At 34.4% G+C, this 59,139-nt stretch overlaps 2 protein-coding genes across 5 annotated transcripts; one reads left to right on the top strand and one right to left on the bottom strand.

Annotated features, from left to right (window-relative positions):
* Window positions 1-8,193: 8,193 nt before the first annotated feature.
* Window positions 8,194-36,604, top strand: LOC143236743 (WD repeat-containing protein 37-like). Of its 4 annotated transcripts, none has more exons than XM_076475220.1 (12): window positions 8,194-8,524; window positions 9,392-9,544; window positions 17,680-17,750; window positions 19,963-20,112; window positions 20,473-20,661; window positions 21,461-21,642; window positions 22,690-22,747; window positions 28,341-28,523; window positions 28,821-28,959; window positions 30,274-30,408; window positions 30,632-30,743; window positions 35,270-36,604. In XM_076475220.1, exons 2-12 carry the CDS (start codon window positions 9,408-9,410, stop codon window positions 35,426-35,428), a joined length of 1,515 nt encoding a protein of 504 aa, XP_076331335.1. In that variant the 5' UTR covers window positions 8,194-8,524; window positions 9,392-9,407; the 3' UTR covers window positions 35,429-36,604. The 4 variants fall into 4 exon arrangements, with proteins under 4 accessions (XP_076331335.1, XP_076331333.1, XP_076331336.1 ...); XM_076475218.1 differs by having other exon boundaries at window positions 8,198-8,524; window positions 28,338-28,523; XM_076475221.1 differs by having other exon boundaries at window positions 8,479-8,855.
* A 10,985-nt stretch (window positions 36,605-47,589) lies between these two features.
* On the bottom strand, window positions 47,590-55,113 carry LOC143236809 (double-stranded RNA-specific editase 1-like). The gene is given in 3 exon segments (XM_076475385.1): window positions 47,590-49,516; window positions 49,519-50,258; window positions 54,363-55,113. Coding segments are annotated over 3 exon segments (2,037 nt in total). The 5' UTR covers window positions 54,409-55,113; the 3' UTR covers window positions 47,590-48,265.
* Between the last annotated feature and the right edge of the window lie 4,026 nt (window positions 55,114-59,139).

Below are 59,139 nucleotides of genomic sequence, written 5' to 3'. Positions count from 1 at the left end.
AATAAGAAACCTGTCACATAAACAAGGAAGTTGTAGATAATGACTATTGAGCTATGTTGTAAATAGAGATGGCTTCACTTACCTGGTCAGCCTAGTGATTTAATGTTGGAGGTTACCCGCCTACTAACCAAGGAAGATTTAGAGTATTTCCTGTGACTGTTCCAAGATATACTAAGGAACGGTTTGTATCCAGGTTAAGTGACTCGTGTTGTTTGTTTTGGAAATAAGCACGAAGCTACACAATGGGCATCTGTGCCCTGCCTACCAAGGGTATTGAAACTCGGTTTCTAGCGATGTGAGCCCGCAGACATATCGTTGTGCTATTGGCGGGCATGTCTTTTGGGAGTTTGATGTAATCAAATACTTGGAACACATAATCAATTCTGTGACTGAGATGCCATCAAAGAAATGATTATGTTGAAAACAGGCTGGTTCACAGAGCCCACTTTCAATACTGATGTCACGATCTTTGGCAAAAGATAATGGACATTTACGAATCTGATTTGCAACGTCTGCACAGCAAAACACGTCTAGACATATATGCAGCAGGACGCAACTATATTATCGTGACTAAATTTATTAATGTTTGCCAACAAAGTTTGTGGTATTCAAATACATAGTAATATTTACATTCTGTCTCAATAGGATATTTTCTGTTACTTTTAAATTTTTTACAAGGAACACGTAAAAGAAAGTGCCTTTAGCCATCTTGTCTTCACATGACTCTCACCAACTTAGTTTACGAAAAGGGTTAATTACAGTGGTAGTCCAAGTTACTTTACTCTGCATGGAGGTACTACAAAATAAATTGTTTAAAGCTATATGAAATCCACAAAGTAAACAGTAACCGATTTTTGACGAACCAATAAGCAAGAGGTCCTAAAAATACAAATAAATATACTGTTGTGTAATATTTCATAGTTTAAATTTGGTAGCAACACGTTTATGATATTTGAAGATCGATAAGTTTTTGGCGAATTTCTCGACGAGTGTTGGTGCTAACTATCCCTTATTTTGAAGTGATAGGCTGAAAGGAAGATAGCTCGTGAACAACACCTATTGGCAACTCGTATACTACTATACTCATAATGCTTTCAAGACCCAAAAGGGTGGATAGCGATATATTTTACGTTATTTGGCAATAATGGAGCACGAACCACGGAACCTCAGGTCCATCAAGTTAATCAACATGATACACATGATTTCATGTACTTATAAGTTATGCATCAGTGAATCAATCTAACAGTTATGAACAGGTTCCACCGAATCCAGAAGATTTAACGCTACTGATACATAACAAAGTCAAACTCAATTTCAATACTGATACATTTGTTTTTTTATAACACTTATTTTGTCATTGCATGTACCTTCCAAGTTGGATGAATTAATTGATATCAAGTAATGCAGACCTTCATCACCTCGTGTATTCCTGTGAACATTGTGAGATGACCATGCATCACATCAAGACAAAGTGGTATTTTGAGCCCAAAATAAGCAAGTAGGCTTATGTCTGCTTGTTTTTTGAGATCATAATAACGTACATAAGATACTGTTTTAGCCAGTTTGGTAAATATATGTTTAGCAGTTTGTATTATCTATTCTTCTAAATCATCCGACTTCTATATATCTAATACTTTACACAACTCAAAGAACAACTAACTGTTGAAATTAGTCCCTGATTTCTATGGATATCTTTCAGCGCTCCTCTATCAAAACATCAGTTGTGGACCGTGTTGATGTATCATAAAATGTATAAGGCATGGCTAACTTCTTGAAGTAATTGATGGTGGTGAATATGTATCAATGACTTACTTATTTCAGTTTTCATAAGTGATATCTAAAGTTATCCACTATAGAGGATCCTGAACAATATCTGTTGAAGTTATCCTTCATTGGCTGGTTTTTCTTTCAGTCAGCATACAGTGTACAGTATTAACATCGTTGTTGAATATGTCGACTGAATACAGAGCTAGAAGATTGACCATTGTATATAGCATAAATGTGGGCAATATTCTGGTGTCCTTCAAAGTCTGGAGAATCTATTGTTTTAGCAATCTTGGATTACAGGTTACAGCACAAACAGAGAACCACTAGGGACTACAAATTACAGCACAGACAGAGAAATCATATTTGGCAATTTATAACAATAGTATGCTAAACTTTCCTACTCTTGAAACTGACCGTACAAGTGCCATAGGTTACTTGTACACATGCTATTTTCCTCTACCTGTACCAGCCAGGCTTTACGTTGCTGCACAGTAAGGAGCACTCATGCCAGACCTGAGTCCTTCAATTGCTCTTTCCAAGGTTCCCCAAAATGTTACTCATAGTATTCATCTACCAGTGGAATCTCCTACTGTATGGTTTGGTGTTATTATAAGAGACTGGTTTCAATTCTTACACAGTTTTGAGGAACAAGACATTCCATGAAGATACAAGGTTTCTCTGTGTTGTACAATAGCCAATCTACATTTCCGTTTTACAGGCCTGGGCAATGTAATATGGTCAAGCCATGTTATTGAAACATTGTTACCCAATGGCCTATCATCCCTTCTGATTTGTTTTCAGTTAATAAACCATTTCAGCAACGTATGATCCATCTGGGTGGTGAATCTCCTACTATACAAGTAATGGTAGTAATGTTTTAAGAAGACTATAACTTTAACCAGTTCTTTCTTCGTCGTACAGAACCTACATTCGGGAGCCATGAGTATATGACTAAAGTAGACAGTTACACATTCTACTCGCTGCAACAATACTTCCTCCAGTTCTGTTGTTACTGACGTCAGTGTCTACTACTGACACATTGTCTTGCTGTGAATATACCAGTACTGCTACAACAACAAAAATCAACTTCAGCCACAACTAAACAACACAATAGGATATTGTTAAAAATATTGAATCAAGATAAATATCTCTAAAAATCAGTAAGTGATATTTGTAAAACAAACTAGATATGAGAGCAACCCATCAAAATTATATATGAATGGAGCACTTCTTCAGACCATAACTTCAGCAAAATTCTAAATTAACGTGGGTTAAACATCTAAATAATATATTAACAGAAGTTTGGAAACGAAAAAAAATTGGACAAGTCTAACAGGCAAAAATCATGGAACCATACCAGACAATATTATCAAAATATACAAAACATACATACGCCAGTTCATATGACATGTATATCCGGTGTGAATCGATGTAGCACTTAATTAAATTACAAACAATTCAAAATTCATGACTAGCAGCACCCTACAAAGTATCACGCAGCATGTCTTATAAATTCATGCACAATTATACAGATATGCAAATTGTCGTCGACAGAGTATTGCACAGTTTCCGGAATTACTTCATAAAAATATTGCATAAAAACGACCAACTGACCGAAGTTGATCGCTACTACGTACACGTTGTAAATGGACCTAAGTATCTTAGAAATAAAGAGCTATCAAGCCACGTAATACGAGAGCTGTTCAAAAAATACGCGGACTGACATCATAAAACAAAATGTACTTTATTTAGAAGTTACAGGTCTGGGACCCCTTCAAAGTACTCTCCTCCCCAACGCACACACTTATCCCAACGGTGTTTCCACTTGTTGAAACAGTCCTGGTACGCTTCTTTTGTAATGTTCTCCAGCTCCTTCGTCGCATTTGCCTTAATCTCGGGAATCGTCTCAAATCTTCTTCCTTTCAAGGGTCTTTTGAGTTTAGGAAACAAGAAAAAATCGCAATGAGCAAGGTCAGGTGAGTAGGGGGGTGGGGAAGAACAGTGATCGAGTGTTTGACCAAAAACTCACGAGTTCTGAGGCACAAATTTCGCACCAACGCGGTGCATCTTCAATTTTTCGGTCAAAATCTCGTAACAAGATCCAACTGATATCCCACACTCTTCAGCAAGCTCCCTGACAGTCAGACGTCGATTTGCCCGCACCAAGGTGTTGATTTTGTCGACGTGTGGGTCGTCAGTTGACGTGGATGGGCGTCCTGGACGTCCCATGAAACATTGAAACATGCCGTACGCTTTATAGCAACATCACCGTAAGCCGTGTTAAGCATAGCAAAAGTTTCAGTCGCAGATTCTCCAAGTTTAACACAAAATTTCACAGCAAGTCGTTGCTCCTTCAGGTCATTCATTCTGAAATCCGCCAAACGAAAAAATCGCACTTCACTTAAAACCGCGTAGCTAATACACAAATGAAGATATCTGCAATCGGGAAATGGCGTCGTAATCAGCTGATCTGTGCGAACCTAGCGACACCAAGTGGATTCCCCTAGAACCAACTGGAGCCGCGCAATTCAAACAGACCGCGTATTTTTTGAACAGACCTCGTACTTGATTAAACACCCCACATTAGTTTTAGGCTAAGTTGACAACAGTGAAAGGTTGTTTATGATGTTAATAAATTATGACTAAAACTAATGAACAGTGTATGATACGTAATGAATTGTTCGCGAAATACAAGACTGTGTAATATCGAACTTTAGCATCGATATATTTGACACATGAATGTATCTGCGGATACCTATATGGACATTGTCTTGAGAGGACTATTATGACGCTCATGTGAAAAAGTTAGAACACCCTGTGAAAGCCTGTGCATTTTTGTAACATTTTTGGAAAAATAGATATTTAATCTCAATTTTAACAATACTGAGAGATTATAGGAATATAACCAAATAAATAAAACTGAAGAAAAGACTTTTCAAGATCTTCTGTAAATATAATTCTACAAAAATGCATATTCTAACTGAGGAAAAAGTTAGGACACCCCCACATTTATTCCCACTTAAAATGGCTCAACTTACACACAGGTGTATCACAGCAAATGCACATGATTAGAAGATCATTACTCAGCATTTTGAATAAAGCTTGCCCTATTTAAACCTCAGACATTTAGTTTGGTGTGCTCCTGACTGTTGAAGTGAGAGTGAGCACCATGACGAAAGCAAAAGAGCTGTCTGAGGCCTTCAGAAAGAAAATTGTAGCAGCTTATGAGTCTGGTAAGCGATTTAAAAAGATCCTAAAATATTTTGAAATCAGCCATTCCACTGTTCGGAAAATAGTCAACAAGTGGAGGGCTTTCAAAAAAACTGCCAGCATGCCCAGGTCTGGTCGTCCAAGCAAGTTCATCCCGAGAGCAGACAGCAAGATCCTAAAAGAGGTCTCCAAACACCCTAACATGTCATCACGGGACCTAGACCTACAGCAGGCTCTGGCTACTGTTGATGTGAAAGTGCATGCCTCTACAATTAGAAAGAGACTGCACAAGTTTAACTTGCATGGGAGGTGTGCAAGGAGGAAACCTTTGCTCTCTAAGAGAAACATCAAGGCCGGACTGATGTTTGCCAGAGAGAATGTAGACAAAGACCAGGACTTCTGGAATAATGTTATTTGGACATATGAGTCCAAAATTGAATTATATGGACACCAGAACAGAGGACATGTTTGGCGTAAAAAAAATACAGCATTCCAGGAAAAGAACCTCATACCAACTGTGAAGTATGGAGGTGGAAGTGTCATGGTTTGGGGTGCTTTCCTGCAGCAGGACCTGGACAGCTCACAATCATATAATTCACCATGAATTCTTCTGTGTATCAGAGGGTGCTTGAGGATCATGTGAGACCATCTTTACGAAAATTAAAGCTGAAGTGAAACTGGACCCTCAAACACGATAATGACCCAAAACATACCAGTAAATCCACCAAGGACTGGCTGAAAACTAAGAAATGGAGAGTTCTGGAATGGCTGAGTTAAAGCCCAGACCATAATCCCATTGAGATGCTGTGGGGTAACTTGAAACGGGCTGTGATGCAAGAAACCCCTCAATCATCTCACAGCTGAAAGAATTCTGCATTGAGGAGTGGGGCAAACTTTCTTCAGACCGATGTCAGAGACTGGTAGATGGCTACAAGAAGCGTCTCACTGCAGTTATTTCAGCCAAAGAGGGTAACACTAGCTATTAGGGGGTGGGGTGTCCTAACTTTTCTTCAGTTAGAATATGCATTTTTGTGGAATTACATTTACAGAAGATCTTGAAAAGTCTTTTCTTCAGTTTTAATTGTTTAGTTATATTCCTATAATCTCTCAGTATTGTTGAAATTGCGATTAAATATCTATATATCCAAAAATGTTACACAAATACACAGGCTTTCATAGGGTGTCCTAACTTTTTCAAATGACTGTAGTATTCTACAAGTACATCTAACAGTAGCCGTGTAACATCATACAGGAGAACACGACTCTCCCAGGTCTTTAAGACCTAAATCCTGATTAAGATGGAGAAGAAGGAAGACTAGAGTATCCACTGAACCAAACTTCACAAATCAGAATATTGTGTTGTACTCTTCACTCATTTCTAGTGACAGCAGCCAGTGTTTGCTGATGTTTGGGAGAACTGGTCATAAACTATCGGTAATATGACACAAAACTATATACTTCATATTTCATCACACGTTGAGGTCAGTATCTTATTGCTACTATCTTAGCGGGGTCTATACACTCTATCTCTACCTTCAATGTATTAACTAATCCCCACCTTTGTATGCAAGAGCACGCAGTTTTCTGGTTTAAGTTCCAAACTTATTTTATTTATCTGCTGGAATACAATTCTAAAGTTCTTATTTACAGGTTCAAACGTGTCTCCAAATAACAAATCACCAGAATACAATTCTAAAGTTCTTCTCTACAGATTCAAAAGTGTCTCCAAACAGCAAATCACCAGAATACAACTCTGAAGTTCTTATCTGCAGGTTCAAACGTGTGTCCAAACAACAAATCACCAGAATACAACTCTGAAGTTCTTATCTGCAGGTTCAAACGTGTCTCCAAACAACAAATCCCCAGAATACAACTTTGAAGTTCTTATCTACAGGTTCAAACGTGTCTCCAAATAACAAATCACCAGAATACAACTCTAAAGTTCGTATCTGCAGGTTCAAACGTGTGTCCAAACAACAAATCACCAGGCATTTTTCAGTCACAGGGGCATTATAATGTAAAGATCAATCCAGTAAGCTTTGGTAAAGGACAGCCCAAGAGTTGACGGTGGATCATGTTTATTGGTTGTCTTTCCTCTAGAAACAGCTAACGCAGACAGCGCTCTTGTAGCTTTGTAAGAAATTTAACAAACAAAATCGTCTTTGTTGCACTGTAGTACGTTCATTCCAGAAGATAAGAGTGTAAATTTGGCTTTTTGAATAAGTAAAGAGTGAGATGTTCGTATTAATAAATACTATGGACGAGAAAATGTAAGATAAAAATTTTAAACGTAATGTATTCTGTAATATAGAGGTGGAAATACATGACTTTTGAAAAGTTTTATTATTTTGAAGGTGTGAAAATTCAATAAATTGAGTTTACCAGGTTTAGACTTGTCTAAAATTGATAGTTTGTAAGTTTTATTAAATCAAAATGGATAGCGTAAAACTTATGTTTTCTTAATCTTTTTTGGGACAGCAGTAAGTTTTTGGATTTACAACGATAAAATCAGGGCTTCAACTTCCCTCGGATGAGACAAATAGCCCGATGTGGTTTTGCAATAAGGAAACACACCCACAGATTTTTTGTTTGTGAAAACCTGTATTTTATTTGCTCTAATTCCACTTAACATTGTAAATTCATAATGCTCAACAGGTCTAGGTTAAATTAACAATAATACTTCTCACTTCTTCCTCACCATTATTACTTCCATCAAAACACTTCTTCATAATACTTCACTGTGTTTATTTGTGTTTTTTTGAATTTCGCGTAAAAGTATACGAGGGCTATCTGCGCTAGTCGTCCATAATTTAGCAGCGTAAGACTAGAGGGAAGGTAGTTAGTCATCACCACCCACCGTAACATTATAACGCCCCCACGGCTGAAAGGGCGAGTATCTTTGGTGCGATGGGGATTCGAAATAGCGCCCTTCAGATTACGAGTCGAACCCATTAATCCACTTGACCATGCTGGGTCGCTTCACTATATAGAAATATACAAATGTATTCTTTGTACTTAAGCACAAAGCTACACAATAGACTATCTATGTTATGCCCACCACGAATATCGAAACCTGGTTTTTAGCGTTATAAGTCTGCAGACATACTTCTGTTTCATTAGTGGAGCAAATACCTAATTTATCTGAAATGAAACATGGAAATTATTTAAGCACTTAAAAATGAAACAACCGTTTTTACCAGGTTTTATGAAAGAAAGTGTCTTTTTTTCCTTTTTTTTTAGAATTTATAAATTGAGTTATTAGAATTATGGAAGTGAATAGGTGCCATATTTAGCTTCATTTTGAGGATTAACTAAAAAATAAAAAGTAACCTTTATTTTTGTATTCAGCATATCCAAATAAGTTTGGAAGAAATTTGTTAATGATTTTAACCCAAAAATTCCCACACCCAGCTGTACTGGACTAATTTCGCTTAAAGAGTTCGTTCAACGTGTAGTTTTACCGTAGAAGTGATGCGAGCGTCTGCTTTGTTATCTTACAGCGATCGTGTCATAGCGTGACATTTTGGAGTATTCAAGTCTGTTAAAGGTTGTTCTTTTCCTTAAAAATTAATAATTATTTGTTGTACATATGGTGAAAGTTATTTTCTATTATTATTGATATAGTAGAGGTTATTACTGTCAGTTTCTTTGCTGACGTAAAATTATTGAAAGTGAAGCTCAGCTTGATATTAGTAGTTGTATTACCGGTCGTACTGTTATTCTAAATTTTACGCGTAAGAATAGTAATATAAAATACAAGGTGTAACTGACTTACAAGTATTATTAAATAAACTACAATTACATGTATGACAGGCGAATGATAATTTTTTACTGTGAATAGTTTGAACAAGTTTATTAAATTCGCTGAGGACTATCTGGTGAGTATAAGAAGACACTTTTGATAGGGTTACAAGTTAATTTAGTTATATCATGTAGCCTTATGTGTACAACTAATCTGAATTGTTAGGTTTTATTAGGAAGTTTGTCTTTTTTATTGTTAATAGCTAAAATTGAGTTATATAGCACTATTTTACAAATATATAGTAACAGGCAACATGCACTAGAGTATGAGGCAAACAATTCCACAGGTTTATAAATATGAGAAGTAACTTCAGAATAGAAGTTCAGATAAAATTTGCTTTTTCAATATTTTAATTCCATAATGCACACGGACAAGTTATTCACTTTCTAGTTACTAAAAGCCATCACTAATTTTTCTATAAACAAGAGAAAAAATATATTAAACTTTTATGTAGTACATAACTTAAGTGAACAGTTTAAGTTAGTATCCTATATCAGAACTGTTTCAACATTTTGATATATCTCCTGTAGTGCTTTGCAGGCTTACAATAATATCATGGCCTTGAAAGCTATGGACATTTTAATTAGTGTCTTACCAACATGGATGTTTCAGAACATGAAAATACAACATGCCTCAAGACAGTGTAGTTGGAAAACCTCCAAAAAGTAAACACAAGAAGGACTTGCTTAGAATACGAAACAATCCTGATTTAGATTCTCATGTTCGTGGTGATGACAGTGATACAGTATTACCTATTACATTCAGGTAGGTCACATGTCCTGTTGTTACACAGTTGTTTCTAAACTACAAAAACCTAGCTTTTTATAATGCCTTAAAATTATCCATATTTAGGGTGTAAATGTCTGTGAGTGTGAGGACCTAGACTGTAGAACTGCTCAGTGAGAGTCCTGAGGTAGTGTCTGTGAGTGTGAGGACCTAGACTGTAGAACTGCTCAGTGAGAGTCCTGAGGTAGTGTCTCTTTTATGGTTAAAAAAAAATTTACACTTCTTAAAGGCAAAAAACTTTATCTGTATCTGTAAACACTTGACCAACCTGCTAATGTGTATCTAGTTCTGTCCTTCTGGTATTATGGAGACTATTACTGGTAGTATGGCTGGGAGTATGGTGGTATTGATACTGGTGTTAGTAGTAGGAATGTGGTGGTATTTAGTTACATATTGAGAACTATTACTTTTAAGATAACATATAAAAAGGAACACTTCTTAAGATAAGAACAGATCATGTGTTAACTTATTTTGTCTAAATTACATGTCTACTGAAAGTGCTTAAAGTTAATAAAGTTATGTATAAATTATAATTTGTATGACCTATTGTCAGAGCTGTATGATTTCTAAATAGTGCTTGCTCTAACCTATCAGGAAAGATAATGAAAACATGTTAACATTTTAAAATGGAGGTTTTATAGTGTGATGTATCTACACAGAAGGAAGATAATGCTTCAATTCAAACATTTCTTTATCTGTTGAATTATAATGGTGATGTGCATCTTTCATTAAGAGGTGATAACTTGTGAAGTGTTTTAAATAACAGTGATTTGTAGTTTAGGAGTTTGTTATTGAATACTAAACAGAGACCATTACATTTTGAATAGATACTTATATATAAACATTAATTTGCATGATATCTATCACTGTACTTAGCTGTTCCTTTCACTGTGTGGGACAACAGCAAAATGTAATGTTTGTATGTCTAAGTTAGCCAGTGTTAAACAATGACAAAGCATACTGTTAACTATATATCCAAGAAAGGATAAATTAATATAACATAGACTTCTACAGTTGTAGATTGCATTTTCATAGAAAGTTTTTGTTTGATTTTGTTGGAAGAAGCACAAGTATTTGATGTAGTTGTGTGTGAGAAAAGTTACATTTGACTTGTTTGGTATTTTGGTACATGTGAAGTAAGAATAGGATGAACTCTAAGGTTGTGGACAACTTTGGTACAGTCATTTGTCGCTGTAAGTAAGTGAAGAGATATATACTTCAAACCATGAGTTGGATTATGAATTCACTTGTTGAATTTACCTGTACCTAGGTTATATTGATGAGTGTCATGTTTCTTTTTATGAATCAAGCTCTCCAAGTAACTGAAATATTACTGTCATTATGATTTGTCTACCAGTTGGTATTACTTCTCAAAGCTAATCAACAGATACAAGTTGGTGTTTTTGATTATTCCAACTGTCCAATTCTTGTAAACTTTAATATAATTAATTAATGAGACAGATGATTAATCAGTTATCAAATAGTTCAGCTCTACTGCTTGTTGGATTTGTGTATGTGAGAAAATCCTATTTCCTTTGTAATCTGTACTGTCCTGTATTAGACAGCCAGGTCACTGTTTCATCACATAGATAAATCTTCTCTAACAAACTGAAAATAAATCACTTATTTCAGCTCTGATGCCATCCAGAAACCCTAAATGTTTGTAAAATTGCTGTTTTTACCACTTAAGGTAATAATTTATTTATAAGTCATCCTTCTATTGTAAAAATATCACCAATAGTAGAAATATACAGATAATAATAACCAATAGATACAAGAAAATCTGACAGGCTACAATTCACTTTATGAAAAGTTGTTTACTGATATAAAATATACTGTGTTATACGTGAAACAGTATGTTCCCCTTGTGTCCAGGTATCACTTTTGGTTGTAATCTGATGGGTAAAGTAGGGTTAAAGGGGGGCACACAACTGGTATAATCAAACTTTCATTAAATTGAATTACTGTGAAATCAACCATTAAATGTGTGCACATTGTCCACTGAAGATTAAACATTAATCTGATGGTCAATTTCACATCATATATTTAGTTGATTCTAACTGGAATTTTAAAATATTTCTCTCTAGTTGTACAACTTTATTATGGTTGATATTTTTAACTTTACTTTTTACTGGTAAAAATGTGGTTTGGTTTCATAACTACCAGTACCAACGATTATGACAATCTTGGCCTGAGATTTGAGAAAAAGAAGAAAAAAAATGTATTACCTCAATTGACTGAGCCTTGGTATAAAAATGTAATAAAACTACCATAAAAACAATGTATATTGACCCTTGTCATAAAGACATAACACACTTAATATGAAAACCAAATCATAAGTCTTACTATTTAATATGAGAGCCATTATTTTAGTCCTAAGTTTAAAAGAAAGAAGTACAGTAATGAAATTATTATTATTGTGATTTATGAAACTACTTGTTGAACATTGATTCATTTAAAAACAAAACATGTAGTGTATAAAACTATAAAAATTACAAAATTATTTGATCCACCAATAATTTTTTTAACTAAAGTTGTAACGGTCTAGGTATGGTGAACTCTTTAATTTCAGTTCTGTTAAACTTCTACGTGAAAGAAATTGTCTATAAAACTGTTGTTCAAATCATGTTTTGAAAATGTTCTTACCAAAACCTTGGTATGTTTGTACATCTGCAAGGACTACTAATCTAACCAACACTTTACTCATGAAGTATGCATGCACAGAAGAGGGTAAAAATATGTGTGTGTGTGTCTATATATATATATATATATATATATATATATATTAAATATGCTGAGAGTAAAATGTGTAGAGATTTCTATTTATACATAAAATAGAAGGAGTACTTATAGGAGTACTTTAAAACTGGTGTGAGGTCTAAACATTTAGAGCTGGTAAGTGGAAATATATGTTAACATAGTAGATAGATTATTGGGTTTTTATCTCACATTTAAGTTTTACTGAATAAAGTAAAATTCAGTTTGTCATCTAATTCCCCTACTGTTATTACATCTTGAATGTGTCATTTACAGTAGATCCAATCTGAATTATATTTCAAAATTCTAAAACTTTTCTCAAGTGGAAGCTAGTATTGGTATTATTGTTTCACATTCAGAAGTGCTACCAAATATTTGTGACCACTTAAATACAGTGACCACAAGCCAGGTGTTGCTTCAATCACTTTTCTGAGTGTACAGATCCATTTCCTTGTACTTGTATTAAGGTGAGTTGGACCTTATTGGTAAAGTAGTTAAACATCTCTTTTATATCCCTTGGATGAGTTATTTTTGGGTAGTCAATGTTCAGATGTCAAACCCTTGGTCATCAAGGGCACACTGCAGAGAATCTGTTTATCTTTCCACCATTGTTTGACCGAGTGTTGTTTTTATAGGTATTGTGTCACTAACCCTTCTAGAGTTATGAACTGGGTGGTCTAGGTTCATTATGCCATTGTCATTACCTCCTTTTGTATTAAAACTAATAGGTCAAATAGTTGTATGTAATTATTGGCATTGTTACCATCACTGGAATGTCAGTTTTTGCCTGTTATTTTATGTGTTAAATATCTTGGTCGGCCTTCAGTTCTCTTGGCAGAACAATGGACAAAATTTTCTTTGTTTAGTTATTCATTTAAGATGGGCACTAGGAACCTTATTATGGAGTTGGTCAATAGTGATAGCACATTATCACAGGACGTATCATTATCTGTATGTTTTTCTAGTCTGAAGTGTTTTTCTCCGGGTTTCAGATGTTAGGTTTTGTTACAGCTTCCGTATTTAGTTTTGGGAAGATATAAGAACATTGGAACCCACTTTGGTTGTGTGACCAGTGTGCATGGGGTCAGTTCACAAGGAATGAATTTTGCTTATAATTCAAAACTCATTGTGTCTCTCCATGTAAAATTTAGTAACTTTCTAGTATATTGTACAAGTCTGTAGAAACACCAAACAATTGGGTATCTGTACTTTATATACATATATGAAGAAAATAAATTGTTCAGTCTGTTGTAAAGTATTTATATTATATTTGTATAACCTCTAGAATCAACAAATTCTATATCTATAGATTTTCTCAGTATTCATGTGAATTGTATGTGTTATTTACTCACTTCTACTATAAACTGCCCCTAAATCACCGAAGTAAAGTTAACAGTTTAGCCCCGACATCAAACTATATTGACAGCACTCTGTAAAAGGTTGTGACATGTGCACTTTGACTTCCATCTGTGCACAAAAGCTTTATCAGAATCATGTCATGGAAGGTTAAAAATTGTTTACTTTTATTGATAAATGTAGTTTTTCTTTTCCATTTTGTTTTGTATAATTAAATTTTTAAGTGATATTGTTATGCATAGTTTATCTGATGATGGAATGGAGTTTTTAATAAATAAACATTAAAAACTCAATTTATATAAAAACTAGTATGTCTTCAACATCCATTGTTAAAATAATAAATAAACATATTCAGTAATGAACAAAATTATTCAGTCAGTGGTAATTTACTACTTTTCCAAACGTACAATGTACCATAATTTCCCCAAATAAAGGAATAAAGTAACATCATCCATAATGTTAATGTAAGTCAGTTTGTCTTATATTTATACTGTAAGTTAAACACAGGATGTTAAACATTAGTGTACAGTGATATCTGTCATCAGATGATAAGTATTTATACTGTAAGTTAAACACAGGATGTTAAACATTAGTGTACAGTGATATCTGTCATCAGATGATAAGTATTTATACTGTAAGTTAAACACAGGATGTTAAACATTAGTGTACAGTGATATCTGTCATCAGATGATAAGTATTTATACTGTAAGTTAAACACAGGATGTTAAACATTAGTGTACAGTGATATCTGTCATCAGATGATAAGTATTTATACTGTAAGTTAAACACAGGATGTTAAACATTAGTGTACAGTGATATCTGTCATCAGATGATAAGTATTTATACTGTAAGTTAAACACAGGATGTTAAACATTAGTGTACAGTGATATCTGTCATCAGACGATAAGTATTTATACTGTAAGTTAAACACAGGATGTTAAACATTAGTGTACAGTGGTATCTGTCATCAGACGATAAGTATTTATACTGTAAGTTAAACACAGGATGTTAAACATTAGTGTACAGTGGTATCTGTCATCAGACGATAAGTATTTATACTGTAAGTTAAACACAGGATGTTAAACATTAGTGTACAGTGATATCTGTCATCAGACGATAAGTATTTATACTGTAAGTTAAACACAGGATGTTAAACATTAGTGTACAGTGATATCTGTCATCAGATGATCAGTATTTGTGGAAAATGAATTATAAGGTAATTTAACTCTGTTTATACTATGGTTAAATATACAATGTTATTCACATACAGCATCTACTGCCATAGTTGTTTTACATACAATGTTGTTTTACAGTGATGTAAACAGTAGTTTTTCTAATACTGTTGTGTGTATTTCTAATGTATTGTCTGTGTAATGTTGTACCTCAGATTTTATAGTACCAAAGTATGGTAAACTTGTATATGGTTAGTTTTACTAATGTACTGTTGCTTCTAACTGTTTCAGGTATGTATTGTTGTTAGTATGTGTATATTTAAGGTTGAATTAAATAATTGTATTTAACATTTTTAACGTAACTAACAATTTGTAAATCTTTTACATATCGAAGGTAAGTAAACATTCCTCTTTTTGTAAGACTGAATCACTATTTATTGATTCAAATAAATTTACATTACGAGAAGGACATAACAGTAATGTTATGATATAGTAATATGTTTCTAATACAAGTGGCTACTAAAATCAGCAACAGGTCTTCCACTGAGTTTGTTTTTAATAAGCATTATTAGTTTGGATGGATTGATCACCAAGTGTATCTCAGGATGGCTGGTATGGGTGTTAACACTTTTACCACAGTAAATAAAGTTTCGACCTTCGTTAACAAAGATTATCCTAAAGATGACCTAAGAAGGTTGAAACGTTGTTCTCTGCTTTATTTTAATAAGTTTTAATGTCCTTACCAGCCGTCCTGAAATTACACTTTTACTTAAGGTAGGTTTCTCGCCATCACGAATGATTCCAACTTATTCTATGTTGGGTTATGAATTAACTTCAGGAAATATTGATAAGTTTTCACACTTTTAATCCCCACCAATCAGTTGTGATGAGTGAAGTATTCTGTACTTTAGGGTCTCGCCATCTGCAGGCAGTAATTTAAACTAACGTTCTACAGAGTTTGTTGTTCTTCCTTCCCGACAGATTTCTGTTTTCTCCTAAGCTCTGACAGCGTTTTAAAACAAGTGTGTGGTGTCATTTAGCCAATGATTTTCTATGGTATGTTTTTCGTATACAGAATAATAAATTTCATTAGTGTTTCTGACGATATATTCCATGTAAATGTTTCCACATCCTGGTATAAATTTTGTGTGTATAACTATTTTTAGTTAATTATTTAAGTTTGATTATATCTCCGTCTTTATTGTTAACGGTACTTGTGTTACGGTTAATCCGGCTGATAAACAGTAGCACCTACAATTAATACATTCATATTCTAAACTTTTAGTCCTACTGGGATATTAACACGAGTGTTGTTCTGATAATTGGGTGTTGCCGTTAAGTGAGTGAACTGGTAATGTGACGCAATATTTTGTTTTCCGGCTTCTCGTGTAAGAGTTCGAAACGTTTGTTTTTTGTTTCTTCCTTACTGAAAATAATTCCTCATTATGATCTAGTTTGTTTTGACTTCTTGTACACGTACCTTAAAACTCCAGTCGAAAATAGTTATTAGAGGCTACCGAAGTACCTTGTTACAATATTATAGTTATTAGAGGCTACCGATGTACCTTGTTACAATATTATAGTTATTAGAGGCTACCGATGTACCTTGTTACAATATTATAGTACGTGTTTTAACGACACGTCTTTAGGTGTTCTATCGGACATGTGAAACGAGTGTTGACCACCACGTAGGTCTTAGTGACCTATTGTTGTATCAGAACAAAATGAGACAACTGACACGTTTTGTTTTTAATGGAAGTGCCTCAGGTGTAATATTACTGTCTTCTGTATATGTTTAACAAAGACACTAACTTTTGTTGATCTCTTATTCTGTCTTTTACAGAACATGTACACATTTTAAACGGTCCGGATGTGGTTAGTGGATAACCTGTTGCAACACATGCCGTAAAATTTAGTGTTGGAGCCGCGATATGCTGGTAGAGTGAGGGTGCACCCATTTATTTTGTGCTTGAGATAACGTTGGTTTATCTAACATAACTTGCAATTTTGTATACACAACTTTAACTAGGGGTGGGCAACTTTACAGGTAAAACTGGTGTTTCAGTGCGATTTCTCAACTGTAGTATGCATAATTTGACACCACGCCGCGGGTAACTTATAAAACGGGTTCGATCCCTGGTGGATAGAGGTCAGACAGCTCATTATTCAGATTTGTGCTAAAACCAAGACATTTGTACAAGGTAAAAGGCATCCAATGATTTTCTTTTATGTGTATTAATGGTGTACTTGTGTATAAACACTAGTTCGCTCGTAGCCGTGCATACGTCGTTAGCCTTAATTAATTCATGTACTGGATATTTGACTGATATACAACAACCAGAGTATGTAAAAACGAATGAGAGATCGATATAAGCTTGTGTAACAGGACTTCGTGGAGTGGGATAGCGAAATAGTAGGAACAAGAAATTATGTATTTAAGATGTAAACTATGGCAGACAAATTATAAATAAGTAGAAATGTAACGTAATCTATCTGTAGAAATGTAACGTAATCTATCTGTTTGCAAATGAGATCTGTAAATTTATAGACAACGGTTATGCACCTCTCTCGTGAGTTGACTGTGCCTTTCGCTGTAAATTACTACCACGTGCTTGAGAGAGAGAGACTGTAGGGGTGAATTACGTGCAATAATTTTGTATTTCTCTCAGGGCTACAGGTGTATTATACCTGTACCTGTTTCCACTGGCTCTAGTAAACACAAGACAACAGTCTGCTAACTACTTAGGTTACATCGTTAAAAGTCGGTAAAATGAGTGAAGATGACCATACTGAATCCTTTTCTCATTTACTTGCTTCTTTACAATCTAGGGGCCGTCTCTATGACCTTTTCGGTCAGATCGAGAAAGAATTTGAAGCTCTGTACACCGAAAACCTCACACGTAAGTGTTTTTTGTTGTTTTTCACAGTAACCATAGTTCAGTAATTTTGATATTTGTATAAGATAAATCAAGGTCAGTTTTCATGTACATAAGAAATGAATTGTAACTTGTAGGCATACGGTAAGGTGTTCAAATTTGTCTTAAGTATAAGTTTTAGTTTAGTAATCTTTTGAAATGTGTTTTTTAGTATCCTAAATTCCTTTTTACTTTTTGTATTCAAATGTTTTCACATTTATCCCGTACACAGTCGTGACAAACCAGCGTATTACGTTGTAAACAAACTGGCTCACGAAGTATCGCACGTTCGTTATTAAGAACAATAAATAATAAAGGGACATTGTCGATGAAGTTTATGAACTCACTTTAACTTGACAGATAACAATGTTCAGTTTTAATTGTGTGAATTATCTAATTTCTTCATTGTATTCACAATAAATTTTTATAGTAATCTTGTGCGTGAGTGTGTAAATATAATAATAATGGACCTCGGGCATCAATAACTGCATAACACACCAGTTGACAATGCTCATTGTTTTTATTTACATGGTCTCTACACAGTCAAGAGCCTGTGGAAAACAACGTCATTTTCATACACAACAACGTGCTCACGTGCCCATTCGGCATTTCCTCTAAATAACAAGTAACCGCCAAAAGTTGAAAAAGGCGAAAATATATACGCGCAAGTTATAGAAACACGTACGTATCTGAGAACCAGCTGACACACTTTCAACAATGTAGTTATAGAAACACGTGAGAACCAGCTGATACACTTTCAACAATGTAGTTATAGAAACACACGTACGTACCTGAGAACCAGCTGATACACTTTCAACAATGTAGTTATAGAAACACATGTACATAATGCTTTTGTTTAGTTGAGGTGTAATTTGGAATGCCTACTTCATTTCTGTAGTTTGTTCTCCAGAAAAGTGTTCTCTATATCTTGATGATGGCTGTTTAACAAGATTATCTGTTTGGTTTTCTTGTGATCCATTTGGATGCCTATTATTTCTTCCATCCACCGACCAGTAGCACTCACTCATGGGCCTTTTATTTTCCAAGGAACATGTTTATTGGTTCTTAATATTAAACTCATCTCTGCTAACACTAAATAAAAGATAGTTTTGTATATATCTTTTTTTTCTCCAAGTTTTTCATTAATTGTACTCCTCATTCCATTATTCTTTTAGATTGAAATTTCTATTTAATTTTTTGGACTCTCTGTATTTGAACCATTAATTTAATAAAAGAGATATAGTAATATTGTTTCACTTGCAGGATCCATCGCTCTGGCATTTTTTTCTTTTGTGAACCTCTCTCTCTCATATCTTATCATGGGAATAGGGTAATATTATTCATGACTGCTCCTTCCTTTCCATAATTTAGGCTGCTTGAAATGGTGATTGAATGTTTTTTTCAGTCATCCTTTCTTTCCTGTACCATCATACTGACCCTGCTTACTTCCAGAGACCTTTATTGGTTATTTGTTGTGATCTAACTCGTACTGTCCTCTTTCAAGGAAACTAACATTTTTTTGCCATGGAATTTCTGTTGCTCTTGTAACTTGTTTTCTTCCACTTTGATTGGTTAGTTGTATTCCTCATCTGGCTAGTTGGTTCTGGGTGATGATATTTTGTCTTTGTTTACATCTTCTTGTATAATGTTCATCTTGTAGCTTATTTTGTCTCTAGCTGTTGATGTTCCTTGGATAAGATCTTGCAGGGAGACATGGGGACAGTTTCCCAAACATCTAGGCCACGTTACTTACCTTTGGTATGTGTCTACAGTACAAGTTTTACAAAAACCATATTACTTCACATAATGGTATTGCCTGTCTATCAACATCCACTTGATGTGTGTAATTCTACCTTTCAGTCCACACTTCCGTAAACAAATAACTGACAGCACCAGGCTAGTGCCTGCTGTTTCTGTTTGCAGTGACTGAGTATATTATTATTGTTTATTGTCTGCATGCTTAATTAGAAGTAGCACAGTGAGACACGTAATTAAAGCAAGTTTAAATTAAATTCTTGTCTGATTTAGTTTGACTTCTTTCTTCTGATAGGAAAAACTTCTCGGTTGAATGCTGCTAAGTTCCCTAAAGCTATACAAACAGATACATCTAGCAGCCTTATCATAGAGTTTGTTGACTGTTTAGTGTATGTAGTAATAATAGTTTCTTAATTGTACAAATATTCTGTCTTATCTACAGTGAAGGATAAGATAGATACCTTGAATGAACAGCTGGAGAGAGAAGTAAACAACCCAACCACAGACCGGCCACAAGGGGGAGATTACATTGATGGTTTTGAACCAGCTTCTGGAAAAAACATTGCCAAAGGAAAACGAGAGTCTTTGACAGGTACCTGATGTGTATAATATCTGACATCTTGTGATATTAGCTTATTGGCACAACAAAAAACATAATTTTTATCAATTTCAAGAATGGGGTATCATGTTTAGTCTAAATAACAAAATTCTTGACCACAAAGGAGACCTATGTTTGTTTATAGATATGTACAGGTAGACTATAGTTATAAATATATACAGGTACAATGAAGTTGTGTTTATGGATTGGTACACTGTGTTTATGTACAGGTAGATGCAAGCAGTTGTTAATTAAAAAAAAAAAAGTCTATTCATATATTGTGGTAATGTGTTTTTAAATAAACTCTTCATACACTTGTAAACTCTACAAGTTGTGTGGTTATATTTTTATCAGCCAGTCAATTGTCTCAGAAGATTAAGTCTACTTACAAGCTTAAGGCTTCAACCAGCAAGATTGTTTCCACTTTTAAAGCACCAGCTGTAGTTCCTAGACTTGTTCGTGAATATATTGGTCATCGAGATGGTGTCTGGGAGGTTAGCACTGCACGATCTGCCCTTCCCGTTTTAGCCACGGCTTCAGCTGGTAAAAAAACAAGTGTAGTTCTTGTATTCTGTTTTGTCTATTTCAAGCTCTTTCTAATTTCTGGTTGTTAAGGTATGAATAATGTATATTAAGAAATATTTTAACAGTGGATAAACAAAGATTTAGTTTAACATTTTTAAAATTAGTTAGAATTTGTTTTAGGTTGAATACTGTAGGCTTTTTATAAGCTTGAAATAGCCTGCAATATAATGAATTTAGGGAATTGTTGTAAGAAAACTAATTGATTATTTTATCTTGATGACTACAAATTCAAATAAACTAATGATTTTGATTTTATTTATTATGCAGCTGTATAGATTTTGTTTTAACTCAAAAGTGTAATTGTCATAATAATTGCCTCAAGTTCAAGTTTAAACTTTCTATACCATATTTTAAATGTGTATACAAAGTATTAGTGTATTAAATGTTGCTAAGTCAAGTCTGGAAGTGTTTTGTTTTGGTTTCAGCTGAAGATTTACAAGATAAACATTTCTCTCCCTGAGGTTTGTCAGGCCTTAAGTAATGTGTGAAACCTAAACAATATCTAGTTATCATTCTTTCAGTCCAAACTAAGGCAGTGCAGTAAAATATGTTTCTTCCAGCATTGTAAGCTTTGAATTTATTGCAGAAACGTACATTAAATTGTTTGTTTGTTGCACTTGTTGCTGTTTGCTGACTTTTTATTTTTCATGTGGTGTTAAATTTTCTGTAAACTAAAGAAGAAAATTATCCTGTCTCTTTATATGTTTATATAAATTTAGACGTATATGTTTTTACATATGTCTGTTGGTCTTTCTAGATCATACAGCCAGAATATGGTCGATACAGACAGGTGCCTGTCTTCTGCTATATCAGGGTCACTCGGGTTCAGTGAACTCTGTACGATTCCATCCAGTTCAGGACTTTGTGGTGACTGCCTCTGGTGATCAATCTGCTCATATTTGGAGAGCAGCAGTACCTTTCACCGGCAGTGAACAAATGGTACGCTGGAGATTCTATGTGTTTAGTTTTCTGAAGTTGTTGAAACTTCCATACTAAAGTTTGTATATCAGACAAATGTTTAATTTGTTAAGTAGATGAAACAGGCTCAAGCATATTGTTTTTGTTTCACTTTGTAATTAAGTTTCATGGTCATTGTTGTAACTTAGCCATCAAAAACACTAAGTTAGCAGTGTATTTCACTGTATTATAATTTATTTATAAAACACATTGTGTATCTTGATGCTATTGTGTTAATAACTGACCTAACTTCAAAGTAAAACACAACAAGTAGGTGATATCTCTCAGCATGAATGCTTTAGCTAAGGAATTCAGTGATGACGAGAAAACCCGCTTGTAGAGAAAAATATATATGTAAAAACGGCTGGTTTGGGTTGGGAAAATTTTTTATCCAGAGGAGCGAACAACGTTTCGACCTTCTTTGGTCATTGTCAGGTTCACAAACGTTTTTACATATATATTTTAGCTAAGGAATTGTTTATAACTTTTATTTTTCTAGATCTCAGCACACTTGAGGCTTGTTGTGTTCTGTCATACAGGGAAAGATTTTTTGACAGCAATTGGAAAAGATTACTTCCTCTGCTGTCAACAACAGTTAATTTTCTGTTGACTGTTGTTGCTTTCCACTGTTGGAAAGATTAAATTGTATCCAAGGTTAATTCGAAGTTTGCTAACAAATACTTCTTACTTCGTTGATTTCCAAAAACTTTGTGTTTGGATTTTGTTGTTTTCTGATCTGTGAAAGTGTATTTTGTTTACCTTTGCATAAAACCCTTAAAGCTTCTGTGTTTATTATTTCATCTTTATTTTACAAATAGTCCATCCCACACACATGCACGATACCACTATTACTTTAACATATGCACCTCTTTACTTGTTTTATTTCTCTTGCCAAATAAAAATTCCCATTGAGTTGAATTCACCATAAATTTGTTTCTGTTATTAAGAGTAATACTGTGTTTATTAGAAACATCAAGTTTGTTTTTGTATTTAATTGGTGAAGAAAGAATGTTTTTTATAATTTTGTAGAAGTACTCTTCTGAAGAGGATGTAGAACTATCTGAGAAAGAAGATTACGGACAAGATGGTAAGAAATAGTTCTCTTTAAAACAAAAATATCAGGCTATTGACATAGTAAACTAAAGGGAAAACTACAGTTAGGAAGTAAGAAAATGTGTGGAAAGTGAACACAAAATAATGGAATGGCAGGTTGTTCTCTCTAAACTGGCACTACAGTGGCTTACGTGTAGTTGTTTCTGTCTAAACTGGCACTACAGTGGCCTATGTGTAGTTGTTTCTGTATGCTCAACTGAAACTACTTTGATGGATCAGTTTGAGGATTTTTACATCTTGATAAGATAATGCACAAGACATAAAGTAGAAATAGAAGTAGACAATAGACAGTGGAAATATGAATGTAATAAATCATCTGTTTGTACAAAACAACTAGACATGATAAAACGTCAAGATAGAGCAAACATCAAGTACTGAGACAAAATTTGGTGTGGTCAGCAAACACAAAAAGTCATTAATAATCCATGTTTTTATGAATACAAAACTGATACAGGAAAGATATAAAGTATTGAGTTATAAATATATAGGAATACATTCATGAATACTTTGGGGTAATATGGAATATTGATGAAATAGCAGATGATAAGATTTAAATAGTTCTATGAAACAAACTTATTAGAAACTAAGACAAACAAAACTGGAACAAATAATGACATTTGAATATTTTTTTTCTAAATGCAGTAACAAAGGTTTAAAAGAAAAAATATTTTAAAACCAAACTTGTATATATTATAACTGTCCATTCTTCTTTATGGGCATCAGTCTCTCAAATATCTTGTTAGTGAGGTAGCAGTGGTCAGGTCTGAGGGCTTTGACACCAATACTAAAGAAACACTCAATGGAGGCAGAAGATGCTGGAACACTCAGGTAGTGGTTGGTTAATAGAAATAGGGTAGGGAAGTTTTTAACAGATCTTCCAATAATCTGGAGGGTTGCTTTCTTTAGTAATACAAGAACCATCAAGATTGTTGTGTATCTGTTTTCTGAGGATAGTTTATTGGAGGCAGTAAATAAACTAAAGATGTTACTTCTTTTGTGACAGGGTGGATGGGTTACTGTCTTATTTTGGTTCCATGGTTGTAGGATTATTTGTTGAGGAAACTTACTTGAGTTCTTGCTACAGGAATGTTTGACTGGATTTGAAGACCATAGATTTAGTAAAACATTATTCAAATTTAAATCTGGAATCCAATGTTTAGTAAAACATTAGTCAAATTTAAATCTGGGAACCAGTTTTGCAGCCAAGTAGAAGACGCTTCATACCGAGTGTAGAGAAAAGATTGAAGTTATATGTGGACAGGATGATATCCATAAACACGTAGCACTACATAACTGGAGGTAACAATGTTCTGACACTGGGTTAAATCTATTACCTCTTCAAAAGGTGTCAGTATTTTCACCACAGTTCAGTCATGAAAATTAAGCTTCAATGTGCAAGTATCTAGGTTATCTAACTTCATCTTAATTTGTGAATTTCATTTTGTTAGTGTTACCGACTAAACTCTTGTGTTGCTCTCAAGTAGATCAGTTGCTAGCCTTGATTTTCAAATGTAGGACACAATGGTTGATGCTTTGGAATATACTTTCAACAATGGTTCAGCTTTTATTCATGCTATCCTTGTCCATAAATTGTGGCATGTTGGAAAGCAGACATCATGTTTAGGAAAAATTTTGGATAAATTATCTGCTGATTTAGATTCATCCAAAAGTTTATCTTCTGAGTCACTATTCGTGGATGACCTGTCACCATCTCTTGTAATCTGTAGTGTTTGTGGTTAAAACCCAGGTAAGCAGAAAACTTTGATCATGTTAGATGGTTTGTCAGATGTCACATATGACACAGTATTGTTGATGTTAAAGATTTATTATTTCCTGCTATTGAACTACGGTGTTATAAGATATGTGACATCCCTTGAAACACCAACATGCCAGCATGACTATTTATATTCTCCAGTCAAGCATAAAGTTACCAGTGACTGTAAGAAAGCTGCATATTTGTCTGCTATTCCAGATATCCACAGTAACATTGATGTTGGCTACAAGTTATAGTATAAAGACGACTGTTTTTTGGACTTCATCAAACCTACTCTTAAATAACGTTGTAGACAGTTGCTTTCAGTTGTAAAGAATATACCTATAATCTATGTCTACACTACATCATTTGACCTCACCACTGAAAAGGATTATAGTGTACCAGTAATAGAATTGATGAGCTTGTTCGTGATGTGTTTGTGACAAGAACGTGTAGGCTTACATTTAGCTCATTCTATATGGACCACTATTATTGTTGGTTGATGTGTATTTTTAGAGTAATCATTAGGAAGAGCTACAAGATTACATCTGACTGGTATATCTGTTAAAACACAAGTATATCTCATTTATATAACACAGAATATAGCTTATAATAAATAAAAATGATGAACATACTTCAACCATGAGAAATTAGGTTAACTGTAGAATATAGTTTATAATAAATATGTTCAATAATATAGAATTAAATATATTGGTTATTTAATACAAAATACATGAAAATAATAAAATTTATCACTTTATTTATATTATATTGTATAACTTACAAATTATAATTCATGTTTACATAAATAACAAAATGTCTTACCTTCAGATGTGTCAGTATGTTAACTGGTTCTTCTGAAGTAAAAATAGATAGTTCACAGTATTTATATTTTGTCTTGGTGTGACCAGATCTACCGGTAGGAAATATGAAGTGTTCATATGACACTGAAGTCAGTTTAGTAGCTATCTTGTTTTCTCTCAAGTGACTTGACTGAATTCACAGTATTTATATTTTGTCTTGGTGTGACCAGATCTACCGGTAGGAAATATGAAGTGTTCATATGACACTGAAGTTAGTTTAGTAGCTATCTTGTTTTCTCTCAAGTGACTTGACTGAATTCACAGTATTTATATTTTGTCTTGGTGTGACCAGATCTACCGGTAGGAAATATGAAGTGTTCATATGACACTGAAGTCAGTTTAGTAGCTATCTTGTTTTCTCTCAAGTGACTTCACTGAATTCACAGTATTTATATTTTGTCTTGGTGTGACCAGATCTACCGGTAGGAAAGATGAAGTGTTCATATGACACTGAAGTGGGTTTAGTAGCTATCTTGTTTTCTCTCAAGTGACTTCACTGAATTCACAGTATTTATATTTTGTCTTGGTGTGACCAGATCTACCGGTAGGAAATATGAAGTGTTCATATGACACTGAAGTCAGTTTAGTAGCTATCTTGTTTTCTCTCAAGTGACTTGACTGAATTCACAGTATTTATATTTTGTCTTGGTGTGACCAGATCTACCGGTAGGAAATATGAAGTGTTCATATGACACTGAAGTCAGTTTAGTAGCTATCTTGTTTTCTCTCAAGTGACTTGACTGAATTCACAGTATTTATATTTTGTCTTGGTGTGACCAGATCTACCGGTAGGAAATATGAAGTGTTCATATGACACTGAAGTCAGTTTAGTAGCTATCTTGTTTTCTCTCAAGTGACTTGACTGAATTCACAGTATTTATATTTTGTCTTGGTGTGACCAGATCTACTGGTAGGAAATATGAAGTGTTCATATGACACTGAAGTCAGTTTAGTAGCTATTTTGTTTTCTCTCAAGTGACTTGACTGAATTCACAGTATTTATATTTTGTCTTGGTGTGACCAGATCTACTGGTAGGAAATATGAAGTGTTCATATGACACTGAAGTCAGTTTAGTAGCTATCTTGTTTTCTCTCAAGTGACTTGACTGAATTCACAGTATTTATATTTTGTCTTGGTGTGACCAGATCTACCGGTAGGAAATATGAAGTGTTCATATAACACTGAAGTCAGTTTAGTAGCTATCTTGTTTTCTCTCAAGTGACTTGACTGAATTCACAGTATTTATATTTTGTCTTGGTGTGACCAGATCTACCGGTAGGAAATATGAAGTGTTCATATGACACTGAAGTCAGTTTAGTAGCTATTTTGTTTTCTCTCAAGTGACTTGACTGAATTCACAGTATTTATATTTTGTCTTGGTGTGACCAGATCTACTGGTAGGAAATATGAAGTGTTCATATGACACTGAAGTCAGTTTAGTAGATATCTTGTTTTCTCTCAAGTGACTTGACTGAATTCACAGTATTTATATTTTGTCTTGGTGTGATCAGATCTACCGGTAGGAAATATGAAGTGTTCATATGACACTGAAGTCAGTTTAGTAGCTATCTTGTTTTCTCTCAAGTGACTTGACTGAATTCACAGTATTTATATTTTGTCTTGGTGTGACCAGATCTACCGGTAGGAAATATGAAGTGTTCATATGACACTGAAGTCAGTTTAGTAGCTATTTTGTTTTCTCTCAAGTGACTTGACTGAATTCACAGTATTTATATTTTGTCTTGGTGTGACCAGATCTACCGGTAGGAAATATGAAGTGTTCATATGACACTGAAGTCAGTTTAGTAGATATCTTGTTTTCTCTCAAGTGACTTGACTGAATTCACAGTATTTATATTTTGTCTTGGTGTGACCATATCTACCGATAGGAAATATGAAGTGTTGATATGACACTGAACGCAGTTTAGTAGCTATCTTGTTTTCTCTCAAGTGACTTGACTGAATTCACAGTATTTATATTTTGTCTTGGTGTGACCAGATCTACCGGTAGGAAATATGAAGTGTTCATATGACACTGAAGTCAGTTTAGTAGCTATCTTGTTTTCTCTCAAGTGACTTGACTGAATTCACAGTATTTATATTTTGTCTTGGTGTGACCAGATCTACCGGTAGGAAATATGAAGTGTTCATATGACACTGAAGTCAGTTTAGTAGCTATCTTGTTTTCTCTCAAGTGACTTGACTGAATTCACAGTATTTATATTTTGTCTTGGTGTGACCAGATCTACCGGTAGGAAATATGAAGTGTTCATATGACACTGAAGTCAGTTTAGTAGATATCTTGTTTTCTCTCAAGTGACTTGACTGAATTCACAGTATTTATATTTTGTCTTGGTGTGATCAGATCTACCGGTAGGAAATATGAAGTGTTCATATGACACTGAAGTCAGTTTAGTAGCTATCTTGTTTTCTCTCAAGTGATTTGATTTAATTGATAGTCATGTGATACAAAAATATAGGGTGGTTTGAGAATATTGACTGAACATAACATGTTGTTGATGTAATAAGAAGTCTAGAAATTGCGTGAGTTCAAGTGTTGACATTTACAATACCATGTGTTCACAAAATCACTATTTAAATAAACATTTTCCATGTTGGCAGTGCTATACTCTTTTAAGAATAGGCTTTACATTACAATTACTCTTGGTACTGTTTTAGAAGTTGTTAATGTGTTTGTTAAGATTGTGATTTTCTAAGAAAACATTTGAAGTTATGAGGAAATAGAATATGTAATGTTTACAACTAGCTACTGGAACTATAATTAAGTAAATTTTAACAGTGTTGAGCAATCTTTCTGAAATGTCCTTGTACAACTTTGTGTTGGAGCTGTTAGTTTGTTTCATCAATGTAGGACAACGTTAAGCATTTCTTGTTGCATCTGTCATCGAGTTAATTGATATTAAAATTCGTAATGTATTTGTTTCAGCAGATGTTGATGTACCAGGGAATTCTACTGTTATTAAAACTGCTCTTGTGGAATTGCACGGCCACACAGGAGCTGTTATTGCAGCTGACTGGCTGGCTGGTGGTGACCACGTTATTACTGCTTCCTGGGATAGAACTGCTAATGTATTTGATGCTCAGACTGGTGATATAATAAACCAGTTAGCTGGTAAAGTTTCTTTTGATTATTTCAAAACTAGTTACATAGATTTGCTTTGACCTGTGTTTGTTATTTGTAATATTCTCTCTCTAAATGACTTGATAGGGAAAGTTCTATTTTTGTATTCAGTTACTTGTTCCTCATATTAAAACATAGTAGTATCACGAAATCCTGTGACTTGGGTAGTGTGTGTAATATGTTGAACTGATACTGAAGTATTGTGTTAAAAACAACCTTCAGAAGTGTCAAGTTAAGAGGAAGGTTTTATTACTTGTAGTAAGTGTTACTAACTGTTTTGTTGTGTAGGCCATGATCAAGAGCTGACAAACATCAGCGCTCACCAAACACAAAAACTTCTGGTAACGTCATCAAAAGATACCACGTTCCGACTGTGGGATTTCAGAGAAGCCATCCATTCAGTGAGTGTGTTTCAGGGACACACAGAGTAAGTCATACTGACCAATAGCCACAGACTCTGTTGATGAAACTTGCTAAAGAAAGAAAGAAACTGCTTAATAAACACTATAAAAAGATTAGCCCATGGTTTATATACCAAATCCACCAATATAGAAAAACTTTAAAGAAGCCCATACCCAACAAATTTGACTCCATATTAAGAGAGGATGACATACATAATTGTGAATTATTTGTATCTATGTTTAAGTATTTATTATTTAGTCCTGACAAGAACCTACTTACCTATTACCTGAACTATTCAACAATATCAAAATACTTAAGAATTGTTATAGTGCAACAGAATAATTCATATTGCATAAATTTTGGTAAATATAATATTCTTCCTTCAAATCCTGTAATTGTTTCACATTGTTAATTATGCCATCTTTATTTCATTTAATACTATGTGAGTTAGATAAATAAAAATTAATTACTTTTATAAATTAATAATTTGTGAAATGTTTAAAAAATACATTTTGTTGTGAGCTAGAATATTGAGGTAGTGGTAGTAAGTTGAACTATAGTCTTAAGGGTAGTGGTAGTAAGTTGAACCATAGTCTTAAGGAAAAGTGAAACGTGTAGAAAAGTTTCTTGTTACATACTCAGTGATGTGGTAAAGATAATTTTTACATACTCAGTGATGTGGTAAAGATAATTTTTACATACTCAGTGATGTGGTAAAGATAATTTTTACATACTCAGTGATGTGGTAAAGATAATTTTACATACTCAGTGATGTGGTAAAGATAATTTTTACATACTCAGTGATGTGGTAAAGATAATTTTTACATACTCAGTGATGTGGTAAAGATAAATTTTACATACTCAGTGATGTGGTAAAGATAAATTTTTACATACTCAGTGATGTGGTAAAGATAAATTTTTACATACTCAGTGATGTGGTAAAGATAAATTTTTACATACTCGGTGATGTGGTAAAGATAAATTTTTACATACTCGGTGATGTGGTAAAGATAAATTTTTACATACTCGGTGATGTGGTAAAGATAAATTTTACATACTCAGTGATGTGGTAAAGATAAATTTTTACATACTCTGATGTGGTAAAGATAAATTTTCTTAAATGTAATATGAGAAGTAAAATCAATGTGAACAACAAATAAAGTGTTAAGAAAACAAAACAATTTTTAAATAAAAATATTGATGTAATTTTACATGTTTGAATGTTTCCATAACAGTTGTTAGTTTAGTACTTTAAATATTCTTGTCTTGCTTTATATCAGTGTTTTAAGTTGTTAGGTTTTAATATAGAAAGATCGTTGGAAAACTTCTTTGTCAACAGGTCAGTAACTAGTGCTACTTTTACAAGTGGTGATAAAGTAGTGTCCGGTAGCGATGACAGGACTGTCAAGGTTTGGGATCTCAAGAATATGCGATCACCTTTAACAACTATACGACTAGACTCCCCAGTTAACAGGTAACACATACAGTTAATATATTGGTGTAACAATACTTAATTGTTTTATTGTTCACTCGAGGAGCTCCTCACCTTTGGAGGAGTTAACTTTTCAAACTCTTTAATTTCACTCTTCCAAAAGATATGTTTCTCTTTAACACTCAAGGAAAACCTAAATCAAACAGATTATTTAATTATAAAAAATATATATATTATTGTACAAGTCATTTTACCACCTTTTCAGACTTGCAGTTTCAAGTCAACACATCATAGCTATTCCCCATGACAACAGAAATGTCCGTCTGTATGATGTGACAGGAGTTCGCATAGCTCGCCTTCCTCGAGGAAACAGACTGGTAATGTGAAATATTTCATATGTATGTTTAAAATTTGAGCTCATCAAAGTTAACTAATTTAGTTTACAGCTTGTTCAACAGTGTAACATTCTAGTATAAGATTCATCTCTCTGTTTGAAAACCTTTGATCATTTTAGGTTTTCATTAAGTTCACAGAGGAAATTCTTTGGGGTTTAGGGTTATCAGCTGTAAGGACATTGGCCAGTAAAGAGCCTTATCACTTTGTTCTCACATTGTCCACTTGTAATATAAGGGAAGTTTGAAATTGGCCCAAACATCAGTGCTGCGTAAAGTAACTAGTGATGTGCATTATGTCCAATCTTCACATATCTTGTGGGACTGGTCTCGTTAACAGCCAATAGTATTTGATAATTAAGATAATTCCGAAAAGTAATATTAAAAACAGTGTTGTGTTTTAAAACGTACAAAATCTTAATAAACGCGAAGAAAATTATTTAGAAATGAAACGTGTCTAACTATAAAAGTTGCAGTAACATGTCCTCTTTGTAGCTATGTCATTTTAAAATATATACATCTGTGAAGTTAACAACAAATGTTGTATGTTCAAGGTAAACCTTTTCAACTAACTTTAATAAAACAGGTACTAGTTGTGTATATATCTCAGGTATGGTGTAATACAATGTGTACAAGTTTTTATTTGTTCTACTTGTATTACCCTATACATTCAAAGCCCATAGTGATGTAACTTGCTGCTTGTCTAAAGGTAGTAGAGAATATAACACTTGAATATGTTAACTTTAGAATATACAAGTTCCTTTATTATGTCTTGAAGATCTGGTAAAGATAACCAGAGGGAGTCATTGTACAAGTCACCCCAATATACTTTTTTCAAATATCCTATATAGACCCCCTCTGTGTGGATTCCTGTACGTGGTGAGGGGGACTTCCCAGGGAAGGTTCTGTTCTTTCAGTTTACCTCCTCTGTGATCTAAACATCTGCCCAAGTGTTTGCTGTGTGTGGTGACCTGTGAAGGGGAGGAGAGGATCCTGATGGTTGAGGGGTCCAACTTTGGCCTTGAGTCCTGTAGATGGTCAGACCTGGGCTGGCCCTCCTTGGGTCCATTAGCTGGTCTACTTGGGCTAGGATCAACCAAGTACTAGTGTTGGATATTCTCAGCAGGTGTTGTGGACATTGTATTTAATGCTGGTGCTTTGGTATAGTGCTCACAAAACCCTGACATTGCTGCAATGTCCTTGTTTGACGTTGTAGTGCATCCCCTCCTTGAACTCCATGGTAGATGGGGTCAGTGGGCACTGAAATTTTCCATTTTTCATTATGGATACTCCAATTAAAAATCTCAATAAAATAGTGAAAAAACAGTCTATAGGTCAACGACCACGTCTTGAAGATTCAGAGCAGCATTCCTCACCACCTGTACCACCTGTTGTATCTCATTTTCTTACATTGCACTCACTTTCAGACAAACCTTTAGGGCAAATGTCTCCCTTTTTCATTCAGAAGGAACTAGAGGGACTTGCTGGTTCTCCAGAGTCAGTAAAGAAGCTTCAATCTGGTGACATATTGGTGGAAACATCTACATCTCAACACAGTGAATTTCTGTTGCATTAAAAGGCAATTGAGGATATACCTATTGAGCTTACACCTCATGCTACTTTGAATTCATCACGAGGAGTTATTGTTGAGAGTGATTTTGAAGAACATCCCCAAGTCAGATTCTTGCTGGTTTCTCCACTCAAGGAGTTTCTGCAGTAAGGTGCATCTCCATTCATAAAAAATGGAATTACGATGCTGACCACTTTCCTCATTCTGACATTTACATCACCACGTCCACCTGCCACCATCAAAGCAGGTTATCTTAATTGCAGGGTACTGCAATACATTCCAAACCCTCTGTTTCCAGTGTCAGCAGTTTGGTCACTCAAAGATGTCATGTTGTGGTTCCTTGATGTGTGCTCGTTGAGGTGGCAAGGACCATGATACCTATGAATGTGAAACAGACCCTCGTTGCATCAATTGCAATGGCTCTCACCCATGCTGCTTCCTTTCTTGCCCTAAATGGTTGGAAGAAAAAGAGGTGCAGCTTTTGAAAACGATTCAAAACATTACTTACCCTGAGGCTTAAAAGTTGCTGTCCACTACTTCATCTCGGACATTGTATGCTGTTGCACTTCATTCCACTACTACAGTGGGTGTACAGATGGATCTCTCTGTGCCTCTAAAAGAATCATTCTCAAAACAAATGAAAAGTCTTTTGACATCCATGGTTAAAGTTTATGAATCAACTTCAACACCCATCTCTGTTCCTTACATACATTCCAACAAACTTATACCACACATTAACACAGAACATCGATCTGCTCCCCAACTGGTGGTAGAGAGGACATGAAGGATGTTCAGTGTTCTTGTGCATTTGACCTGTAGCTGCTTAAAGATATATCGTGCTCTTATTCGACCAAAACTCGACTATGGATCACTGGTCTGTGGCTCAGCCAGACCCTAGGCCTTAAAGATGCTGGACCCCATTCATCACTAAGAACTTCTACTTTGCCCCAGGACTTTTCACACTTCCCAAGTTCAGAGCTTATACACAGTCTCATGCATGAATCTTCTTTGCAACTCTCTTTACAATATGCTTTGAAACTTCGTTCCTTGCCAAAGCATCCCACCTGGGCTTGTGTTTTCTTTCCTCGGTGGGTCATACTTTTTTAGAAGAGATGATCTGTCATTGCTCCTTTTGGTCTTCATATCCCGATGCAGTGGGATGAATTGGGTCTGTCCTTGGATAAAATTGCTGTATCTAATATTCAGCCTATCCCACCATGGCTTCTTACAGTCCCTGAATGTGACCTATCTTTAAGTCATCTGAGAAAAACAGACACTTCTGATTGGGAAATACTGTCTGTTATTTGCTGAACATCTTTCGAACCATCCTTCCATTCCTATTTATACAGATGGTTCAAAATCAAGTGACTGTGGGCTCTGCCATGGTGTATCATGGTGGTGGATGCATGCAGAATCCCCTCTACAGCTTCTGTGTTCACTACTGAACTATACACCATTTCTATTGCCCTGGATCACATAGAAGCTAAGCAGTACTCAAACTGCACCATTTATACTGACTTTCTAAGTTCTCTACTAGCCTGGAATCACTTCATTTTAGTTCACACCCTCTTCTTGCCAATATTCAAAATCAACTGACTCATTTCTCTTTCACATCTTCTTCTATCCAGTTTTTTCTCAATATCGGGCCACGTTGGAATTCGCAGGAATGAGCTCGTCAACACTGCAGCTAAATCTGTCTGCTCTGGCACTATCACCGCTGTGCCTGTTTCATTTGTGAACTATGGTTCTGTATTCAAGACTTGGCTCCGTGCCAGCTGGCAGTAGACTTAGAGTGAACAATGCGAAAACAAGCTTTTCCAAATAAAACCCTCTATTGGACTTTGGCAGTCTTGCTTCTGTAAGGATTGGAAAGAGGAAGTTGTTCTAACTAGACTATGCATTAGTCACAGTTTTTTAACTCATCGTTTTTGTTTATCTGGAACTGATGCTCCAGTGTGTAGATCACAATAAGCCATATTTTACTTTCTTGCCATCGTTACGACTCTCAACGACTGCACCATTTTAAACATGTTCTGTCCCAAGGTTTGTCCATAACATTGGACAGTGTTATTGGTGATGGTGATACTGTCCACCTTGGTAATGTTTTTAGTTTTTTAAAGGCCATTAATCTGTTTAAATTTGTTATAAATTTATACATTAGACCTTTTTTAATGCGATTTCCCCATTAAGAATCAAAGTCCATCTAGTTTGCTTTGAAATTAGAAAATGGCCATAATATTTATTAACTCAAAACCAGGACTGGAAAGGCTAATTTCAGGTGACAAATGCTGCTGTTTAAACTATCCGTTAGTCATCCTGGGGAGTTATTAAAATTTTGCTACAACTTTTTTAAAACGTTGATTACTTTGCTTTTTTGCAAATGGCCATAACATCAAATAATTCAACCAGTACTGGAAAGGCCAACTTCAGGTGAATTTTGTACTTATGTGTTAGTCTTCCTAGCAAGTTTTGACAGTTATGCTACAGAAAGTCCTTTACAACTTTTGTTACCATAGTAGTTCTTTTCTACTGCTGTAGACTAGATGTAAAAATTGGTTTTAATGCTGTTGTTTTTTGGTTGTGTATTACCTTAATTACTTTTCATGAATTTTACTGTAATTTTAACTCTTTTTGGCTCAGATAGCTTAGTTACTTTGTGCCACAAAGCACCAAACCGATCAACCTATTTAGATAGAAGAACTGAAACTATTTAATATCTAATCAAATATATTTATTATAGGTTTATAAAAGTTGCATAACTGATATGCTAGTATCAGTTTCATTATAAACCAGATACTAATAAGCAACCTTAGAAAACAATTAACCAGGGGATGAGTATAATTAGTTTTTATATATAAAGATTTGTGATATATTAGCTGTTACCACCTAATGCAACATGCATTTCCAAAGATTATCTTTCATTGAATTTTCTCTCTTTCAGGGACATAGAAGAATGGTATGCTCCGTGGCTTGGGGAGATGAACGCATTCAGTCACATTGCAATCTGTTCACTTGCGGCTTTGATCGACTAATGTTGGGATGGCAGGTCATGCTGCCCACTAAAGATGACTCAAAGCCAAACGTGTTGAAGACATACTAAATCAAATTAAGGAAATTTCCTTGTTTGTAAAGAAACGGTGATTGTGTGTCAAAACATATAATACTAGTCCTGCAAACATGTTGCTGTCAGCACGAGCGTGGTGGATCGTTTGTTTGGAACTTTCACTTTGTTATTCAGTTTGTTATTAATAATGATAATACAATACTATAATTTAAATTGTAACCAGTTTTAACCCAACTGATTTAGTTTATACTAATAGGTACTAAATACTTAGGACTTGAAGAAATGGACTGTATAATTATTCAGACATAATTATTGTGAAGATAAATTTTATGTGAATGATTGTATTTCTTTACAAGAAAATCTTGAACTAGAAGTGAACAAGATTGTATAGCTAGTCACGACTTTCAATTACAACAGAAATCAATAATTATTCATTATGCTATTATTTTCTTAGTCCATTAATTAACATTATTTAACTGGTTTGTTAGGATGGTATTGGTCTGTTTTTATCTAGCAGCATTTGATCTTGTCAGAGGGCAAGGAAGGAATAAATATGAAGTAAAACTGGGGAAGTTTCGGAGTTTAATGTAAATGTATGTTACGAAAGTCAAAGGTAATTATTTGTGGATAAAGACAGTCTGTATCATAAAACAGACCCACAACAGACGATACTGTGAATATAACAACTTGTAAAAAACACCAGTTAGAGGTTGATGTATTTGCTTGTAAACTGTTTTTTGTCCATTTAAAAACGAAGTTTAGAACATTATTTGAAAGTGTTTCACAAGAGGACTTTAGTTTCATTTCTTTATTCTAAGTAATTCTTTAAAATAGTTTTTGTTTTTTTAACATATAACCAACTTCTATTATTAGTTGGTAATGTATTTTGACAAATACAAAGAATGCTGATTTGTGAAATGTAAATAGATTTGTAAGTAGTGTTTGATATTGGCCATGGTCCAGAGTTCAATGTTTTCACAATGGTCTATGTTCCTGTAGGATCCAGCCTATTCTTGGTTGGAATACTTTATTTCTTCAATAGTCTTTCTTTTCATGAGTTATTTTTTATTAATTCAATGCCACAAATGAAGGTTGGCTTATAATATCAGTTCATGTTTCTTGTGTAAAAGTTTCAGTACCATATATGGACTTTCTGTGCACCTCCTTTTAATGGGTTTTCAAGTTCCACAATAAAAATTAAATCAGTGACATGGATAATCTGTAGTTTTTCCTTTCAAAAAGAAGTCTCTGAAATCTAGGTTGTATCAAACATTAAGAGTGCTTTATTAACTTGGCATAGACTGAACACACTTAAATACAACACCCTATAACCTGACCACTTTCAAAAGATGGACATTTCTGCTTGGGTATCACACTTTGTTAAATTGATATATTGAATCTACGTTTTTCTAACATCATGAACTTTATAGAAAAAGCTTAATAGTACACATTTAAAATGAATCTTTCCTCACTCTTAACACACCAAAAATTTAGTTTTCTTAATTTACTCTAAAGGTGAGAACACGTGTTGTGAACATGAATACAAGTTTTCTTTGGTAACATAGAACGATTTGTAACGAGGCTTATGTACAAGTTAAATTAAGTGTATAAAACATGTTTCAACAGTAACTCTACCATGTAGATTATATGGAAGCGTACAGTATGCTAACGCTGAATTAACAAACACAATGATATTTAGTAATGGTCTTGTAACATAAATGATTTCTACAGTAAAAATTATATTCATAACTTTATTCTCTTACTACTGCTTACATGTTTTACACAAACCCTGAATGGTTTGATTATGAGACTTACAATAATAATTGTATCTTTAAAATACAACAGTTTTTCAACATAATGGGCAACCTGTGTTCTGCCTACTATTAATATTAAGCCTTCTGACTTACAGCTGAGCCACAAGAGATTTTAACCATGTGCATCCAAGTTATGAAAAGTAGTAACTTTTAAACTACATAGTTCAGTTTAAGATTCTTCCTCTAAGATTGCTTACAAACGTTCTGAATATGTCTTAACTATTCAACACTAGTTACGTTCCTGCTTAAAAACAAAACTTGTTCACCATTATTTACACAGCTAGTATTTGAATATGATGACCTAATTAGTAAGTTAATTGTTTTATATCTGACAGTATGTGCCTGTTTTTCTAATCAAAGTTCTGTAATGTTTGCCAGTTTTACCATGTTCCTGTAGTGCTGGCACTAGTGTTAAATCTTTTCTCATGCAGGAACCTGGCAGCACATGGTATCACAAAAGAAACTGTTTTGTCTACAAATTCTCTAGTAGTAAATTTCTTTTAGACTATAAACTTTTGTTTCTAACAGAAAATTTCAACTAGTGCAATTCCTCCAAATGAGAGAAGCTTGCCAGCAGTTCATTATTTTATGAAACTCTGAAGTATAGAATACATTTTCCCATTTCCCCTCAGTGTGGATTCCTGTACGTGCTGAGGGGACCTCCCAGGGAAGGTTCTGTTCTTTCAGGTTACCTTCTCTGGGATCTAAACATCCACCCATGGTTTGTCGTGCATGGTGACCCATGAAGGGGAGGAGAGGATCCTGATGGTTGAGAATTCCAACCCTAACACACCACTTTGGCCTTGAATTCCTGTAGATGGGCAGCCTTTGGGTGGCCCCCCTGGGGTCAGTAGGCTGGTCCACTTGGGCTAGGGTCAACCAAGTACCAGTGTTGGAAGTTCTCAACGGGTGTTGTGGACAGTGTCTGATGCTAGTGTTTGTATATAGTGCTCATGAAACCCTGGCATTGCTTCAGTGTCATTGCTTGACATTGTAGGGCTCCATGGTGGGTGGGGTCAGTGGGCACTGAAATTTTCTTTTTTCCTGTGAAGCCTCCAAATAAAAATTTAAATAACATTGTGAAAAAACAGTCAATAGTTAAATGACCACATCTTAAAGACTCTGATCAGCAATCTTCAACATCTGTACCACCAGTTGTACCTCATTTTCTCATCCTACACTCTCTTTCAGAGAAACTTTTAGGGCAAATGTCCCCCTTTCTTATTCAGAAGGGACTGGAGGGACTTGCTTCCTCTCCAAAGTCAGTAAAGCTTTGATCTGGAGACATATTGGTGGAAACATCCACATCCCAACACAGTGAATTCCTCTTGAATTCAAATGCAATTGGGGATATACCTAATGAGGTTACATCTCATGCTACTTTGAATTCATCACAAGAAGTTATTATTGAGAGGGATTTGAAGAATGTCCCTGAGTTGTAGATTCTCGCTGGTTTCTCCACTCAAGAAGCTTCTGCAGTGAAGCGCATCTCCACTCGCAAACATGGAGTTACAATGCCGAATAATGTCCTCATTTTCATATTTACATCACCACGTCCACCTGCCACCATCAAGGCAAGTTATCTTAATTTCAGGGTACAGCTGTACATTCCAAACCCTCTCCAATGTTTCCAGTGTCAGAGGTTCGATCACTCAAAGACGTCATGTTGTGGTTCCGACATGTGCTCATTGTGGTGGCAAGGACCACAGTGTCTATGAGTGTGAAATGGACCCACATTGTGTCAACTGTAATTGTTCTCACCCTAAATGGTTGGAGGAAAAAGAGGTGCAGCATTTGAAAACGACTCATAACATTACTTATCCTGAGGCTCGGAAATTGCTGATACCACTTCATCTCAGACATGTGTTGCTGCACTTTGTTCCACAACCACAGTGGGAGTGGAGACAGATCTCTTTGTGCCTCCAAGAGAATCGTTCTCAAAACAAATGAAAAGCCTTTTGACCTCCATGGTTAAAAAAGTTGATGAATCAACTTCTACACCAATCTCTGTTCCTCCCATACATTCCAACAAACCCCAAGATCCACATCCTTTGGTTCCAGGTACAGGCATTTCCTCGGATACATCTTCTTCTCCCACCCCAAGATGCAAAACTATCATTCTTTCAATGGAGTTCTCTTCCAACAGCAAAGACCTGCCCAATCGACCCAGGGCAGGATCCATGAAGGTTGATAGATCTCCCCTCCCTTGAATAAAGACAATAAAGAAAAAAGATGTGGTCATAAACAGAAGGCTTCTCCACCCAATTTGCCTGCACATAAATAAAAATGGCCACCTTGATACAATGGAACTAGCAAGTTTCACGTTCTAATCGGGATGACATCAAAACACTGATTGCTTCCTTCCATCCTGTATGTTTTTCCTTACAGAAAACATTTCTGAAACCTGCTAATACAGTCACCTTTCAGCAGTTTTCTTTGTACAAAAATGACAGGCTGTGTGATGGACGAGTGGCACTGTTGGTTGATCAGCATGTGCCCACCCTGTCTTTGTCACTCAACACACCCTTGGAGCCATAGCCAGCTCTGTTTCCTTGGGCCATACCATCACTGTTTGTTCTCTCTATCTGTCCCCTGGAGAGACATATGATCAATCAGACCTTGATGCTCTCATTGAACAGTTGCCATTTCCCTTTTTAATCCTGGGGGATTTTAATGGACATCATCCCCTCTGGGGAAGTGCTGTTATTGATAGGAGGGGTCACTCTGTAGAGCATATGCTTTTTGATCACAATCTTTCTCTTTTCAATACTGGTTTTTCCACTTATTTTCATGCACCTAGTCAGTCCTTTACTGCCATTGATATCTAAGTTTGCTCCCCTTCATTATTCTCTCATTTTTCATGGAAGGTTGATAATAATCCACGAAGCAGTGATCATTTTCCTATACTTTTGAGAGAGACTGACTGTGGTTGATGCCACCCAACTGCGTGCCCTGGTGGAAACTGGATCAGGCAGACTGGTCCACTTTCACTGCTGTTGCAGAACTTGATCCTGCCATTGTCTGTCAGCCATCAATAGACGACTGTGTGGCAGCAGTAACTGACTGTATTATATAAGCACCTGCTCAATGTATTCCTAAAACCTCGACACGTTTTCCGCTATATCCTTGTCCATGGTGGAATCCTGCCTGTCGCATGGCATGGAAGGCTCAAAAACGAGCCTGGGATACATTTTGTAGATATCCCACACTCTCGAACTGAATCACTTTTCAGCAGGCCTGTGCATATGCTAGGTGGGTAAGACATCAAAGCCAGAAGGAATCTTGGATTAAGTTCATAACTGGCATATCTTTTACCACCAGTTCCAAAGTCATATGAGGCAGGGTTCAAAAGATCAGTGGGCACTACAATTCTGTCCCCCTCTTGATCTTACTCTTTGATGGCCAAGAAGTAGCTGAAATCTGGAGCATCGCTGATACTCTAGGTGAAAGCTTTTGCCAGGTATCTAGCACTTCTGCTTGTTCCTCCACCTTCTTGGCCAGCAAGACTCGGGCAGGGCGTTCACCTCTTTCCTTTCAAACTGACTGTCTCTATGACAGTAATCATCCCTTTACACTGGTGGAACTGAAACTGGCCCTTCATCGGTCTGGCATTACATCTGTTGGACCAGATGATGTACCCTGTGACATGCTGGGCCATTTCTCTCCTGCTTCTCTTGATATTCTTCTAATTGTTTTTAACTGGATCTAAGCCTGGAAACAATCCCAAGATTCCTTCAAACTACAGTCCAATTGCTTTGACGAGCTGTCTCTGTAAGACCTCAAAGAGGATGGTTAATGCTTGTCTTGTTTGGTTCCTTGAATCAAACAACCTCCTCTCACCCACCCAGTGTCGGTTCTGATGACAGTGCTCCACCATGGACCCCCTGATTTGACTTGAAACATCAATCAGAGAAGCCTTTCTCAAACAACATTTTTTATCAATATTCTTTGACATTGAGAAGGCTGATGACACAACATGGAGGTATGACATTTTGCGAGACTTCCATATATATGGGTTATGTGGCCATTTACCCATTTTTATTAATTTTTTAATGGACACGAAATTCCAAGTTCATGTCATTTTGACACTTTCCCTTACTTTTCTACAGGAACTTGGAGTCCCTCAGGGCTGTGTTTTGAGTGTCGCACATTTCAATATAAAGACTGATGCCATCACTCCCTCTCACTGTTGCAAACGGGCTGTATGTCAACGACTTTCACATCTCTTGTCAGTTGTTGAACATGAGATATATTGAGCAGCAACTACAAACTGTCCTCGATCGCATACTGAAGTGGACTAGGACAAACGGCTTTAATTTCTCTCACTCTAAAACCGTTTGCATGTACTTTTGCTGCCAATGGGGTATTCACCTTGATCCTGAACACTGTATTGGTGAAGTTTCTGCTGCCTGTGGTCTCTGAGACCAAGTTCTTGGGGCTTATCTTTGACCATAAGCTGACCTTTATACCACACATTAAGCAGCTAGGGACAAATGCACAAGGGCACTGAACATCCTCCATGTCCTCTCTTCCACCAGTTGGGGAATGGATTGATGTTCTATGTTAAAAATATATCATGCTCTTATTTGATCAAAACTCGACTATGGATCACTGGTCTGTGGCTCAGCCAGATTCTCTGCCTTAAAGATGCTGGACCCCATTCATCACTAAGAACTTCTACTTTGCCCCAGGACTTTTCACACTTCCCCAGTTCAGAGCTTATACACAGTCTCATGCATGAACCTTCATTGCACCTCTCTTTATTATATGCTTCAAAACTTCATTCCTTGCCAAAGCATCCCACTTTGGGTTGTTTTTATTCCTCAGTGGGCCATACTTTTTCAGAACAGATGATCTGCCATTGCTCCTTTTGGCCTTCGCATCCAGGTGCAATTGGATGAATTAGGTCTGTCCTTGGATAACATTGCAGTAACCACTGGTCAGCCCATCCCACCATGGCTTATTACAGCCCCCAAATGTGACCTTTCTTTAAGTCATCTGAGAAAAGCAGATACTCCTGATTGGAAGTATCATCTTTTATTTACTGAACATCTTTCCATTCCAATTTATACGGATGGTTCCAAATCAGGCGACTCTCTGGGCTCTGCCATGGTTTGTTTTGGTTCGGTGGTTGCACGCAGAATCCCTTCTACAGCTTCTGTGTTCACTGCTGAACTGTACAGCATTTCTTTTGCCCTGGATCATATTAAAGCTAAGCAGTACTCAAACTGCATTATTTATACTGATTCGCTTAGTTCTCTACTGGCCCTGGAATCACTTCGTGTTGGTTTACACCCTGTTCTCGCTGATATTCAAAACCGACTGGCCCATTTCTCATTAACATCTACTTCCCTCCAGTTTTTCTGGATACCAGGCACAGTGGTATTTGTGGGAATGAGCTTGCAGACACGGCAGCTAAATCTATCTGCTCTGGCACTATCACCACTATGCCCATTCCATACATGGACTATGGTCCTGTATTTAAGGCTCGGCTCCATGCCAGCTGGCAGTTGACTTGGAGTGAGCAATGTGAAAACAAGCTTTTCCAAATAAAACCCTATATTGGACTTTGGCCGTCTTGCTTCCATAAGGATTGGAAAGAGGAAGTTGTTCTGACTAGACTATGAATTGGTCAGTTTTTAAACTCATTTTCTTTTATCTGGAACTGATGCATCAGTGTGTAATCTGTGTAACACAGGTCACAATAAGCCACATTTTACTTTCTCGTCATCGTTATGACTCTCAACGACTGCACCATTTTAAACATGTTCTGTCCCAAGGTTTGTCCATAACGTTAGACAGTGTTATTGGTGATGGTAACACTGTCCACCCTGATAAAGTTTTTAGTGTTTTAAATTTATACATTAAACCTTTTTTGATGTGGTTCCCTTTTAAGAATCACAATTTCTCAAGTTCGATTAGAAAATGGCCCGTAACATTAAATAACTCAACACCAGGACTTGAAAGGCCAACTTCAGGTGACTAATGCTGCTGTTTGAACTACCCTTTAGTCATCCTGGGAAGTTATTATTACAATTTTGCTGCATGTCTTTTAAAACTTTTATTACTTTTTGAAAATGACCATAATGACACATAACCCAGCACCAGGACTGGAAAGGCCAACTTCAGGTGACTGATGGTGGTTTTTGTACCTACCTGTTAGTCTTCCTGGTAGGTTTGATAATTACCATTATGCTACAGAAAGTCCTTTACTTACAACTTCTCATATTGTGGTTTCTTCCTTAACATTGTACACTAGATGTAAACATTGGTTTTATGCTATTTATGTTTTTGTTTACTTTGTTTTGTTTTACCTTAATTTTCTTTTATGAATTTTACTACACTTACTTTATTTTTACCTGGTGTTTGGTGCAGCTAGCCTAGCTGCTTTGTGCCACAAAACACTAACTCAACCAACCAAATTTTCCCATTTCAGCTCATAAGCCAGGTAGTTTTACACCTTGTGTAATATCTTCTTTCCACTGAGAAATCTCGAGCATCAGGTTTGCTCTAGGATCTAGAAACTCTTCCACAGACCACAACTTGAAAATCCCTGGGTAGAGGAACAGCTAGATTTGTGAAAATGTAGTTTTATTAATTGTCTTTATTTTAGTATCAGTATTACAACTAATGTGTATTCAGGCAATGTTCATGTATTATCAAAATACAAACCAGACATAATTGTTTCACATTTTTAATGAGATAAAATACAATTCAAAAATGAAACTAATATACATTGATGGCAGGGAGTAAGGACATTATAATTACACTCTTACAAATGTTTTCTAGGTTTAACTACTTCACAATCTGCAGTCAATAGTTGAAAGTAGAATAATGAATAACTAAAGAAAATCTACAGTACTTCCAATCTTTTACTAGTATAAATATGGTGAGCTGACGAATACAATAATGTAAGAATTCCATTCTCCAATATTATTATTGTGTCTTGTATGTAACAGAACTACATGTACAGCAAACAATCCTCTAATGTAATATGCTGCTCTTTACCTTGAACCAGATATATCATCACAACCAAAGCTGTTTATTAGTAAATTATTTATGGCTTTTAGACTTTCCACTTAAATATATCCTGGTGAAACCTAAGCAAATAAACTCAGCTACACATGTACAATATAGTAGTGAGCAAGATTTATTCATGTAGTAAAATGTTGGTCTTTTTCACTAGTCTCATATGAATCAAGGTTAACGTGATGAAAAATCATGTTATACTGGATGTCGTTGGTCAAGATGTAAAAATATACATGGCGTTGTGGTTTGTTATATAATATAAAGGTTTTTGGCATACTAAACATTTGATAAGAATAGATATTCCAGTATCTACATAAATGATATGCTTCCATTTGTTTTTCTTGATGAAACACTACAATTCTCATATTATTAGAAAGGTCTGTCTGAGAAGTCCAGTTTGTATATTGGTTTAGTCAAACCTTTTAATGGAACAAGTCTGGTACACAAATAACTAGTTGATGACTGGCATTGATTTCAACTTTAGTTTCTTATTTTTAAAGCATTTCACATAAACACCACCTAACCTTCATGTAATATACTAAATACAATTTCTATGGGTTTCCTCATCTTTTTAGGTCTTAAAATATGTATGTACACTCTATCTAAAACCATGTGTTTATCACTTCATGAACATTCATCCATGGTTTTCATTTCCACTGTACATTTATTTTACTTTGATTCCTTTCACAGACTGCGATGAACACCTTTCAGTTTCTTTCTTTCAAAACCACAATATACACTGAACACTCATAACTGTTATTTTGTACACTTTTATAAATACTATTACTTTACTGTTTCATTAAATAAAGTTGTATATATTTCAAGTAGACCAGACTTTATCGACCTAACACATAATCCCTACAACAAAGTGTAGTTCAAATGGTGTGTGTAAAAATGTAATAAAGACAATCCAAGTATAGGGCATGAAAACTATCAGAGGTTTTATGAAGACAAATTTCAATTTATAAGACTTATGGCAATTAAAAAAAACAGAAAACTGGTGAGATGTTTACCACTTCATAACTTTCACCTAATGAAAAACTGTACAGTATTATCTTAAACATACTTGTATTTATAAGACTTATGGCACGTATAATTAAAAAAACAGAAAACTGGTGAGATATAACTTTAAAAACAGTATTATCTTAAACATACTGTATTTATAAGTGAGATAATTTACCTGGTGAGATGTTTACCGCTTCATAACTTTCACCTAATGAAAAACTGTACAGTATTATCTTAAACATACTTGAGCTGAATGGTTGATAGGAAGGAAACTTGTTTTTAAAACTGTTCTGGTGATGTGTTTCAGCACTAGTGTTTGTTACTTGTTCTGGAAGTTTCTCTCCTGATATTAATGCTGCAGTGTAACTAAGAAGGTTATCGGTAAATTTAATATGTTTTATTAAATTACCAAACTATATCACTGTTGTTTTCAATAAAATCCTGGATGTTAAGAACTGGAATGACAACAAAAGATAAACCAGCTTATTTCTTTAAAGAAAATTATGGAGGACATTATATCTTTTAAACACCACAACATTTAAAAGCACTCTAAAGAAACCAAGGAAATTGAGGTTGGGACTCGGTTACATGTTATAACATTATAGTGGAATTTGGACAGTAAACAAAATACATTAGAAACAGCGGTGAGATAAAACCTTATTCAGTTTATATAAAAGCTAATACTTTTGTATGTTTACAGGTTCATCTTAATTTATTATTCAATGTCCATATACAGCTGTATTTCATAAGTGATTCTTTAGCAAGTTGTCTCTACAGAAGTAATTACATATAATGTATAACAAACTTGAAACAGGTTTGTGTAGAAAAAATAAATAGCTCATGCCTTCATGCTCCCTGGCGAGGGATACAAAAAGCTGAAACAAACTCCAAAATCTTTGAGTGCATAGAATCATAGTGACAGTACTTTAAAATACGTCTTCTACAGTGGTAGAGAAATTTTAGTTTACTTATCAAAATCTGTTGTGTATTTCACAAAATATGTTTAATCAATATCTTCATGAAATATGTGTCAAAAGTTTTCAAACAACATGAGGTGTAACAATTACACAACTCAATTGTTAAGTCATTAATTAACCCAACAGTGATGTTTAATAACACAATTACAGGTTTGGTTTCAAACATCTGTATACTACTTAGGTAATAAAATAGTTTCATGAAATGTATTTAAATTTAAATTTATTTGAAAAAAGGTATAAGTGCACATGAAAACATTATTACAATACTTAACAGTTCAGAATTAGTCACACTGTAAGATAAATAATTTTTCAAAACTAATCCAAAACATCTTTTTCTATTAACTCTCTAAAATCAGATATGGTCAAAGTGTACACCTTTACTGAGTTACATTAAAAACTGAATTTTATCAATGTATGCAAACCCTCTTGACATTGTAATGTAGTTTGATTTCAAATTTTAATATATCTTTTAATTTCCTTATTTCAATACAAAATATTTAAATAAATTCTGAACCTTCGACAAATTTTTGCTCCAAAATGCCCATTTTCAAACTTCTTCTAACCTCAATGACCCACTAATTTTACATGGAATTTCAAACTAATAATATACTTATCCCTAAGCTAAAATTTCATTTCGCAGTAACAAAGTTAAAGAAATATAACCTGCCATGACCCTTGAAAAACATCTTGTTTTCAACAGCTATCATAAATTTTTTTCTGAAATTTACAACTGGATTATTCATAACCAACATAATGTTTCAATTTACTGACAACTATAGAGACATTGGAATAAAACAGTTTGAGTATACTGACCTTGTTTTTTTTCTGTTTACCACTGTTGGAGCTATGATTGACCAGTTACAGGAATTATTTAATAATTTCTTGATTAGCTTAAAAGCTAAGTGAATTATATTAGTTTTAGGGAAGTTATTTTATATTCATGGCAGTATTTCATACTTTAAAAAAAACAACATTGGCATTACTAAAAATTAAGGCTGACCGACCTTTGACATTGAAATTGATGAGACTTCATATTAAATTTATTGGTTTTTATGTGTTTGATTTACTGTTATAAAAGTAACTAAAACATAAACTAAATGATTAGTTAAGATAACTAATAACAAATAGTCGTTATCAATAACAAAACACATAAAGTGCAGATGTGTTGATTAAAGTTGTTTTTTATGTATAGATGTCCAGCAAGTAAACAACTCTTACTGGAGTTAGTCCATCAGGGTCTATGTGTAACTGTAAAAAAATATAAATAACTGTGTGTTACAATGTGCAGTCATTCTGGCACACAAGCTTGGTCAACTGGACCACGTAAACACTAACAAAATAGAGTAGACACAATAATATATAAAATATACGGTTTTACTGAATAAAGTATTTTAATATTCACCTAGAAGGTTCTACAAGTCAAATAGAATATGAACATTCTAAGAAGGAGGAAACTATTTTTTACCTTAGCATGAAAACCACCTTACATTCAGACTAGTCAGTGTCTGAATCAGACTCTAAGTCCATAAATTTACAGAAATACATAATTAAAAGTCTGATTTTTTGTGTACAAAAGAGTTGTAATGTATACTAAGAAATCACCAAATTTCATGTAGATACACTCAGCATATTAAAAGATGTGTATACTTTCATGGCTATCTGGTGGTACAAGATTGGTTAAAATGACCAAAACTGTATACAATCAGTTAATGATAATACTACAACTACTTTTTTTTTATGGAAATTATTATAACGTCAATTTCACTGATGACCCTACGATTTCATCGTGAAACTTAAAATGTCATCTGGTGACTTGTATACATGAACATCCAGACCTTTTACACACAGAAATATACAGTACCATCATGAATTTATAGTGCTTAGAACTTCTAAAAGAAAATTAAAAGGCTATAGCACATGAGGAAATTATAAACAATGTTGAATGTAACAGTATAACATGCAGCTCATAAATGATAGAATGACGTACTCAATTATATCCTCATGACTTACTGACATTAACATGTTTAGAAATACTTGTACAACCACATTCAAAACACCAATTCAAATTGATCCTGTTCAACTGGTTTTTTAATCCAAGTTCCAAGTCCAGCATCCTGAAAAGCCTTACACATCTGATTTTTTATTGTCTGGTAATCCTTAACAATGGCTTTGCTCTCTGAATACAGATGTGGCTTAAAACCATCATTCTGTTTAATATCCAATGACAACTTGCCATAGAGAGAAATAAACCTTGTAAAGAAGGAACGCTTTGAGAGACGTGACATTTGTCCGACATCAGTTTTTCCGGTCTCAGACTTAATTACTTCAGGTAAAAGTTCACCAACTGTCCAATTTACACTGTGGTTGGGAGATTTGAAAGGCTGACGAGTTTCTTGGCTACTGGTGGAGGACAGCTTGGGCTTAGAAAAACAATAAGGACTTGAAAAAGGCCCTATGGAACCTTCTAAACGGCCACAGATGGCACGGTAAAAATGGCTTGGATGAAACAAACTACCAAGAATGATGCTTTCTAGATAAACAGGCTCTAGGAAATGTCTAAGGAGAGCACCCTGCATTCCAAGAATTACCCAAGATGCAACTTTATCAGAGCAAGACATGGTTAATAGTCTCTGCTGCCCCTGGATAATTCCATCCCATGTCTGTACAGTTTCAGTGCTTTTAACTGGAATAGTTCCCTCACCTGCTTCTATTTTAGTACGGAGCAACCCTCGTGCTTTCCTGTTTGGATGCTTGTCTTCCACTAAATCATCAAGAACTTCATGGGGCGAAAAGATTCGAGCATCACCACAGGGCGAAGTACTAATGAACAAGTGGAACTTAACAACAGGTTTCACACGATATCCCCCTCCTTGCTTGGCTTCCAAAATGGTTTTTTCTATCTCCCCTCTAGCAACTAATTCAAGCTGTCCATACAAGAAATCTTTCAAGCATCTTCGAGCAATAACTTCCGCATGACAATCATTTAACGTTACACCATTCATACTGATATGTTCACCATTTATACATTTTGTACCAGTTGTTACAGTTATCACTTGAATGTCGTTCATCTCATCATCTGTCGTCATTGCTATACCTGCCAGAACTTTCCACTTAACATAATCCTTCTTATATGATATGATTTCAGTGAATTTTGCATGTACTTGGGAAGCAATTTTATCTGCTATTGCTGCTGGTAGAAACTGAAAATCATAATTACCACCTTGTTCAGGACTTAAGATTGGATAAGACATAGCATAACTAATTCCATAAAGGCTACTCAGAACAGACTTGGCTGCAGCTGCTTTCGCTTGGCTTGTTTTTTACTTGATCCCGAGCCTTCAAATTTTATGTCCTGGACAGAGACTTCCATTGTAAATCTCATACTAGGTACCATTATATTTTCTCTAATTAAAGTGAATTGGATCCCAGGATGGAGTTCATTTAAAAGCATTACTGGATTCTTTTTATCAGCTTCGGAGACAGCTTTGGAGGCTTTCTTCACATACTCTAACGGATTTGTTTGTCCAGTTGAATCATGTGCAGTATTATCTTGCTTTTCACATTTATTGAAAATTGTTCCATCGTCTAAAGGATCGTCAGTAAAATCTGCATATGTCAGGGTACGGTTCATAGCTTGTACAGCTCTAGCAGTATCTTTAAACTGAACAAAAGAGGTTAGGGCAGCCTGTGCAGCTGCATGTTTAGCTAACTGTTTTGACTTTCCTTTACCATAAAACTTTTGACTGTTTACTTCCACGGATACCTGGAAGCAAGTGTTATGGCCAGTGCCCTCTAGTGACTCAAAAGTGTATTTCAATCCAGGTTTCAGTTCATTCAGTTGCATCAAGGCATTTTTTGGTTGACTAGGCCCATGGCTCTTTTTCTTACGTTTTGCCCGAGGAGCAATCATTACCTCGTGCTGTCTTTTTTGTCCTCTCTTCTCCACATCACATTCCATCAGCTGACTAGTTTCAACATCGACTTTATCACTGGTCCCATTACTGATCCATACCTCTTCATCATCAGTAAACAGACCAGATCCTAGAAATAAAACATATTTTTAATACTGAAACTCTTCTAGCTTCTTATACAAATCCACTGGTGTGGGCACATATTCAGCATTAGTAAAATAAGATGCAACAGACACAGTTTAGCTAATCTTACACCACAGAACTGGATACAATATAAAGGAGATACAAGAAATATCCAAAAAACACTAATATTGACAAAATCATATGGCAAAGTATTTGCTGAACAATAGGTCATTACAGCCCACTGATATAAAACAAAATACTGGCTATAATTTTTACACAGTACTCAGATTTCTTGGGTTCAAATATCCAACCCTGTCAGTTTAATTATTTCTTACAACTACACCTTTTTTGTCAGTTTGTGTTCGAAATTGTAACGTGAGTTTGTTGAATATATTAATAACAATGTCTAATAAGCACTATATTCAACTTTTATACATCAACTGAAACAGCTATTCTATAAAACTGGGTAAATAGTGGAATTTATTAATCAATTAATCATGGAACTCATTAAGTGATTGTTCTCATGTGTAAACATAATCTACCAGGAGCACTCTGATTATAGTGTCTTACTGCCTGTCCAACAGATTAGTGTGTGTTCACCTGAACATATTAATTATTCTTAAATAGTTCAGTTGACACAATTACTTGTCCACATTATAAAGCAATCCGTGGAGGGTCCTAAAATCCGACATGCCCAGTAAATTTAAACTTTATTCTTACAAATAGATTTTTGTTTTTATCAAACAGTAGTAAAATAATGGGAAGTGTATAAGTGATAGAATATAATTTCATAGAAAACTAATTGTTGTGAATACGAACAAAGCTGTTGTAACGAGTTGCATACAGTTACGTATCTAGGTAGCTGGACTATTTAATAGTTCATCAGTAAGGCAGGTTATTTTCATAAAAAATGAAAAATAATAGTAGTTACACTGGGCACAAACATACTGTGCAACATTTATCTTAACAACAAATACACAAAGTGACAATAGTTTACCGATATGGTAGGAAAACAATAATATTAAAAACAACTACTGGTCATCATTCCATCATTATTTTCATGTGATTTAACTGTAAATTTGTCTCACAATGATTTTAAACAATAAATATTATTCTATTTACTTTACTTGCTCTACTCTATAGTAAGAGATTCTGATTATAACACTGGTTGTTGACAAAGAAACTGGTAGTGTCAAAAACTAAACAATATGGAACACTCTTTACAATCTACTTTTAGAAACATATTTTTACTTAAAAACTATAACTGTTTAATAACACGACACCTTGATATTATGTTTTTATATTCTGATTAGACATCTATTACCCTATCTTAATAACATGACCCCTTACTACTCAGGTTTTTATATTCTGTTTACATGTCTATTATCCTGTCTTAATAACATGACACCTTACTACTCAGGTTCTTATATTCTGGTTACATGTCTATTATCCTATCTTAATAACATGACACCTTACTACTCAGGTTCTTATATTCTGGTTACATGTCTATTATCCTATCTTAATAACATGACACCTTACTACTCAGGTTTTTATATTCTGGTTACATGTCTATTATCCTATCTTAATAACATGACACCTTACTACTCAGGTTTTTATATTCTGGTTACATGTCTATTATCCTATCTTAATAACATGACACCTTACTACTCAGGTTCTTATGTTCTGGTTGCATGTCTATTATCCTATCTTAATAGGTTTACACTTTAAAAATACACTTCCACGTGTCCAGGTTTACACTTTAAAAATACACTCTACATGACCATGTTTACACTTTAAAAATACACTCTACGTGACCATGTTTACACTTTAAAAATACACTCTACGTGACCATGTTTACACTTTACAAATACACTCTACGTGACCATGTTGACACTTTACAAATACACTCAATGTGTCTAGGTTCACACTTTAAAAATACACCACTCTACATGACGTCCCATATATCATTTTCAGGAGTTATTTATCAGACACAATAATACACCTCCCACCCATCCCTATCATGTGATATTACATTGTTATTTACATAATCCTTAATCAACCTTTATAATACATTATGTCAAACATTTCCCTTCACCCTGGTTATTTTTATCTTTTAATTTTACTGTTTTTAGTGATTCTCTGACTGATAAAGCTGTAATATGGTGAACTTAGTTTAAATTGTAGTTTTTGCTGATAAAACTATATTGTGTTGTTTTTATGTGTTCTGCTATAGCAGTTTTCTACTTTATTTTTCCTTACATAACCTACATGTCCCTTTAATCTGTAATTTAAATTACTTTTAGTTTGACCAATAAAAGACTCTAACATTCACATTGTATTTTTTTCAAATCCCAGTTTCAACTTTTAATACTGGAATATAACGTGCAGTAAAAAATTATTTTTATGTTCTTTTCATAAATAGACGTTATCGTAATGTTTCTTAAATGTTTATTTATTACTTTGGTTCAAATCCTCTTTCAACACCTTCAAACTTAATTAGTAACTCTTAGTTGTTCAAATCTTTCTGTCTTATACATGTTCCAAACAAACGTACAGTGTCACTTGTACAGGCCAGGTTTTGGGTTACTGTCCCATTTGGAATAGTACCACTAATTATATCTCATCATTTTACAAACATATCATGGTTAAAATATGAAACTTTAATAGGCATTTGGGGTTCATTTTCACTGTATACCTAAGTAGTTTCTTCAGTTTTTAAAACATATTTCCACATAAATTAAACCAAATTTGAATTGGGAGTGTGGTTTTCACAGGTATGATACATCATCTGTAGTCACCCACCAGAGATGGTCAGTTAGAGAAGTTACCAGTCATTAATCAGTAGGAATGTCAGTACTGTTTTATTCAAGCTTGCAAAATAAAACATTATTCTTACATTGGACATTTAAAACAAAAAGAAAAATGTATACCATTCTCGAGTAGTTATATCACTATGTGGTATGGTAGAGTACAACTGTATGTTAATAATATCTATTGTGAAGTACAACTGTCTGTTAATATCTATTGTGAAGTACAACTGTCTGTTAATAATATCTATTGTGAGTACAACTGTCTGTTAATAATATCTATTGTGAGTACAACTGTATGTTAATAATATCTATTGTGAAGTACAACTATCTGTTAATAATATCTAATGTGAAGTACAACTGTATGTTAATATCTATTGTAGAGTACAACTGTCTGTTAATAATATCTATTGTGAGTACAACTGTCTGTTAATAATATCTATTGTGGAGTACAACTGTCTGTTAATAATATCTATTGTAGAGTACAACTGTATGTTAATAATATCTAATGTGAAGTACAACTGTATGTTAATATCTATTGTGAAGTACAACTGTCTGTTAATAATATCTATTGTGAAGTACAACTGTCTGTTAATAATATCTATTGTGAAGTACAACTATCTGTTAATATCTATTGTGAGGTACAACTGTCTGTTAATAATATCTATTGTGGAGTACAACTGTCTGTTAATAATATCTATTGTGGAGTACAACTGTCTGTTAATAATATCTATTGTAGAGTACAACTGTATGTTAATAATATCTATTGTGAAGAATGACTGTATGTTAATAACACTATAAACAACAGATACAATCTGATGATATATATATTTATATTCCAGAATTTCTCCATGGCTTGGCATAAGTCTGAAATTTCATTCTTAAAGTAAAAATACGTAAGTTTACATAAAAATTATATTTATAGTTACATATCATACTGATCTTAAGCTGTAAGAAAAATTGTATTTTTTAAAACTAAATAACATTTTAGGGCTTTATAATTTTAGAAAAGAAAAAAAATACAAGCAGATTACACATAATTAAAGCTTAAAATCTTTTAACTAACCAGTAGTAAACATGTGTCACTTTCAAAGTCTACACATAAAGGAAAATATTAATTTCATAACATGTCAATTTACAAAATTAAAGCTATATTCTATGCCATTTATTTTTATTAACATAAAAAGCTATATTAAGCCTAATTTACAACGACACAAAACTAGGCCTAATATTAGGATAACTAATACTGACACTGCAAGTAAAGCTAATTCAAACTGATAGTTTAGGTAAGAAATCTTGTTCACCTTTTTGTAATACGTTTTGGGTTGTATTAGACTGATCACCCATCATTAAAATGTGATCCTAATCTTGATATTTGATATATCAATTAAAGTACCAGATAAAGAAACGTGTAATATTTTAAAAACTAGAGTGGGGCTAAATTCTACCGCAACAACTCTTCAACCGTTATGTTGTAAAATCAAGGACGCTTTCACATTTGTTGCCTCTTCGACGTTATCACTAGGAAACACTTTATCGGTCGCCGCCTCCCCGTGTTTTTCGAAAGAATCAAAGTCTCTCACTTAGTTCTTGACCATATAAAACAGCAACATTCACGGATCATGTGTGACTGGAAGCCATGTTGAATGAAGTCTTATAGGTCACTAATTTAATCAAAATCACACCAAACATTTTTTTGTCATTCGATAAATTAATGTTATAAATGGCGTCTAGACCAGTAATGTCCATCTTATCCCAGCCAGCCCTGAGTTCTGGAACTTAACGAAACGCTTCGTCGGCATTCGATAGAATAAATATAGTGTGGCCGACATGTCATTATATTCTTCCTTGTTGTTGTTGTGATTTGGGAAACAATGTGTAATCAGTGCTTTACCCACCATAAGTATCGAAACACGGTTTCTAACGTTGTATGGCCGCAAACTTAAAATAGGGTATATATTCTTCTTTACTTTCATAAGTTTTTGTAATTTCATGAAATAACATATACTATGTTTGAGTTATGCGCAAGGGGTAACCATGTACTTCAGCTATGTAATAACATTATTTAACACTATGCTTTCAATACATCCTGGACTTGTATTTATAATCTGCTTTAAATATACCAGAAAACTTTACGTCACATTCTTGGAATTTTATCGGTTTTCTAAACCTATCTTAATATACTCTTCATTCTTAACATCATAATTTTAAAAAATTACAGTTCTCTGGCTAAGTTATGAACGACGGCATTAAAAATATAGATTAATTGAAGACAAAATTGAATCAGTCAATTATTTAGATGTGTGTTTGTTATTGCATTTATTGCGTTATTTTTTACAAGTTCATTTTATGTTACTTCCCATATTGTTTGAAAGATCTGAACATTTGCAACACAGGCATACAACTTACCACAGTGTACAAATGTTCAAGCTTGTAGAAATCTAAATAATTTGTTCTCATTAATTGGATTGAACATTGACTTTATTTTACCAGATAATTTGAAATCACCAAGGAATGAAATAATAATGTGACAACATTTACGTTAAAAGTGGGTTATTATTTCTTTGAAAATAGAACTTTGATTAAACTTCAACTTTCATTCGAGAAGACCATAAAATGAAATTATAAATGTGCTAGACATGATAAAACATTGGAAAAGAAAGAGACATATCGTAAAGTAAAACTAGAAGAAAGGAACACAAAACTGAAATATAATCAGCAAGAATATGACAGTAATCTAAGAGAGAAATTAAAAGAAAGGGATGTTATATTTAAAGAAAAATTGAAATCAAAAATTAGTTTTATTGTAGACAAGATCATTGAAACTCTAGGGAGCATACTGAAGATTTACAACAATAAATTTGAAGAAAGACAGAAGGACATCCATCAAGTCAAAAATGAAGTTCAAAAGGATATGAACAAAGTCAAACATAAAGTAACCAAAAAGTACCAATGTGGTAGGAAGGAACACTGATGATGGAATATAGCATCTATAAAACGAATTATTAAACTTAAGAAATAAACCAGCAAGATCTCTATCTGTTCTGACCCAAACGTTCTAACCAAAAACATAATCTCCTACTAGATATAGAATAAAAAAACTTATTTGGTTTAAATTTGTTGCCATTATAGCTGTGCCACCCGTTACTGAAGAGCCTTCCCGGAATATTCTATTCATGACACCACCAGATACAGTTCTAGAATATAGCTGGGAAATTCAAAATCAGTCTAAAAACCAACAGACTATCGTGAGAAGCTACCAAGCTTAAATCAAAATCAGTTCCAAAGTGAAATAGTAAACAACAAGCTGTTTATCTTACTGCCAATTTAAAAGGATCAACTTTGATAAAATTAAGCCTTCCAGGAGGTCACTAATAATCCATGTTTTTATGAATACAAAACTGATACAGGAAAAATATAAAGTATTTATTTATAAATATATAGGAATACATTCACGAATACTTTGTGAGGTAAAATTTAAATCTGGGATCCAATGTTTAGTAAAACATTAGTCAAATTTAAATCTGGGAACCAGTTTTGCAGCCAAGTAGAAGACGCTTCATACCGAGTGTAGAGAAAAGATTGAAGTTATATGTGGACAGGATGATGTCCATAAACACGTAGCACTACATGACTGGAGGTAACAATGTTCTGACACTGGGTTAAATCTATTACCTCTTCGAAAGGTGTCAGTATTGTCACCACAGTTCAGTCATGAAAAGTAAGTTTCAATGTACAAGTATCTAGGTTATCTAACTTCATCTTAATTTGTGAATTTCATTTTGTTAGTGTTACCGACTAAACTCTTATCTCGCTCTCGAGTAGATCAGTTGCTAGCCTTGATTTTCAAATATAGGACACGATGGTTGATGCTTTGGAATATACTTTCAACAATGGTTCGGCTTTTATTCATGCTATCCTTGTCCATAAATTGTGGCATGTTGGAAAGCAGACATCATGTTTAGGAAAAATTTTGGATAAATTATCTGCTGATTTAGATTCATCCAAAAGTTTATCTTCTGAGTCACTATTCGTGGATGACTTATCACCATCTCTTGTAATCTGTAGTGTTTGTTGTTAAAACCCAGGTAAGCAGAAAACTTTGATCATGTTAGATGGTTTGTCAGATGTCACATATGACACAGTATTGTTGATGTTAAAGATTTATTATTTCCTGCTATTGAACTACGGTGTTATAAGATATGTGACATCCCTTGAAACACCAACATGCCAGCATGACTATTTATATTCTCCAGTCAAGCATAAAGTTACCAGTGACTGTAAGAAAGCTGCATATTTGTCTGCTATTCCAGATATCCACAGTAACATTGATGTTGGCTACAAGTTATAGTATAAAGACGACTGTTTTTTGGACTTCATCAAACCTACTCTTAAATAACGTTGTAGACAGTTGCTTGCAGTTGTAAAGAACATACCTATAATCTATGTCTACACTACATATTGAACATCGTTTGACCTCACCACTGAAAAGGATTACAGTGTACCAGTAATAGAATTGATGAGCTTTTTAGGCCACATCTAAGATGTTGTTAAGAAACTGTTATGACCTTTGAATTATAAGACTAAATTAGTAAGACCAGCGGATCATATTATTTCTGTACATTCAAATATTTAGGCAAGTACGTGTATACGTGTGTGTTTTATTATAAACTATGTAGTATGCAGCAGATATGGGACATTTGTATTCAAATACAACTTTGGGAATATACGTACTTATATTCGAATACTTTAGTCGGGAAAATTAAAGTATTCGTATTCGCTGAATTATTTAGTGAATACTTAATAATTTAAAACTAAATTTTAATCTTTGAACTCATAAATGTTATAGACTGTCATTATTATGTCTCCAGTACATTAATTTTTCTTTGAATACAAACTTCGTTCCCAAGGGAAGAATTTTCTATGAGAATGAAAATTTGTACTCAAAAAGGAATTAACATTTTCTGTGGAGAAAATAACATAGTATAATATTTTATTTGACAGAAGAAAACCTTGACTTTCTATTGCTTATAAGTAATTACTATTGAGCGTAAGAGAGGATGTGACAGATGAGTGTGGCAAGAGAAGTCTGATTTTCTATTCGATGGTTATTAAGCTAAACAAAATTGAAGGCTATGAAAATTTTACTTTGTCTGAGCAATGAAAATGTTATAATAAGTAATTTACGTTAAATTTCGTCCTTCTTTGAGGGTGTTAAATAAAGAAGAGAAAAGGGAATGCCTACGGAAAAAATCGCATTTCTCACACAGGGGATTTTTTTAAAATTTGCACACTATTAAACTAAGCTGTGGTTTTATGCCATATTATTTAGTAGAACGTGAAAAACAGAAGTGTAATTAAATTTTAAATGTAACCTACTGCAAACATCGTGACGTGCGCTGTAAAAGATACCCGTGACGAGAGGATTAATAATTTATTTTATTTTGCAAAACACTATTGTTTTTATAATTAATAGTTAATTAAACCTAATTATACGGAACTAGACCTAGCTTGTCAAACTTTCTGACAGTTTCTGGAGCGCAAAATTAAATTACTAAACAAAAGTAAAAAAAAAAACTAAATGTTTTTTTTACGATGTTTACAAGTTGGCACTGTAGGCTTAATTTTTTGTCGCATGTTGCTCAAGGGTATTTTGAAGTAAGCAGTAGGTACAATTTATATTATTCTAGGTTGTGCTTGATATTTGTTTGTATGTTTTATTGAATTTAGCACAAAGCTGTTCGAGGGATACTGCACTAATCGTCCCTGATTCGGAAGTGACAGAAGAGATGGTTAGTTAACGCCACCTACCGCCATTTCTTATTTTAGTCTTCATTGAATAGTGGGTTTGAACATTACACAATCAATATCAGTTCTCTTTCTTTCTATAAACATTATTTTATCCTCACACTATTCCACTTCTTTTTTTTTTTTTTTTTTTACACATATAGTATTCGCTCTCTCACATACAAACATGCAATGGTCACGCGCTAGAATTCAGTGGAATTTGAATTGTCGAAATTTACTGCAGCTCGTATAGAGTGAGCCACCTACTCTGTCACTGGTTTTATAATAATTTGA

The sequence above is a fragment of the Tachypleus tridentatus genome, chromosome 13, assembly GCF_004210375.1.
Source record: "Tachypleus tridentatus isolate NWPU-2018 chromosome 13, ASM421037v1, whole genome shotgun sequence".
Lineage (NCBI taxonomy): Eukaryota > Metazoa > Arthropoda > Merostomata > Xiphosura > Limulidae > Tachypleus > Tachypleus tridentatus.
This window is presented reverse-complemented; position numbering and strand designations above follow the sequence as displayed.

What these genes read in the sequence shown, in the direction of transcription:
- LOC143236743 (XM_076475218.1), top strand. Translation starts at nt 9,408, where the DNA reads ATGCCTCAAGACAGTGTAGTTGGAAAACCTCCAAAAAGTAAACACAAG. An exon ending in AAAACGAGAGTCTTTGACAG is followed by an intron (nt 20,113 to 20,472) that starts GTACCTGATGTG and finishes TATTTTTATCAG; the next exon opens with CCAGTCAATTGTCTCAGAAG. An exon ending in TCACCGGCAGTGAACAAATG is followed by an intron (nt 21,643 to 22,689) that starts GTACGCTGGAGA and finishes ATAATTTTGTAG; the next exon opens with AAGTACTCTTCTGAAGAGGA.